This window comes from Pongo pygmaeus, chromosome X (genome assembly GCF_028885625.2).
Source record: "Pongo pygmaeus isolate AG05252 chromosome X, NHGRI_mPonPyg2-v2.0_pri, whole genome shotgun sequence".
NCBI classification, from domain to species: domain Eukaryota; kingdom Metazoa; phylum Chordata; class Mammalia; order Primates; family Hominidae; genus Pongo; species Pongo pygmaeus.
The window spans coordinates 137,608,372-137,680,460 of record NC_072396.2 but is presented as its reverse complement, the minus strand read 5'-3'; the positions used below and the strand labels follow the sequence as shown (position 1 = coordinate 137,680,460).

General features: G+C 42.2%; 1 protein-coding gene and 1 non-coding gene across 3 annotated transcripts; both read left to right on the top strand.

Moving 5' to 3' along the window:
• The first annotated feature begins 21,630 nt into the window (after window positions 1-21,630).
• On the top strand, window positions 21,631-21,791 carry LOC129025595 (U1 spliceosomal RNA). Its single transcript, XR_008497337.1, has one exon. It is a non-coding gene; the product is annotated as a U1 spliceosomal RNA (small nuclear RNA).
• Window positions 21,792-41,914: 20,123 nt separating this feature from the next.
• Window positions 41,915-68,542, top strand: TFDP3 (transcription factor Dp family member 3). 2 transcript variants are annotated; one of them, XM_054471912.1, is made up of 3 exons: window positions 41,918-43,367; window positions 43,532-43,628; window positions 68,390-68,542. In XM_054471912.1, exon 1 carries the CDS (start codon window positions 42,025-42,027, stop codon window positions 43,240-43,242), a length of 1,218 nt encoding a protein of 405 aa, XP_054327887.1. In that variant the 5' UTR covers window positions 41,918-42,024; the 3' UTR covers window positions 43,243-43,367; window positions 43,532-43,628; window positions 68,390-68,542. The 2 variants fall into 2 exon arrangements, with proteins under 2 accessions (XP_054327886.1, XP_054327887.1); XM_054471911.1 differs by having other exon boundaries at window positions 41,915-43,628.
• Window positions 68,543-72,089: the final 3,547 nt, after the last annotated feature.

Below are 72,089 nucleotides of genomic sequence, written 5' to 3'. Positions count from 1 at the left end.
GAAAACTGAGGCACAGAGAAGTTAAGTGACTTGTCCAAGATCGTACAACTGGCAAGTGGCAGAGCTGGGATCCAAATCCAGGATGACTGGCTTCAAAGACCACACTTTTAACTACAGTGTTATACCACTCCTAAAAGAAGATGCTATACTACACCTGAGTTGGCAGATTTCTGGACTAAAGTGGAGCTGCTACCCCTGACTTCAGAGTTTTGAACGATTTGTTCTTGGAAATGACCTTGCACTGTAGCCTAGGATCTGGCATTTTCTTGCCAGCCCTGGAGATGTGGGAGGCAGTAAGGAACTAACAGGTTACCGTGAGCAATCGTAGCTGCAATGTGGTCCTTTGGGAAAGTTAGACCTCATAACCTGGCTATTTTTATCTGTTATTCTAGCCAGCGAGGAACTCTGGACTGTGAACTGGTTTTCTTGTTTCCTCTGAAGAAAACAAAATAGGAAAGGCAAATGGGATGATGAAAATAAAAATTCAATGTCAGTATCCCTGAAAGAAAGCAAAATGCTTCTGGCACTCTCTGTGAACACTACTCCTCTATTTAGGGTGCTAACTGAGAGTTGACTAGATAAATATCTTGATTGTATGGTGGACTCTCTCATTTAAACCCTACCCATTTGAATTTCAGACAACAGTTGAGTTAAAGCATTTTTTGCTCTAGCCATGAATAAAATGGTTTGCTGAGCAAATTAATAGTGTAAGCTCAAATGCATGGAAGAATGAAAGAGAGCAAATGTCTTAATCCCCCTCAAGCACTGCAGATGTATATACAGACATTTAAAAAGCTTGCTGGTGGAAAATCATTCTTACTTACTCAGTGAGTCCTCCAAGGAACTCTATGCAGTCATGTTGTTAGGCTAAACTGAACTGTATGAAATGCATGTGGGGTCTGGCATACCCCAACTCTGCTTTAGATCACTTTGTGTATGCATATAATAAGCTTTAGAGCTTTAGCATTTCTTGACATTAGTTTAGTTATTTCATCAAGTGTTTTCCAAAGGGGTCTTTAAGACTTCTTCCTCCCTCATATTTCATGGTATTATTTGAGCTAAGTGTGCTTTAGATATATTGCAGCTGAACCCCTGGAAATTGCAGTGGATGGTTTTGAATGGTGTGCTCTCTAGGGCCTAGACTAACCTTCCCCCAGACAAATATCTACCTGTCTTTGGAGTCTGACACCAAATGACCACCCCCACCCCCATGATTCCTTTTCTGCTGGCCCAGGAGGAGCAAGTTTTCTGTCCCCCATATTCACTGCACCTGGTGCCACCACACTCCCCTGGCCCGTGCATGCTTTGTGTAGATGAATGTCTCTTTCACTAGACTCTAAATGCCTCCAGAGTAGGGTCCTTTTCTGATTTTTTTTTTCTAAAACTTTAAACAATGATTTCAATTACACAAGTAATAACTGAGAACAATTTCAATGTTAAAAAAGAAAAAAAACAAAAGTTTTCCTCTGACTCCCCTGTTCCAGTTCCCTCTATATCTACCCAAATTTTTGTTTTGTTTGTAATTTTTATTTTAAATTGTGGTTACAAACACATGACATGAAATTTAGTATCTGAAGTGTGGAGTTGAGTAGTGTTAAGTATATACAGTTTGTTAGGCAACAAATCTCTAGAACTTTTTAATCTTGCAAAACTGAAACTCTATGCCCCTTAAACATCAATTCCCCCTTCTCCGTCCACCCAGACCTATTTTCTATTATTGTGATTTTGATATTTTTAGATACTTCATATAAGTGGAATTATGCATTATTTGTCTTCTGGCTTTTTTCACTTAGCATAATGTCTTCAGGGTTTATCCACACTGTAGTATGTGTTAAAAGTCCCTTCCTTTTAAGGCGTTTAAGGCTTAAGGCTTTTTAGGCTGAGTAATGTTTTAAGGCTTTTAAGGCTTAGTAATGTTTTAAGGCTGAGTAATGTTTCATTGTGTGTATATACCACATTTTCTTTGTCCATTCATCTGTCAGTGGACACTTGGGTTGTTTCCACCTCTTGGCTATTGTGAATAACACTGCAATGAACATGAGTGTGCAGATATCTCTTTGAGATACTGTTTTGAATTATTTTAGATGTATACCCAGAAGTAGGATTGCTGGTTCATATAGTCGTTCTATTTTTCATTTTTTGAGGAACCTTACTGCTGTTTTCCATAGCAGCTACACCATTTTACATTCCCACCAACAGTGTACAGGGTTCCCTTTACTCCACACTCATGCCAATGCCTGTTATCTTTTGTTATTTTGATAATGGCCATCTTAAAAGGTATGAGGTGATATCTCATTGAGGTTTTAATTTGCATTTCCTGGATGATTAGTGATGTTGATCATCTTTTCATATTTCTGTTGGCTATTTGCATGTCTTTTTTTGAGATCTGTTTATTTAAGTCCTTTGCCCACTTTTAAATTGGGTTATTTATTCTTCTGTAATTAAGTTGTAGGAGTTCCTTGTATATTTTGGAGATTAACCCCTTATCAGAAACATAGTTTACAAATATTTTCTCCCATCCTGTAGGTTGCCTTTTTACTCTGTTGTTTCCTTTACTGTGCAGAGGCTTTTTAGTTTGATGTAGTTCCTCTTGTCTATGTTTGCTTTTGTTGCTGTTGCTGTAAAAAAACAAACAAACAAAAAAACACACAAAACACACAACTAATTTTTGCATGTTGATTTTGCATCCTGCAATTTTGCTGAAATTCTTTATTAGTTGCAACAGATTTTTTTTGTGTGTGTGTGAAATCTTTAGGGCTTTTTTCCATAAAGGATCATGTCATCTGCAAACAGAGGTAATTTTACTTATTCTTTTGCAATTTGAACACATTTTATTTCTTGCCTAATTGCTCTGGCCAGGGCTTCTTGTATTATGTTGAATAGAAGTGGCAAGAGTGGGCATCCTTGTCTTATTCCTGATCTTAGAGGGAAAGCTTTTAGTTGTTCATTACTGAATATGACAGTAGTTGTGGGCTTTCCATATATGGCCTGTCCTTCTATTCCAAGTTTCTTGAGTGTTTTTGTCATGAGAAAGTATTGAATTTTCATTTGAGTGTTGCTTTCTCTTCATCAATTTAGATGATCATGTGGATTTTGTTCTTTACTTTGTTAACATGATTTATCACATTGATTAACTTTTTGAGATGGGGGTCTTGCTATGTTGCCCCTACTGGTCTCTAACTTCTGGGCTCCAGCAATCCTCCTGCCTCAGCCTCCTGAATAGCTGAGACCATAGGTATTTGCCACCACACCAGGCTCACATTGATTGATTTTTGTATGTTGAACTATCCTTGCATTCCAGGTTGTATTAGTCCATTCTCGCACTGCTGTAGAAAAACACCCAAGACTGGGTAATTTATAAAGAAAAGAGGTTTAATTGGCTCATGATTCTGCAGGCTGTACAGGAAGCATGGCAGCATCTGCTCAGTTTCTAGGGAGGCCTAAGGAAACCTACACTCATGGTGGAAGGCAAAAGGGGAAGCAGGCATGTTTTATGTGTCCGGAGCAGGAGGAAGACAGGGGAAAGGTGCTACACACTTTTAAAACAACCAGATCTTGTGATAATTCATGAGGACAGCACTGAAGATATGGTGCTAAACCATTCATGATAACTCTTCTCCCATGATCCAGTCACCTCTCACCAGTCCCTGCCTCCAACACTGGGCTTACAATTTGACATGAGATTTGGGCAGGGGCACAGATCAAAACCATAGGTATAAATTCGACATAGTCATGGAGTAGAATCCTTTTAATGTGCTGTTAAATTCAGTTTGCTAATATTTTATTGAGTTTTTAAAATCCTTATTTATCAGGGACATTGGTCTGTAGTTTTCTTATTGTGTGTTTGTCTGGCTTTGGTATCAGAGTAATGCTGGCTTCATAGAATGAGTTTGGAAGTGTTCCCTCCTCTTTATCCAGACCCTTTTGATGCATTTACATAGGAATACGTATGTACAGAAATCTACAGTTTGGTTTAGAGTGTTCTCTTGAAGCCTAAATTATATTAAACTAGGCAGATTTTTTGGCTTTTGTCACAAAACAGTCTCACTTGGAGAGTTTTCCATGGTGATACATATTGAGCCCTCCCCATTCTTTTAAGCTGCTGCACAATCTCCAATCAATATTTCTTACCTTTTCTATACAGGCTTTGTGCTAACCTCTAGGTTTCAGAAAGGAAAACATAGGTGTTGGAATATAGCTGTGGACAAGACAGCCAAGACCTCTGTCCTCAGGAAGCTTACATTCTGGTTGGAGGAGAGAGACAGTAACTCGATCCATAAGATAATTTCTGATTATGGTAAATGCCTTGAGGGAAATAAAAGGGTCACCTGATGGCAGGGCCGGAAGTTTGGTGGGTTCTTTAGGTGGTCAGAGAAGGTTCTTCTGAAATTGTGGCATTTCAGCTGACTCTTCAAGGAGCCATCCATGTGACATGTAAATGTTTGTTGAATAAATGAATGAATGAGTGAAAGTAAAATGTTGACAGAAAGAATAAATTCAACAAAGTTGATTTCTGGTATGAACATATATCTATGATTCCGTAGTGCATATAGCTGTTTATGGCTATAGCTGTCTGTATTAGGCTGTTCTTGCATTGCTATAAAGAAATACCTGAGACTGGGTAATTTATTTTTAAAAAGAGGTTTAATTGGCTCATACAGGAAGTATGGTGCTGGTGAAGCCTCAGGGAACTTTCGATCATGGCAGAAGGTGAAGTGGGAGCAGGCACTTCACAGAGCAAAAGCAGGAGGAGGGGGATGTGTTACACACTTTTAAATGACCAAATCTCATGTGAACTCAGAGCGAGAGCTCACTTATCACCAAGGGGATGGCTGAAGCCATTCATGAGGGATCCACCCCAGATCCAGACACCTCTCACCAGGCCCTGCTTCCAACATTGGGGATTACATTTCAACATGAGATTTGGGTGGGGACAAATATCCAAACTATATCTCTGTTTATAGGGGGTTAACCATCCACCAAGTATCACAGAGTGGGTATTTCAGATGCCTCAAGGTTAGATGCTGCTCTACTTAAAGAAGTAGCCCACTTGAGTCAACATTGAAGATCAAGATTTTTGGTATTGGGTACTTGAGTCTTTGAAGCTCACAGGCAGGTGCTCTTCTCATAAGGGGAGGGTTTTAGAAATGGGGTACCATGAGTTTAGTGTGGATATAATCATCCGATCTCCAACACCTGGCATCAGCAATTATAGGATGTATACCTGCAGAGAAGGTTGATCTGAGAAGGACATGTAAGTTGAAGGGTACAGGAGAAAGTTAGGAGGAGCTGGTGTAACATCAGACCTTCCCCAATAGGGCCACCAATGGAGATCATGATGTGAGCTCCCTTTCTCTATCTCATGCTGACAAGGTTTAGAAGTCCCCATTAAGCCTTCATCTCCTCCCTCACTGAGAAGGAGACAGAAAGGAGCAGCTCTGTCCGGAAGGTCAGAGAGCTGGGGAAACCAGTGGAGACAGAGCTGATGTCAGAGTCAGAGACGCCACCCTTAGTGGCACTGTTGCCTTTTTGGTAGGCAACACAGATAGGATGGCTATGGGATTTGGGTGGGCATCCCAGAGAATATCCTGTGACTTTACCCCCAAAAGAGTGATAGCAGTAGCTTTTGACCAGAGATAAAATGTGTTGTTTGTCAAGGACTTAGGTAAACAAGCCACAGTGCCCATGGTGATTTGGTTGGGTATTCATGAGTCACTAACCTAACAGGGAGTTCTGATGTTTTTTCTTTTGATCCTAAGTGGAAATTACATGTCTATGGATATGTGTGTGTACACATACACACTCATGTTAGAAAATACATTGCATGACCGTGGCCCCTTAAATACGTCCATAATCAGGCATGGATTCAAACCACTAAACCTTGTAATGCCATTAAATAATTTGGATTGGGAGTTGGGAGTTTTGGGTCCCAGCCTGTGACATTTCACATGCCTCACAGTTTCTCTGGACAGCAGTTTCATCTGTAAAGTGATGAGGCTGGATGAGAATGATCTCAACTGCCCCTTTCAGCGTGAGTGTCAATGATTATGTGACTTTTGGAAATGTAGATCTTCTTTGGGGGCCCATGGTGATTTTGCATAAACCACAGAGGTCAAATGGGCCCAAGCCTCTTGGGTTTGGAGGAGGAAACACAGTGCATTATTTACAAGATTCCACCGATTCAGTAGTTGGGTTTGTCAAATATGCAATAAAGAAGGAAATTAAAAACACAAGATTAAATATGAAGGAAGAAGAAGAAAAGATCAAAGCCTTGGAGTTTTATTTCCAAATTGCAAAGTGCAGCTGTCCGGACTTCCCCCTGACCTCTGGTCGCTCCTTGGAGACAGGAACTGAATGGGACTCTGAATAGGGCTGCAGAGCTGGGCCCTATTCAATGGCCCTTTCCTACCCTTTAGCTTGGCCAGCAGTCATTCGGACCCTTGGACCTAAGTGAGTCTCCCATCCAATTGCTGCCTTTCCTTTCTCTGTCTCTGACTTTGGAGGACCAGCCTTCATTCCAGGCAAAACCCAGCAGAATAAGTCAGTGACACTACTTCAACATTTGAAATATTTTAAGTTTTTCCATTTTTGACTCATTGGCTCCCAGTGGTGTGAAAATCTACTTTCAGCAATTTTTTCCCTTGAATATTCTGTAGCAATAAGAGATGGCTGCAGAGTTGGATCTGTTTTTCTCCTCTCCAGATTAATCAAGGTAACATTCGAGGAACAATTTTGTTAACACAACAGAGCAGAGAAACTAAAGGGATCTATTTCCCCCAAGCAGCCACTGAAGTTAAGAACAGGGAGTAGAAGTTTGGGAAATACTTTTTTAGAGGTTTTTAAACATTGCAGTATGTATGTATGTATGTATGTATGTATGTATGTATGTATTTATTTATTTATTTATTTTTAACGAACAGCAGCTTGGAACGTTCTGCCTTTTTTTTTTTTTTTTTTTTTGACACAGAGTCTCACTGTGTCGCCCAGGCTGAAGTGCAATGGTGCAATCTCGGCTCACTGCAACCTCTGCCTCCCAGGTTCAAGTGATTCTTCTGCCTCAGCCTCCTGAGTAGCTGGGATTACAGGTGCCCACCACCACGCCCAGCTACTTTTCGTACTTTTAGTAGAGACAGGGTTTCGGCATGTTGGCCAGGCTGATCTCAAACTCATGACCTCAGGTGATCCACCCGCCTCCACCTCCCAAAGTGCTAGTTACAAGTGTGAGCCACCACGCCTGCCCCAGAATGTTACTTTTTAGTTTGATGTCACTTAGTCCAGAGCAGGCAGTTAATTGTGGGGGCTCTTAGCAGGACCTGCATTCCATGTAGGCCACAGAGCCTATACTGTGAAATTGTGGAGGGGCTGCCAAAGCCCTGGGTTGTGGAGCTGCAAGTCTTCCTCCTGCCAAAGTTGGAGGCCTGGACCCTGAGACCACACCGTGACTCAAAAGACTGGGTCCTGCTGAAGCCACTGTACTCACCAGAGCAAGCTCTCTTTAGGGGAGGCCCTGCTGTCTGGGGCATGGTGGCCACAGGAAAGGGGAGGCCAGAGGAAAGGAGTAGGTTGTCCTTCAAAGAAGCAGCTCTGAGGCTCAAGGACCCTGGCACCCCTGATTCCACAGCAATAAGGGAGCAGCTACTGGAAACTCCATGGATCAGAAGGTGCTTTTGGAGCTGCCAGATGAAAGAAAGGAAAAAAGATGAATAGATGCATGGAGAAGGCAGGTTAACAGAATGATAGAATAGGGGAAGAGGAAGAAGGAGATTCACAAAGAGAGAAAAAGAGTGAGACAGAAGACGGTGATATAGCTCAAAGAAATGAGAATATTTTCAGTAACAGAATACTCACTCATCTTTTTCCTTAGATCCTGCTGGGGAGACTTGATTGGCAGGTGTGGCTTGAAGGCCTGGGAGGCCTGGCAGATGGCTGCCTCCTTCCCCATCTTGCTTGGGCCTGCCTTGACCCTGAGCCCGTGGTTGGAGGGCTCTCAGTTCTGACCTCTTGCTCTGGTGTCCTGTATGCCCTTCCTCTGCCCTCCTCTGCTTCTGGCTGGCTCCCTCCCTCTCTCGTCTCTTCCCTTCCTCTTCCCTTCCTCTTCCCTTCCTCTTGTCTTCCCTTCCCCCTCCCCTCCCCTCCCCTCCCCTCTCCTCCCCTCTCCTCTTCTCTCCACTCCCCTTCTCTTTCTTTTCTTTTCTCTTTTCTTTCTTTCTTTTTCTTTCTTTCTCTCTTTCTTTCTTTCCTTTCTTCTTTCTCTCCTTTTGTCTTTCTTCTTTCTTTTCTCTTTCTTTCTTTTGTTCTTTTTCTTCCTTTTTTTGTTCTCCTTCTTTTTTTCTTCCTTCTTTCCTTCTTTCTTTTCTCCTCCCTTCCTCTTCCCCTTTCTTTCTTTCCTTTTTTCCTTCCTACCTTCTAACAGAGTCTTGCTCTCTCGTTCAGGCTGGAGTGCAGTGGTACAATCATAACTTACTGTAGCCTAAAACTCCTGGGCTCAAGTGATCCTCCCACGTCAACCTCCTGAGTAGCTGGGACTACAGACACACACCACCACACCTGGCTTTTTTTTTTTAATCTTTATTTTTTGTAGAGACAGGTATCTCACTATGTTGCCTAGGCTAGTCTCAAACTCCTGGCCTCAACTTATCTTCCTGCCTCAGCCTCCTGAGTAGCTGGGACTACCAGCATTTGCCACCATGTCTGGCTATGTTTTCTACTTTTTGTAGAGGTGGGGTCTCTGTATGTTGCCCAGGCTTGTCTTGAACTCCTAGGCTCAAATGATCCTCCATCTTGGCCTCCCCAAACCCTGGGATTACAGCCGTAAGCCACCATGCCCAGCTCCTCTCTTTGTCTTTTTTCCCCACTTTGACAGCACCACCTCCCTTCCAGCTGGTCTGAGGTCCCCCATTTTTAATGCCTCTAACAAAACCAAGGGTTAGGCAGGACCCAAGAGCTCCATGTTGTGGTGACAGAGTTCCAATTAAGGACATCGGGTATGGTGTGTGGTCAGCAGGAATGTTGGCTTTTCTCTGCAGAACTGACAGGCGATTCAGAGCCTATGGGGTTTGTCAAATGCAGCTCTCACCTCCTGGAGATATCCTCTGGGGCCTTGCGTGGAGACACTTGTGATGACTGGTTCCCTGTCTCACTACAGATGTGGGTTTCAATAAGATCATGTTAATGGTATTTCGTCTGTTGTAGTAAGATTTGCAAATTGCCCAGATTAGCATCCACAGAAACAAAAAAAAAAATTCAGGTCCATTTTATATTTACTAGCCCAAAGTGAATGTGCTTTATAGGCTCCAAATGTGTAGATCAAAGTTGCCAGCTCTTCAAGCCCCCAGCTGACTTTGCAAGCCCTCACCCTATCAGCAACCTGTGGCCCTTCAGGCCCTGTGGGAAGTAATAACAGTAAGTGGGGAAGTTTGTCAAAGGGTGGCAGAAAGGGGATTCCTCCTTATTAGACCGTGGCTCTAATGAGATGGTGAGCATATTTTCCAAGCAGCCCCCTTAAAAAAGAAAAGAAAAGAAAAGAACAGAATCCATAATGTGACCACGCCCAGTGTGCTTACGTGAATGACAAGGGAAACTATTTGAAATTGGAACTGTTGTATAAAATACAGGGCATGTGTTTGCCAGAATTATGACAATCACTACTTTCTGTAAACCCAGAAAAGGGCCACAGCAGGATTGCCAGGGTCCCTTTGGAAAACTGGACTTCATTCCTACAGCTCTGTTCCCTGCCCCCACACCCTCTCCAGCCCTAGCTCAGCTTTTGGTAGCATTTAGAAGGCCTTGGTAATTACTGAAGGCAAATGATAGAAGACAGATTTTGAAAAGGACAGCTTTGTTGTTGCTAACATCATGGGCATTGTTTGTAAGGGATTTATTGTTTTTGGAGGCGGGTAGGAAGAGGGAGGAGGAATTCAATCAAGCCCTTCCAGCTAGAGCTCCGTGAGCTGCACAACCTGGATCCTGCTGCTTGGCCAGCGCCTGCCAGAGATAAAACAGGTCCTTTCTTTCTTGTGCGTTCTCTGCCTACTGCTGCAGCCACAGAGAGAAACAGAGATTCTGAATGGTTTTCAGGCCCCTCCTGGCTTTCCTGTCATATATTTCAGATACTTTCAAAGAAAAAAATAAAGAGCAAAGTTGATGTTCCAGGGAGGCTCTTGTGAAACACTGCATTGTACACAAGGGTTTCCTGGCACAACAGTGGGCTGGGGTGTAAAAGTCTGGAACGTCCCTTCCACCATGACCATTCTAATGACCATTCTAGACTTCTTTGATGCCAGTAAGTCCTATAGACCAGGGGTGTCAATCTTTTGGCTTCCCTGGGCCACATTGGAAGAAGAATTGTCTTGGGCCACACATAAAATACACTAATGATAGCTGATGAGGAAAAAAAAAATTGCAAAAAAACTCATAATGTTTTAAGAAAGTTTATGAATTTGTGTTGGGCCACATTCAAAGCTGTCCTGAGCTGCATGCATGTGGCCCGTGGACTGTAGGTTGGACAAGCTTGCTAATAGAAGAAAAAAAGTTAATGTTTTCTTCAAGGAGAAGAATTGGGTCATATGTGTTAGTGTTGAAGATCATCACAAACTTTTCAGTCAGTTGGGATGTCACACAGAGCATGTCTAACTGAGTTACTGCATGAACTTGAAGCCCTGCACAGGACTGGGGGACTTGCTAACAATCTGGTATTTCTTCAGATAAACACTAGGTGGCATGGAGAACTTAATAAATAGAAAACACTAATATCACAAATTGGAAAACAGAGGAGAACCTTCTTCTCTCACTTGCAGCAATTTTTAAATCTTCCAGTCAAAGTTCAACAGAAAACAACAGCAATATGGCTAACATTGTTTATTGAGGCATTCACAAAGAGAACCAAGCTAGAGGAATTATTTCACAAAATCTCTCCTTCTAATCTTTTCTGGAATATCATTTTATAAACATGATGATAAATTCAAAAATAATTGTTCCCATGACCAAATTCCTTAATAGAAAACAGTCTATTTCTGTCAGTGTGGACGTGTTTTTCATTTGCAAAATCCTGACAAACTTTTCTTCCTCCCCCTTTTCCTGTATGAAATGAGCCAAGGGGGTAGGGGTTGGGGGGAAACAAAACTGACTGATCATTCTTCTGCAAACATCCCTTTGGATTAAAAGGCACAATTTCTCCTGCCATTTTGACATTCCCAACATGTTTGCTTTTCTGTGTTCAGGGCTAGAAAGAGGAGTGAGTCTCTTTCCCATAATGCTGAGTACAAAAACCTAGGGAGCAGGTGTCCTAGTGTAACCGCCCAAGGGGTTCTTTCTGCCCACTGCACAAACAAAATCAATTCACAGAGACCATGTCATTGCAGTAAAGAAAGAGTTTAATTAACGCGAAGCTGGCCACACCACGCAGAAGATGGAGTTATTATTCAAATCAGTTTCATGGAAGGTTCAGATGTTAGGAGTTTTTCAAAGATAGTTTGCTGGACAGGGAGCTAAGGTATGGACAGTGCTAACTGGTTGGGTCAGAGATGAAATAATAGGGAGTTGAAGCTGTCCTCTTGGACTTATCACTTCTGGGTGGGGCCACAGGAGCAGTTGGCAGGTCCAGGTGGAGCCTTCGGTCAGACATGCAAAAAACCTGAAACGATATCTCAAAAGGCCAATCTTAGGTTCTACAATGGTGATGTTATCTGCAGGAGTAATTGGGAAAGTTGCATATCTTGTGACCTCCAGAATAATGGCTGGCAATCCTTGATATCTATACCTTAATGAAATTCAGGCTTTTCTATCCTCCTAGTCTGGTGGTTTCTCATTAGCTTTACAAAGGCAGTTGAGTTTTGGGAAAGGACTATTATCATTTAAACTATAAACTAAATGTCTCCCAAAGTTAGTTTGGCCTAAACCCAGGAATAGTTAAGGGCAGCTTGAAGGCCAAAGGCAAGATGAGGGTTGGCCAGATCAGATCTCCTTCACTGCCATAATTTCCTCACTGTTAGGATTTTTGTAAAGGCAGTTTCACTAGCTACAGTTCAATGACTAGATCATTTCTGACAATAATACATCCTCTCTTTTGCTTAGCAAATCCTGTAGGGAGAAGCAGAGCTATATCACACAAAGGCATTCTTGACTCACCAGGTACTGATTATTAGAGCAAGGCCACTTAAGGGCCTCTTCTAGCCTTCTGGCAGTTGAAAGTCCTAAAACATACAAAGTTTGCAGCCCTGCCCCTGCCAGACAGACAACAGGCTAGTCAAGGCAGAAGCAAAGGTTGTTGCCACTTAGAGTAACAGGAAGCTGTGCCTTCCAGGTGTCATTTCTAAGAATAAGAGTCTGGCAGAAAAGTTAGTACTTTGAAAGGCTTCAGCTGTCTTAAAGAATGCTGTCTTAGCATAGCTGAAACCTATGTTGGAATAGCTTGAAATCCTACACCTAATCACAGTACCTGAAGTCACCAAGACACTCAGGTTCAATCTCCATAGAGACAGCGATCAGGTGCCAAGCAATGGGAGTTTGTGGCCCAGCCCTAGCCTTTATGTGTGACATCTCTGACTCTCCCTGAGTCTCTGTGTCTCCATCTGCAAGATGAGAATTACAATTGCCATTCAAATTCTCAGCGCTGTATGGAGGAGCAAATCAAACGGGAAGGCGCTTTGTAGGCCAAGCCATACCCCAGTATCATGATTCCAAGCAGGAGAGAGAAAATCCAAATTGCACTTTTATTGCCTTATTTCACTACAATCAACAAGAACAGGACAGTCCAATTATGTAGACTCATTTCAGCAGCATGAACCTGAATGACCACCCTATCACCCCATATTTAGAAGGTGTCTCCTCACCTAATTTTTGTGGGTCTGTTTTTGATCCCTCACTCTCGTTTCCTCATAAAGGAAATTCTGCACATAAGATCTCTGTTCACCCCCCTTTAACTCACATATCTGTAATGGTGAAACAGCCTTTCTATCTGGGGTGCCACCCGAAGTTCTTTGTCTCATGGCCAAGGAAATCAAGGATGCAGACACTCCAAGGGTGAGGATAGAGCAGGACTTTAATAAGCAAAAGAAAGAGAGAAAGCCCTCTGCTTAGAGGGGGTCCCCAAAAAAATGTTGCCACTTCACAGTTGAATACAGAGGCTTTTATAAGAAACTGATGAAGGTTGGGTGTCTCATTTGCATGAGGTGCAAATTTATGGTAGCTCCACCCCATCCTCCTAGTGCACATGTGGGCCCTTTGCTTGAGTTATTCCATATTGCTTTGTTCCCCTTACTGCACATGTGTCAGGGGATGGAATTTTCCATTGCAGGGATGTCTAGGCAAGTCTCCGTGTAGCTTTTCTTATCTATGTGGCTGTGGGCATAACTTAGGCAAGCACCCCTGTGCAAGTTCCCTCATCTGTGTCTGCAGGCTGTTCTTTGTTTGAAAGAACTCAACTGAGGACCCACCCTAACTGCCTGCCTGACCAGTTTCTTCCTTCCTCCTCTTTCAGTGGTCTGCTTTTTGTTAAATAAATCATGTTAATTTCCACAGAATTTAAGACACATACACACATACACAGACCAACCCATACACACACACTTAAGCGGATTTTAACATGCATTTTAAACTGAGGGAATATTTTCTTTCTTGAAGTTTTTGGGGACATTGTATTAAAAAAAATTATAAACTGGTTACATTTGCACTGAAATTTTGGACATCTCTATGTTTTTTGTGTTCCCTCTCTCCCTGGAAATGAAGAATCTGCTAATACAGTTTCAGCAAGGATGACATCCACTTCATTTGTGTACTGCACTCCTCAGAAGTGATGGGCTTGTTTAAAAGTTAATCAGGAAAATCCTTTTCTAGAAAAGTGTACCATGCCCTAAAAGATCACTTTTGCAAATGTGGATTTTTTTTTTCTGAGGGAAGAATCTCTTGCCCCTCCACCCTTCTATTATGAAAAATTTTAAACATACAGTAAACTTAAATATTTTTAGTAAACATCCATGTACCTATCACCCAGATTTTGCCACCAATTTTTTGCTATACTTGTTTTATCACATGTCTGTAGATCCATCCAACCCTGTATTGTCCACTACTCCATCTTACTCCACATCTGATGCACAAATGTGGATTTTCGTTTACAGAATTTGCTTAAAATGATATCCACTGTTGGGGCTACTACAAAGCTTTCACTCTTTTCCTACTTACTTGAAAAGAACAACCTATGTTCACCTAGAGACTTAATTTGCCCTGGTGAGCTTGCGCTGCCTCAGTCAAAGGATGAAGCATGGCTTTGCTGATGGACTGTTAGCCATGGCTCAGTGAACTCAAGGCCACACTGACTCAGTCTTGTGCTGTGTCTGTGGCTCAGGCTAAATGTAAGGTGTTCTGGGGTCCTTGTGGCTTAGATCATCATGAGTGACTGGGAACCATTATGTGCACAGTGTCCTTTCCTCTCCTTCTACTCTGTTTTCCTTGAAGTCAAATTAATATTCAGTCCCATTGGTCAGGTGTGGTGACTCGTACTTGTAATCCCAGCACTTTGAGAAGCCGAGATAGGAGGATCACTTGAGCCCAGGAGTTCAAGACCAGCCTGGGCAACATAGTGAGACCCAGTCTCTACAAAAATAAAAATAAAAAATAGCCAGGCATGGTGGTGCATACCTTAGTCCTAGCTACACAGGAGGTTGAGGTGGGAGGATCACTTGAGCGCAGGAGATCAAGGCTGCAGTGGGCCATGATTGTGCCACTGCACTCCAGTCTTGGTGACAAACTGAGATCCTGTGTCTAAAAAAAAACATGAAAAACAATTGAGTCCCACCATCATTTCTCTAGATTAGGCATTGGCCACCCACAACTAGCATACCAAAATTCAGGTCTTTATTATTTTTACTTGCCTACAGGAACAGCTGAGAACAAATCCCGGGTCTTGTCGTGTCCTTCATCTTCGATTTTTGCACTTTGCTCCTGCTTCCTGGTGGACCTTCTTTGCCTTACCCACAGAAACTGTATGATATCTCCCTCTGACTGTCCACTACAAACTGCCCTTCCCCAAAATATGCTAAACTTTAAAACTACTCTTACTCTTCAGTCAAAATGTTTATTCTTACATTATAACAGATCTCAGATAGGAGAACATGACTAAGGATTAACTAAAGACACTTACACTAAGGTATAAGTGGATGATAGACCTTATCTTCACAGAGATTACATTTTATTTATTTATATTTTTTTGAGACAGGATCTCACTCTGTCACCCAGGCTGGAGTGCAGTGGTGCAATCTCGGCTCACTGCAACCCCCTACCTCCCAGGCTCAAACGATCCTCCTGCCCCAACCTCCCAAGTAGCTGGTACTACAGATACACGTCACCACAACCAGCTAATTTTTGTATTTTTTTTGTGGAGGCCGGGTCTCACTATGTTGCCCAGGCTGGTCTCAGACTCCTGAGCTCAATTGATTCTCCCATCTTGACCTCCCAGTGTTGGGATTACAGGCGTGAGCCACCACACCCGGCCTTAGACATTGCATTTTAAAAGAAAAAGGTGCTTATTAGCTCAAATGGATCTTAAAATGGTAGTATATGTGAGATATCACAAGGTAGGCCCATCTGGATTAGTGATCTTTGTCTACTTCCAGACCTGTGCTTGCTCTGTTCCCTTTACCCCAATGTAGGGAATTTGTTATGTCTGACTCTTCAGAGAAGTTGGCAACCCCTGCTCTGGATCTTCAGCACAAAAGGCATACTCCTTTTATTTGAGCTTGTTTCCCATGCCACTGTCTTGAGTAAATAACATCTTAAACTATCATAGGTAGTTTCTGGAAAGCTTAGGAGTTTTCTAAACATGGGACACATGCACAGAACATCTGGGTGGTGGGCTTTTAGCAATGCTTCAAGGGTCCCAGTATCACTCAGAGCTGGGCACCATTTGTCAGGGTGGGCATTTGGAAGCTCCTAAAGTAAAAAAGTCTCTTTTATTATTGGTTTATCTCAAATGAGTTTTGGGGTCATAGACTGCCATATTGTACCCAAACTTGCTGCCCGGATTTCCACATTTTTATAGTGTACTCAATGCTTGTTTTTTAAAAAAAAATTTTTATATTAGAAATTGTTATTTAGGTTTTGTTGGCAACATAACCATAATATACCCTACAAAACCAAAGTAATCACAATAATTTCTTATACTTGTTATAAGTTATGATTTCCAAAGTACTTTTATGTATGCTATCTTATTTCATACAGCAGTGTTGACACATATGCAGGGCAGATATACAGATGCCCACTTTGTAGATGAGAAAATGGAGGTTCAGAGAAGTGAGAAGATTTTCTCAGGGTCTAACAGCTAATGAGGGTCAGAACTCAATTTCCCATCTTCCAACTCCTAGATTATAGGACCACACTAATTGGGTTGATGAGAAAACCAACTTCTGAGAGGACTGATTGTATGAAATGGAAAGATCTGTGTTGGTATATGATCCCTAAGATTGAGCTTTGTATGGTAGCACTTCCGTTCTTCCTCAAGAACTCAGCTTAATGATTATTCAAACTTGGTAAAATGCTCTGTAGATAAGAATTATTATAGAAAGAGAGTGTGTTGAGCTCTGGGGCCAGCATGTTATATAAGATCTGGGTGGAATCTTTGTGCTGTCCATTCCTACAAAATAAGATTAATCCTACCCCAGCAGATGACTCACTACCATACATCTGAAGACAGCAAGAATTAATAGCAGTTCTAGCCACTTGGCCGAAGAAATCCTCAACTTGGGTCACCTTGTGAATCTTTCAGACCAATCCCTCCACCCTTCTTAGCTGTCCCAAGGGTTCACATTCTTTCTATCTTTGCCTCTATGAATAAGTGTCAACTCTGATCAGCAACAAAAGTTGGATGCTAAAAGCAAACTGGGGAAGTGCCAATTTCTAAAGTCTTTGAAGACTGTGTTGCATCAAGCCTTCCCAAGAACCTCTCACCTGCATCCAAGCCAAACATTATATACAGGGCCTAGTGCAACACTGTGTTTTCTTTGGTTTTAAAAGAGAACTTTAAAACCAAATCCAATCTCTTATTGATGACCTTTGAACCATTAGCCACTGTTGGGTAGTCGAAGCGGAACAGTACAAGTATTAATGCTTATCTTCAGGCTGGATCTACTCACCAAAATCATTGGTTGAAAAGTAAAAAAATAAAAAATAAAGCAGTCAGAGCAGTTTTTGGTGTCATGTAGACAAAAATGTGCAGAAACAGTGTATACCTGCACACAGAATTCAGGAAGCTGGTTTGTATCAAAAGATGAAGCCTAGTTTTAGAATGTGTGTAGTCTATCACATAGGATGTTCAAAAGAAAGCTACTCTTTGGGGAGAGTCAGAGACAAATGATAGATCAAACTAAAGAGGCAGATTGCTTTTTAAAGAGATGGAGCCAGGCATGGTGGCTCATGCCTGTATTCCCAGCACTTTGGGAGGCCAAGGCAGGAGGACTGATTGAGCTCAGGAGTTAGAAACCAGCTTGGGCAACTTAGCAAGACGTTGTCTCTACTAAAAGTCAAAAAAAAAAAAATCAGCTGGGCATGTTGGCTCATGCCTGTAGTCCCAGCTAATCAGGAGGCTGAGGTGGGAGGATCACTTGAGCCCAGGATTACAAGGCTACAGTGAGCCATGATTGTGCCACTGCACTCCAGCCTGGGTGACAGAGTGAGATCCTGTCTCAAAAGAATAAAACAAAATTTAAAGACATGGAGTTATCAAAGCTAATCAGAAGAAGAGATTTAAGCATCATGCTCAACTCTGAAAGCCAACTTCTCTCACTTAGTATCAGTATCTGTCTTTAATACTGAAAATCCACATGATTGGAAACGATTCTGTCTTGGTGTTGAGTGGCTACCATCAAGTCAACCAGTGATCCAAATCATTCAGATACCGTGCAAGAAACTAGTCATGAGAAGCTTGATATTTTTTTCATCAAAAATATCTCAACCTCAGTTGGACAGAAATGGAAAATGACATTTGAAACTTTAATCCGTTAATACGTAGTCTGGTTCTTTCCGAAGGTTGCAAGGTTTCCAAGTTCTGAAACTCATAACTAACTAACCATATGGAAACAGAATGTTCTACAAATCTTGGCTTCCTGAATATTGTCAGAGTATGAGTGACTCTCATTGACACTGCGCAGGAACATACATGGATGACTGCCTGCATGTATGTTCCTGCCAGGGCAAGCCCTTTCCTCTCATAAGACGAGTCTCCTTACTAGGACAAGACCATTGAATGTTAAATTTCCACCACCAAGCCTTTGCTCTTGCTGCTCCCTTACCCCATACAAAGTGCCGGCCTTGCTTATCATTCAAGATCCATCTCTGATTCCACCTGATACGGTTTGAGTCTGTGTCCTCGCCCAAATCTCATGTTGAATTGTAATCCCCAGTGTTGGAGAAGGGGCCTGGTGAGAGGTGATTGGATCATGGGGGCGAATTTCCCCCTTGCTGTTCTTGTGATAGTGAGTTTTCATGAGATCTGGCTGTTTAAAGGTATGTAGCACCTCCCACTTCGCTCTCTTCCTCCTGCTCCAAACATGTAGGAACATGCCTGCTTCCCTGTTTTCTGGGTGACAAAGTGAGACCCTATCTCTCTCTCTCTCTCTCTCTCTCTCTCTCTATATATATATATATATATATATACACATATACACATATATATATACACACATATATATATATTCTAAATTATTCCTATGCTTTTATGCTGGTCAAATTCATTTCTGGTCAATACATAATACACCATGATTGTAAGTTTCCTGAGGCCTCCCCAGCCATGCTTTCTGTACAGCCTGCAGAACCATGAGCCAATTAAACCCCTTTTCTTCAAAAATTACCCAGTCTCACATAGTTCTTTATAGCAACGTAAGAACTGACTAAGACACCACCTTCCCATGAAACTTTCTGTGACTACTCCCCCAATTGGGATCTCTGCAGTTTCTCATAGCCCATGGGACTTATCATTGATGTAACACAAGTTGAGACTCTTTGTTGGTCTTGCTGTCCCCACTTACTACTCTGCTCTAGTCCATTCTCTAATCATATCCTAACTGCCACAGCTCAACTCCCAAATGAGTCCCACAGAGAACAAGAGTGGGCTTGAAAGTCAGACAGATGTGTCTTCAATGTGGAGCCCTTCTACTTTTTCTAGGTCTGAGAATGGTTGAAATACCCACTCAGAGCTTCTCTCAGTTTCTTCATCCACTAGGAACAATGGTACCCATATCACAGGGTTGTTGTGAGAGACATTTGTAATGTGACAATGGCACAAGGCATGGTACATACTAAGCAGGTTTAATAAATGGTAGATATGTCTGTACTTCCCCATGTACTGTGCAGGATACAGAATGGGTAATGGGTCATAACTTGAGTAATGAATATATTTTCAATGCAGCATCCCTGATCATTGGATTATAAAATAATAATTCTGGAGTTATAAGGCTGGGAAAGGTTATAAGATATTATCTTACTATGATGTATTTATTAATATGGAAATATGTTCACAAACTATCATTAAACCAAAAAGGTACTTTCTTAAATAGGAAACTTGGGGTCTGTATGCATTTGGCCACATGTGTGTGCACCTTTGTGCATAGGTAGAATATCTTTATCTATACTTATATAGTTAGATTAAGAAGTACACACCAAACAGTGGTTAACCGAAATGTTAGCAATGGTTATCTCTGATTAATAGGATTGTAGACCATTTATCTGTATTAATACATTAAATATTTATTATTATAAATATGTACTATTTATAATATTGTATAATGGTTCTTATCTGTATTAATTTTTCTGTATTAAGTTTTTATTATGAACATGTACTACTTGTGTAAATAAGGCATAATACATGATTTTTAAAATGCCATATATATAATTAAAGTATGAATAGAGATAGGGGCTTGGAGGTAGGGAAAATGCAAAAATAAAAAAACAACTTTTTAGGATCATGGGATTAGGGGTGCTTTCTCAGCCCCCACATTTTCTGTTTTGTTATTTTTCACTTGTTCTTCTTTCATGGCCTTTACAATAGTTTTTAGTTTATACAAATCATTTCCTAGGCCAGATGCAGTGGCTCATGCCTGCAATCCCAGCATTTTGGGAGGCTGAGGTGGGAGGATCACTTGAGCCCAGGAGTTCGAGACCAGCCTGTCCAACACGGTGAAACCCCGTCTTTACCAAAAAACACAAAAATTAGCCAGGCGTGGTGGTGTATGCGTATAGTCCCAGCCACTTGGGGGACTGAGGTAGGAGAATCACCTGAGCCTGGGAGGTTGAGGCTGCAGTGAGCTGTGATCTTGCCACTGCACTCCAGCCTGGGAAACAGAGTGAGACCCTGTCTCAAAAAAAAAAAATCATTTTCTAAATTATTCCTATGCTTTTATGCTGGCGAAATTAATTTCTGGTCAATACATAATCAGGCTGTTATTGACAAGGCAGTATTCTAAGAAGGAAATCTTCTTCAACATCTAGAATTATCAAAATGTATAAAATGGACTGACTATGTCTTGACCAATCTGCTAACTGGCTTCTTTCTGGTGGACCCCAGTTATTTTGACTCTGGTACTCAGTGTCATGTGGATCCTGCCTAGAGTTTCCCAATTGTTCCACAGCTCTGGGAACTGAAAAGCTCTTGTACTGGTGGCCAGGGAGGGAGAGAAGCCTCTGCATGTGTGCATCAGCCTATTGGAGTTGCCTTTTGTGAGGCTAGAAGCATGGTGCCTGCCAGAGCTGTGAGTAGCCCTGGGATGCAGACTGTCCTTCCTTCCCATCTGCTCTGCCAGCAATTGTCCTGTCCCAGTAAGTACCTTCCCCTCCATGCCACCCTGTCATCGTGGCCAGCTCAGGACTGGGATGTGGAGCTCTTATTCACAACCCATATGAATGCAACCTGGATTTGTAGCAGAGGTAGAGGAATAAATGGGGCAAAGGCCAGGGGACACAGGATAGAGTTGGAGAAGGTCTGTTCTTTTTTCTATTGACTTTAGGAACAGGTGACTGTATGGTTACAGTGGCTGCCTAGATTTTAAACTCAGTTTGTTTTACAGTTTCAACAACAAGATTAGAAAATATTTATTGAGTTCTTACTATTTGCCAGATACTTAGTGATATGGTTTGGCTGTTTCCCCACCCAAATCTCATCTTGAATTGTAATTCTCATAATCCCCACCTGTCATGGGAGGAAACTGGTGGGAGGTAACTGAATCATGGGGGCAGTTACCCCCATGCTGTTCTTGTGATAGTGAGTTCTCACGAGATCTGATGGTTTTATAAGGGGCTTTTCCCCCTTTTGCTTGTCACCTCTCTTCCTGCTGCCATGTGAAGAAGGGTATGTCTGCTTCCCCCTTTCCACCATGATTATAAGTTTCCTGAGGACTTTCCAGTCATGCTAAACTGTAAGTCCATTAAATCTCTTTCCTTTACAAATTACCCAGTTAGCAGTGTGAGAATGGACTAATACACTTAGCTATACTAAGGAGATACACTGGTGAACAAAACAGACAAAACTCCCTTCCCTCACTGACTTTATATTATACTGTTGTAGAGATTCTCTCAAACCTGATGATGGCTTTCCAATTCCGATCAAAACAGAAAATAAGGTAATGAACTCTGGATTAAGAATCATCTGAGACACTTACCTGGCAGTGGAAATACCATGATCACGAAGGTGGTTTTTCCATGGCCAGCCTTATCCATTGCACTCAGATGTGCTGACCCCTGCAATTTCCCCAAATGTGAAAAATTTGACTGCATAATTTGTGATAGTGGGACTTTCGTTCACACTTTCCCTGGGGGAAAAAGAAAAAGGAAATAGATGAGCACATTCGACATTTCTCAGTGGTGTGGCAGATCTCTAGGGCTTTATCTCCTTGTCTTATTCAGAGTGTGCCTCTTCCAGGAAACAGGCATTTACATTATGAACACTTACTTTGATCTATTCTGCATGATCTTTGATATCCTCTGTCATTTTGGAAAATAGCCCCAGAATCCAGACTTTCGGCTTTTGGGACAAGGTAAGCATAGGGAGTAGACAAAATTCCTTTCACCAAGAGGTGGAAGAAAGTGTAGTCTGTCTTACTACATATAGATGTAATGAGGTGGAAGAAAGTGTAGTCTGTCTTATTACATATGGATGTAATGCTGGGAGTATAATTTTCTAATAACAGTAAAAGAGAATGTCATAGAAGATATACAGCCTGCTAAAGAAGAATTATTTTATATAAAATGTAACTATGTCACAACATGATTTGTATACAATGTTCTGATTATATTTATATCTTTGTTTTTGTTGTTGTTGTTGTTTACTTGTTTTAGAGACAGAGTCTCACTCTGTCGCCCAGGCTGGAGTGCAGTGGTGTAGTCATGGTTCACTGTAGCCTTGAGCTCCTGGGCTCAAGTGACCCTCCCACCCTGGCTTCATAAGTAGCTAGGATTACAGGTATGTGCCACCATGCACAGATAATTTTTAATTTTTTTATAGAGATGGAGTCTCACTATGTTGCCCAAGCTGGTATGGAACTCCTGGCCTCAAGTGATCCTCCTGCCTCAGTCTCCTAAAGTGCTGGGATTACAGGCATGAGCCACTGTGCCCAGTCTGTCTTAATTTTAAGACTGCTAAAGAGTGGGACTTTTCAGCAAAATACTTAACTAAGATGTCCCATATTTAGCTGAGATCTTTCCCAGATTGGCTTAGAAAATAAGAGTTTGTCCATTTGTCAGTTTTCTTTGGTGAAGAAGACTGTGTGTGTCTATGTGTGTGTGTGTGGGGGGGGATATTCAAGAATATAGAGAGTTGTTTTGTTCAAAGAACATGGCCTGAAGCTTATGACAATGCTTTATCAAACTCCCTGGCACTGGAATCTAGCCACTGATTTTTATTAAACTTTGGAGCTTTTGCAATTCTCACTGAGCTGAGGTCAGAGCTGGTGAAGCGCTGCCCCACTGCATGCCCTGATAACCACAGCCTCTTGGTATATCATCTTAATGGCCAATGGAACCTCCTTCTCTTCCTCCCCACCGTGACTGACATTTTCAGAAATGCCCCAAAATGGCACTAAATGATGTGCAAACACACCAGATGGATTGCTAATCTCTTTTCGAGGCTTTCTTAATGGTGCATTCATAGCCCCTTGGAGCAAACTCAATTTCTCTCTGTGCACTCTATTTTCACTTTTACAATTTTAGAAGAAATCATTTTGGCAAACATATTTTGTGACTTGGATGAGAGGTAATTTATACAATTGCTTTACCTAGTACGACAACAAGCAGCAACTCCAGTCACAGGAGGATGGACAGCTATTCATCAATCACAGCTGAGACACATAAATGGGTCTGGAGCCTTTTATGTGGCTGAAACCATGAACTTGGGGGCTACTTAAGGCAAATCTTGTTTCTTTGGGGGAGGGCAGTGCAGATAAAAGCAAAAGTCAGCTCTTTGGATCTTCACCTTTATATTAATCACCAGATCTTAAGAGAGCCTCAAATGAGCCCAACAGAGAGGATACAACTTTAATGGTACAAATGACACAGTGCTAAGGGTGGGCACTGCCAGGTCATCCATGCCCGGGATGCACCTGTGGCCCCAATCCTTGAGGGTGATTGGGCAACTGAGTGATAAAACATGATCATTTCTCCCAATGGACCAGTCAGCCCACCGCATATTTTTCCTGGGAGTGCCTGTTGTCACCCCCAGTGAAATTCCCAAATCTGCCCAGAAGATGTTGCTTTACACCTCAGGCCCAGCAAAAATGTTAACATTTTTGAACATACATACACAGACACACACAATCACACAGAAAACACAACCTTGGATGGAGGAGCTCTTATCCATGGAGCTGCATGTGTTTCCTCTATACCATTGGTTTATAACTATGGCTGCACATTAAAATTACCTAGGAAGCTTTTAAAATTCTCCAATGTCCAGTCCCACCACAGACCAATTGAATCACAATTGTTAGGGGTGGGACCCAGGAGCCAATATTTTTCTTGAGCTCACCATGTTATTCTGATGTGTGGCCAAGTCTGTGAACCACTGCTTTAAGCAGTTAAGGCCGATAAAGGAAATGGGTCTCTAACTTTAGTGCATACTGGAATCAACTAGGGAGCTTGTTAAAATGCAGATTCAGTAGGTCTGGGCTTCGGACCTGAGATTCTATATTTTTAACAAGCTCCTTAGGCAATTTTGAGGATGGTGGTCCATGGACCACATGTTGAGAACCCTGGCTAGATAATTCTACTCTGGAGCTTGTATGTTTCTCAAGCCTCTTTTATTACTTAATTTCAAAATGGCCCTCTCCTCTCAAACAGCTTCCTCTTCTGCCAGTGCATATGTGGGAGGGTATAGTCCCTGGGGGGATAATCAGGTCAGTAAATTCAGACCCTTCACCTTGTAGTATCCAGAAGAGTCAAGACAATACACCAAAGGGATGCGGAGGCATGGGGTTGGGTTTGGAGATGGACAGAACAACAGGAAAGAGGAAAGGGGCTAGTTTTAATCTAGTAGGTACTGGAGGTGGAATTCAGATTTGGAGTTAGGAAGTCACTCTGGGCGGGGTGCAGTGGCTGATGCCTGTAATCCCAACACTGTGGGAGGCCAAGGTGAGAGGATTGCTTGAGGCTAGGAGTTTGAGACCAGCCTGGGTGACGTAGTGAGACCCCATTTCTACAATTTTTTTTTTAATTAGGTGGGCATGGTGGTGTGTGCCTGTAGTCCCAGCTACTTGGGAGGCTGAGGTGGGAAGATTGCTCGAGGCCAGGAGTTCAAAGCTGCAGTTAGCTATAATCACACCACTGCACTCCAGCCTGGGCAACAGAGAGACCCTGTTCCAAAAAAGAAGAAGAAAAGAAAGAAAGAAAATAAGGAGAAGGAGAGGAAATAATCCCTGTCTTGGATAGTCAGAGTTGGGAAGATCAGTCTCTGCAGCACACCACCCAAAATGTAGGATATACTCAACCTGGGCCTAGACAAAGACATCCTACCAAGGGTTCTGGAGGGTGCCTCCATAGTTACACCTCCTACCTATACAGCCCCCACCTGTACAGCATTGTTTCTTGTCCAGCTTTTCTGTTTTTGCTGAACCCCAGGAGAACATTCTGAGTATTGCTGCTGCTAAGCAACTATAAGATAAAGGGAAAGGGATGAAGTGGGGAGGGACCATAGCCATGAGAAAGAGATCTTAAGTGTATCTTGTAATTGCATATGCTCACTAGATAGTTATCCATTCTTCTGTGTATTTTGCTGCCCATTCCACAGACTCAACTGATGTGGAACTAGAGTGCACAGCCCTTAATGCCAGGTAACAAGCAAAATGCTACATGGAAAGAGTATGGATTTTGCAGGTAGACCAGGGCTCCCATCCCATCTCTGCCACTTAAAAATGGTGTGGCCTCCCCATGTCCCCCATGTGATAGTAACACCTCTGTTGAGTCTCTCTGTTGGGGGTGGGAGAGCATGAAATTAGAAAAGGCTTCAGAGAGGAGGTCGAAGGTTGAGTAAGATTTCCACGGGCACAGATAGAAGGAAAGAACTTCCTAGGAGGAGGCAAGGATATGCAAAAGACTGGAAAGGATGGTTGCTGTACTGTTAGAATTTTTTACTGGGATCAATCTAGGTGGCTGCCATACAGTACTTTGTTGTTGTTTACCATATTTGTTTTCAACTTGTAGTTTGCATTTAGCTTGCTCTGACCAATCAGGAGATGGGTATGAGCTACTTTGTTATTTCTTTGCACTGGAATTTGCAGAACATTGGCAACCTAACAAGTGCAAACCCCCAAGTACAAATCTGGGTCCTTTCTACAACATCCAGCCCCATGCTAACTGATCCCGGTGTTTTCAACACTACATGGCACCCAACTCTAATGTTTTCCCATATTCCCCACCTGGTAGCAGCAAGAGAGCCCATTACCTGTTAGAGAGGGAAAGGATCAGTGAACACATGATCACTGATGATCGAGAAGGCTGCATTTGAGCGGGATCCTGACAGGTGGGCAGAGATGGAGGGAAAGGACATTCCAGTAAGAGGCTGATTACTCTTAAATAGTGGTCTATAGCACAGACATTGGTGCTAGAGGGTCATGGATTCAAACTCTAGCACGGCCATTTCCTAGTTCTACTCATGATCCCCTTCCTCAGTCATCTCTCACCCCACATCCATTCTCCCAGTCGTATAAACACTCTCCTAACTGCCCATGCTCAGTTAGATCTTTGCCTATCCTGTGTATCTGATCTTCAACGCCTGCACAATCCCCTTCCTGTAACCCACTTATGGTACATGGTCAGAATAGTCAGGCCATGACTTACTAGCTGTAAGATGCTGAGTAAGTTGCTTAACTGCTACGAGCTTCAGTTTCTTTATTTGTAAAATGAGGATACTAAAAGCACTCCCTTAGCCAGGAATGGTGGCCTGCTCCTGTCTTCCTAGCTACTCACAAGGCTGAGGTGGAAGGATTGCTTGAGCCCAGGAAGCAGAGGTTGCAGTGTGCTGAGATCACGCCACTGCACTTCAGCCTGGGCGACAGAGACCCTGCCTCAAAACAAACAAACAAACAAAAGGCACTCCCTTACAGGACTGTTGTAGGAATTAAATAAAATACCTTGTATAAAATTCTTAGCATCGTGCCTGGAACACAGTAAAGTCTTAGCATATTATTTAATAGCTCCTTATACTGGAGCTGTTACTATTACCCACTCCAAGAATTATGCTAAGTGTTGGGAATACAGTGAACAAGAAAGACAAAGTACCACCCTCCACCACATGGAGCTTACACTCTAAAAGCGGGAGACAGTCAATAATAAACAAGCCAGTAAATATACATGAAGTCAAGTGACGACAAGTTCTAAAGAAAAATTCAAGCAGGGTTGGTGTATGGGGACTTTTGGGGCAGTGAGACATTGAGTGATCAGGGAAGACCTCACATAGGAAGTGTCTATTGAGCTGAGACCTGAAAACACAGGAAAGTGAGAGTGAGTCATGGAGAGATTTGAAGAAAAGAGCTTTTCCTGTAGAGGGAAGAGCAAGTGCAAAGACCCCAAGGCAGGAGAGTTCTTAATGTGTTTAGAATAGCAAGGAAGGTTTATTTATTTAGTAAATGCAGGTGTTTGCATAAAGGGATACATGGTTGTCCATATCTGTGTTTACCTGAAAGTTCTAAATACTGAAAGTCGTGGAGAAGAAGGTAATTGTGAAATCTGATGGTCCTTCCTGGATCTTTGAATGCTGCTGCTCTCCTGTGCTGTGGACCTTTGGGTCATACCTGCCTGTGCTATACATGTTTAGCTTAGAGTACCCAGAGAAGGGAAGAAGCCTTCCTTTGATTCTCAGTATAAGGCTGAGAATAAGGTTCCAAATCCATATACTGGATTTTTATGGATCAATGACTCATCCTTTTTTCATTCTTCCACTCAACAAGCATTTATGACTTACTTTCTTTAGGTATAACTATGCTAAATTCTGTGAAAGATACAAATAATTCTAGGACAACAGGCCCAGCCATCTTGAAGCCTTTTTGGAAACATTTGGGATAAATCACAATTTGTAGAACTATACAATCTCAGTCTTTAAGAACTAGAAGTGAGAAGACATACATATATGAACAGCTAAGAAAATGGTGATTAGTGTTCATCACAGTCCTAGACAGTTGTATAGAAATAGCACAATGTAGTGAATGATGGCATGCGAGATGAGTTGTGCAAATAAGGAAAACTATAGCAGTTGGTCAGGAGAGGCATCCTGGAAGTAGAGAGGCTCAGGTTGGGCCTTAAAATCTATGCAGGGGCATAGAGGAAGAAAGAAAGAACAAGAGAGCAAAATGCCAACCGTTTTGAGATGACCACTCCTGAGAAAAACGTATGCTAAATCAGTCATGCTAGCTAGCTAGCTCTCTGCCATTATGATTCATGATCCATCATCTGGAGTTGTCATAACTTTTGTAACACATCTGTTCTCTAAAATCCTATGTATTTATACATTCCACATGACAAGTGAACTCGAATTCATAAAATAATAGTATCCCTGATTTCCTGAGAACTTGGGTCTAAGGTAGCAATTGGTTTTAGACTTAATGTGCTTCTAGCTCATGCAAATGATTCCAAATTGCCATAAGAAGATGGATGCCTTTTCCAACTTGGGTATGCTTTGATAGCAGAGGTGACTAAGGCATCTTTTTCAAGTTCAGGCAGAAAAATACCTGCAAAGGCCCAGACACCTAGGCCAAATAACTTTGGTTGGCCTGATAAAGTTGTTTCTCTTGTGGGCTTCCAGGCTCAGTGGGTGTGGTGGCTGTATCCAGTGAGCTCAGCTCTGGCTGTTTTTTCATGTAGAACAGTGTAATCTAGTCTCTTGGACTGGGCTGGATCTTTGCTTTTAATTACAATGGCATACTGAGAATGGACTGGGTTCTTACTTTTGTTCTTTACTTAGGTTAACTCAAACCATTCCTTCAGTTTCCTTCCTTCCTTCCTTCCTTCCTTCCTTCCTTCCTTCCTTCCTTCCTTCCTTCCTCCCTCCCTTCCTTCCTCCCTCCCTCCCTCCTTCTCTTTTTCTTTCTCTTTCTTTCTCTCTCTCCCTCCTCCTTCTTTCATTTCCTTTCTCCTTTTCTTCTTTCTTCCTTCCTTCCTTCCTCTCTCTCTCTCTCTCTCTCTTTCGGGGTCTTGCTCTGTCACCCAGGCTGGAGTGCAGTGGCACAATCACAGCTCACTGCGCCTCTACTTCATGGGCTCAAGTGGCCCTCCCACCTCAGCCTCCCAAGTAGCTGGGACCACAGGTGCACATCACCATGCCTGGCTAGTTTTTTAAAATTTTTTGTGGAGATGGGAGTCTCACTATGTTGCTCAGGCTGGTCTCAAACTCCTGGGCTCAGGTGATCCTCCTGCCTCGGCCTCCCAAAGTGCTGGGATTACAGATGTGAGCCACCATGCCCGACCCTTCCTTGTTCTTTTCTCCAGAAGATAATTTTGGAAATCCAAGTTCTTAAGGTGGTGCCTAGGATAATAAAGTCCAGAGAGTGGAGGTAACAGATCTGCATTAGCACTCTTAGTATTCGTTCCAACTGGTTTGCAACTGCCCAACTTTGGTGACAGAGCCAGGATCTATTGATGACTTCTGAAGGTAGAAGCCATAAGGCCTAGTGGTGAAGTGTGTTTGACAGATGAATGAATAAAGAAAGTGGGGGATGTGTTCTTATATTTATAAAATGGAATATTATTTGGCCTTAAAAAATAAGGAAAGCCTGCCATTTTTGACAATATGGATGAACCTGGAAGATACTGTTAAGTGAAATAGGCCAGACACATAAAGACAAATACTGAATGATGTCACTTGTATATGGAATCTATAATAGTCAAACTCATAGAAGCATCAAACATAATAGTGGTTGCCAGGGGCTGGGGCATGGGGAAAATGAGGAGTTCTTGTTTAATGGATATAGAATTTCAGTTATGCTAGATGAATAAACTGTAGAAATCTTCTGTACAACACCATGCCTATAGTTAACAATACAGTAGTGTATACTTGAAATTTGCTAAAAAGGTACATCTTTAGTGTTTTCATCACACAAAAAAGAAAGTGATAACTATGTATGGTGATGGATATGTTAATTAGCTTAATCGTGGTGATCACTTCACAGTGTATACATATATCAAAGCATCAAGTTGTGGGCCGGGCGCGGCAGCTCATACTTGTAATCCCAGCACTTTGGGTGGCTGAGGCAAGTGGATCATTCGAGGTCAAAAGTTTGAGACCAGTCTGGCTAACATGGTAAAACCCTGTCTCTACTGAAAATACAAAAATTAGCTGGGTGGTAGTGGCACACGTCTGTTGTCCCAGCTACTCAGGAGGCTGAGGCCGGAGAATCGCTTGAGCCTGGGAGGCAGAGGTTGCAGTGAGCCAAGATCATGCCACTGCACTCCAGTCTGGGTGACAGAGTGAGACCCTGTCTCAAAAAAAAAAAAAAAAAAAAAATGCACCTTAAATACAATTTTTGTCAATTGTACTGCAACAAAGCTGAAAAAATAACACTGATGTTAGTTACCATGTACTGAGTGTTTATATGGTGCCAGGCAGTCTGCTAATATGATCTTTCCAACAACTCTGTGAGGTAGGTACTATTATTTAATATCCTCTTTTTATAGATGGGGAAACTGAGGCTCAGGAAGACTAACTGACATGCCCAGGTTCTTGTTGCCAGTAAGTAGCAGTCCTTCTGGTGGTTGGTGAGATTTGGGGTGTTAGTCCTAGCTTAGTCTTTCTGATTTACTTAATATTTTCACCTGTTTTCTGCAAAATTGGATAATAAAAGCCCATACCTAACAGGGTGTCTGTGAAGATGGAATTAGATAACATCTACAAAGTGCTTCATGGGGCCTGGCATATAGTAAGTGCCTATAAATGGTAGCTGCTCTTGTTATTAACCTGGTCTCTGGGCTATGAGACCTAGAGCTGCATTGTCTCTGTTCTGGGCAATATGAAGGTTTTGCTGAGCTGCCAGAATACACATCCATTTGTATCTACCTCATTTGATGGAGCAGTGTGCATGCTCCAGTGCAAATACTGCAAAGGGTGCCAATTCTATTAGTTCAAGTAAATTGGGTGGGGAGCTCTTGACAATTTAAGGCATTCATGGAATATTCCTACTGGAATTTGCTGTGTGTTTGCAAATTAGTCCTGTGGAAACGTATCTTCAGAAATCCAGTGCTGATACAAAAGACACTGGGCTGTGAAGCGCATTTGGTGATTCACATTGCAGGCTAGAAAATGGTCCTTGCAATGAGTCATAAACACCTTTATGTATATTGGGTCCGATTACTCTGACGGACAGCTCTTTGTTTCCATAGTATTAAGTCCTATGACTCCCTCAATATGAAAAACCTGTCATGTGGCATATGGCTCCAAATCCAGGCCCTGCAATAAGGAGCTAATGCAAAATCTAGTACATGGAAAACTGAATGATGACTCACAATCACTCTCTTTCTTCCGTCCGGCATTGAGATCTCACTTGATGAAAATCATAGAAGCAATGCATGACACCAGGGAAAGCAGAGCAAATCACTGAAACCTTCTATTCCTGAACTCCTTGCCTCTAGTATCTTCTTTATGTCAAATACATCTTTCTAAAACACTTCATTTACCAAGTCACTCTTCTGCTCAAGAATTTTCAGTGACCGCCCGTTGCCTTTAGCACCAAGTCCAAACAAACACCTTAGTCTCTTTTTTTCACAACTGCACTCCCCACATCACTGATTCATTTAATTTTTTCATATAGTTCATGTTTATTGTGTGCCTACTACATGCTATGCACTGAGCTAGGTGCTGGGGACATGCCTGTGAACCAGTCAGATGCCCTTACAGACCCTCTGCGTTCATCAAGCTCTTCTGCTTCCTGTCATTCGCCCAGAACATGTCCATTCTATTACTGCATCTGTACTGACTCCAGGTCTTCTATTTCAAACATCTTCCCTTTTCCTCTCTTCCAAGGTATACCTCTCACCACCTCTAAAACCTAGATTAAAATGCAAGCTTTCCACACATGCCCCACACCTAGGAGCAATCAGAAGCCCAGGAGAGCGTGCCTTGCTCAGAGGCTAGAAGATCTGTAGCAGCAACCATCTGTTTAAAGCCCTTGGATGCAAGTAAAAGGAAAAAAAATTCCACAGACTTTACACGTGCCAATTGATTGCATAAAGGATCATAAAGTAGGAATGAGAAACCCAGTTCTAGGCTAGAACAATCCTTAAAGGTGATAAACAGAAAATAAAGCAAAACTTTTATCATGGATGTTTGTGTGTATCTGGGTGGTGGTGGTGGGAATAGGCAGGTTAGCTTGATTAACCAAAAATGTAGTCATCTTTAATATGTCATTATCAGTGACATGAATTGCTCTAGAATAAGTGGATAGGACTTACTCATGAAATCACATTTAGAGCCAGTGATAGAAATGCAAATCTGAAATGAGAATAGCAGCCCATGCTATTCATTTAGCTAATTATGTATTGAGTAGCTACTACATGTCAGACATGCCTGCCTGTAACATATGTGGGGCCCAGGGCAAATGTACAAAGGGACTCAGTTCCACCTACCATATGTCTGAAGATTTGCAAGTTATAAGTTAACAGCATTTAATAAAGTGTGTTCTGTTCTCCTACCTTTACAAACAAAGCATATCTTCATAATGATCTGGAAACCAGGATCAAGTTTTAAATTCTTGAATTTCTTAGAGTTTCATGCCAAAACATGACAGGACAGATGGGGTGGTCCTAGGCTCCCAGCTCCCAGCCTGACTTCTTGACCCCCTTCTCTTCCACTCCAACTCCATCTTGTACTATGAGGGGTCTCTCACACATGCACGTAAACACCCCGGTCCTCCTGTGCAAGGGGTTCCACCCTTGGGAGGATGGACTGGGGATAGAGACCCACACAGGCCCTGAAAGAAGGCACAAGGCCCTTTAACCAGAGAATTCCCCGGACCTGGGCAGCCAGAGCATGCACTAGAAAGGAAGGGCATAGACTGTGGTTGGACACATTCTTTTGGTCCAGTGGATTCCTCTTCTATGAGGGCTACATTTAGGGAAGGGCCAGAGTAAGGTCTCTAAGGTGTGGGACCAGGTATCTACCATGTACTGGGGATAAGATGATTATGATATGCTCCCTGTCCTCTAGGAACTTACAACCTGGTGAAGCAGACATACAGGTGCACAGCCCACACTACCATACTGGGATAAATAAATGCTGTCTTTGTTAGAACTCAGAACACAGAAAAGGATAAAATATGAGATGATGGATCTGAGGAATGACAAATGGGGAAAAGGAACCAAAGATGGAGATATCAAGTATGATGCCTTTTGTTCCTTTCGAAAAAATTTGAATTGTTGTTTATGGAGGTCCAGTTTGCGTTCAGGCAAGTGCTCAAATTCCACCTTAAAGCTCCATGAATTGTGATAATTCCAGGAAATCACAGCCCCTCCATCCAGTCAACACACCGTGCTCAAAGATAACCTCCATTCTGCCATCCACCACCAGAGGTTAGTTCTGCCTCTTTTTGAACTCCACATAAATAGAATCATGTAACACGTATCTTTGTGTCTTGTTTCTTCTACTCGACAGTATGTCTGTGAAATCCATCCACCTTCTGTAGCTGTACTTTTTTTTCACTGCCGTGTAGCATTCCATGTTATTGAAATGTGACACATTATTTTTCCATTTTACTGCTGATGGACATTCAGTTTGAGACAATTATGAACAGTGCTGCTATGAACTTGCTTGTTCATGTATTCTGATAAATATTTATAGCATTCTTTTAACAAATTGTATTTTGAAATAACTTCAGACTTAGATGCAAAAATATTTCAAATAATTCCTATATTCTTACTATGCAGCCATAAAAAGGAACAAGACCATGTCCTTTGCAAGGACATGGATGGAGCTGAAAGCCATTATCCTCAGGGAACCAACACAGGAAAAGAAAACCAAACATTGCATGTTCTCACTTATAAGGGGGAGATGAACAATGAGAACACATGGACACATGGACACAGGGAGGGGAACAACACACACTGGGGCCTGTCAGGAAGGTTGGGGGAGGGAGAGCATCAGGATAAATAGCTAATGCATGCTGGGCTTAATATCTAGGTAACTGGTTGATAGGTGCAACAAAACACCATGGTACACATTTACTTATGTAACAAACCTGCATGTCCTGCACATGTATCCTGGAACTTAAATTAAAACAGGCGGGGCCTGGTGGCTCACGCCTGTAATCCCAGCAGTTTGGGAGGCCAAGGCGGGTGGATTACCTGAGGTCAGGAGTTCAAGACCAGCCTGACCAACATGGTGAAACCCCGTCTCTACTAAAAATACAAAAAATTAGCCAGGCGTGGTGGTGGACACCTGTAATCCCAGCTACTCGGGAGGCTGAGGCAGGAGAATCGCTTGAACCCAGGAGGCAGAGGTTGCAGTGAGCCGAGATTGCAGTGAGCCAGAGCAAAACTCCTTTTAAAAAAAATACATAAAATAAAATTAAAACAACGACAGAGAATTCGTATATTTTTCACTCAGATTTTATTCTTTTTAAAAATAGCTATCTAGTATTCCATTATAAATACTTAAAAAATATTTACCTCTAATTTCGCCAAAATACTAAAAGCTTTTTAATTTTCCTGTTTTCTGCTATAGAAATTTAAGCAAAATATATACTTAACCTGTGATCTATATTTATTCTTTGAATGAAAAGATACAGCCATCCTTCAAATCTTACATGTTATCAGCGTCTTTAAAAAAATCTGTGGTCCATACTTTTCAAGTGCTTGACCGATTTTCAAAAAGAGCTACAGTTCCTTACAACTCAAATTGAATTTTCTTATGGAAATCCATTTTAGTCCTCTTAGATTCTTGAAACCAGTCTTCTTTCTGCTTTTTTGAAGTGTAGAAAAAACTATTTGATTTTTCCCAAGCCTGCCTCTGCTCCAGAGGTGGCCTGGATTTGGGTCTCCGTGAGCTTCTTTCCAAGTGAGCTGACGCTAGGACTGACAGTCTGGCTATAAGACTGACAACTTGTGGTTAGTGAAGGACTGTGTTTATAAACATCCATTGATGAGTGGTCAGCCAACACACACATCTCCACACATACACATCCCCACATATGCATACCTTGAGAGATTGAACCAGCACTTTTTTTTTTTTTTTTTTTTTTTAAGAGACAGGGTCTCCCTCTGTCACTCAGGCTGGAGTACAGTGGCACAATCATAGCTCACTGCAGCTTTGAGCTCCTGGGCTCAAGTGATGCTCTTGCCTAGGGCCCCCTGAGTGCTAGGACTACAGGCATGAGCCACCGCACCCAGCCTTGAACAAGGCATCTCTAAGGCCTCTGATATAGCCACATTTTTGTTTCAGGTAACTTTAATGCAGAAATGGATTATTCATGGAAATTAATCAGAAAAGTCAATTAACAGTAAGCCATTTAATTGAGGGGTCCCTGTCCCTATATTTTCTGTACCTCCCACACCTACCCTTCCCACCTCAACCCTGTATTGCAATACTCAGTGGGCACAATGGAAGTTTTCTCTATTTCCCAGAAGACAATGGGGTTCATGGTTAATTGCAGTTTGGCTCCTTGATGTTCCTTGTAGTTGCATGTCATTAGACCAAGGTTAGCCCATAGGATATCTTCTTCAGCATAATATGACTATCTTACTGAAAACCGACTAATTTTTGGCCTGCTTTTTGTTAACTGCCACCCAACACAACAGGTGCTGAGAACACAATAGGCCCTCATTACAGAGTTCTTGCTTGATGGAGGCAAGATAGCTAGGCTAGAGGGAAGACAGAATAGATAGTCAAACATTTAGAAATCTCTTCTATCCCATTATTCTAAGATTCTCTCATTGTTTGCCAATCCAACAGCATTCCAGGTTTTTGTATATCCAATCCATATGTTTCTGATGAATGTGTTTAAATTTCTAAAAGGCAGATTTAGAAAAGCAATTTATTGTCACAGATCCCTTAGGATCCATCTTCTTTAACTACAAACCAGATGTCTCATTTTCCCGGTAGGAAATAGATTTTGAACTTGGAAAGTCCACATTCTGTTTTCTACTCATCTCAACACAGTGAGAGGATTTCCAAATTGGTCAAGTGAGCCTCTTCTATCCCAGAGCAATGGAGCATGTTTTGCATTGTGAGGTGATCACTGGAGTTGGGTTGTGGGTCAGGAAACTTGTGTTCTGCTTTGAAGTCCCCCACAAATTCAGTATGACTCCTGGAAGTTACAGCTTTTGGGGACCTTTGTTTCACAATCAGTAGAGAATCATGCCTTGCCTACAATGCCAAATAATAGGAAAGAGACGTGCAAAATGTTTTGAGCTTGCTGAAGGAAATACAATGACATAATCCCAAAGTGGCATGCCATCGCAGTAATCAGATTTTAAAATTCTGTAAAGTTAGTTGAGGCCCTATGAGATTGAGCCTACTTAAATTTGATGTTGTCCCATGCATGCATAGAGACTCCTATGGTGTTAGAAGATCTTCAGAAAGAACATTTATCCCAACTGTCCATCTGGCCAATAAAATTTTTGGTAGCATCCTAGCAGATAGACACATGGCCTCTGCTTGAGTACTACCTGCCCAGGGAGTTTACTACTGCCTGAATAGCCCTTTTCTTTGCTGAATCACTTAAGTCATTAGCAATGACTTTCTTAAATTGAGTTGGAACCAGCGTTTGTGTAACTTCTGCCTGCTGTTTCTAATTTTTTCCTCTGGAGTAGCAAAGATCAAGTTTGTGTTTTCTTTTACAGGATGGCTCTTTAGATATTTGAAGACAGCTCTCATCATGTCTCTCCTTCTCCAGATAAAAATTATTTTTTGTAGCATCAAATTGTTTTCTTGAGACAGAGTCACTCTGTCATCCAGGCTGGAGTGCAGTGGTGCAATTTTGGCTCACTGCAACCTTTGCCTCCCAGGTTCAAGTGATTCTCCTGCCTCAGCCTCCCAAATAGCTAGGACTACAGATGCCCACCACCACGCCCAGCTACTTTTTGTATCTGTAGTAGAGATGGGGTTTCACCACGTTGGCCAGGCTGGTCTCAAACTCCTGACCTCAAATGATCTGCCCGCCTTGGCCTCTCAAAGTGTTGAGATTACAGGCATGAGTCACCACACCTGGCCTGTAGCATCAAATTCTTATCCCTTCCCTGCCTTGACCACCACCAATCCCAGAGACTCCTGGGACCATGGGCATATTTTCTAATATTGCCAAGTGGAGCTCAGGAATCTCATCCAAACAATACCGCATACAGGATCCTGGCCCAAGTGGCCCAGAAGGTGAGGCACCCAGCAGACCCTTCTTCAGCCCTCCCTCACGTACCCTGAAGGGCCAGGAGGGTTTTGTTTTGACAACTTGCATTCTGTTTGAGCCATGTGGAATCTTAGAAGGTCTTGAAATTTCTCTAAAGAGAGAAGTTGATAATGGCAGATGTTAAAACAAAAGCTAAATTCATAACCAAATAATGCTCAAACTCTTTTATGCAAATGAAGGGGTGGATCTTTATTGAGCACCTGGAAGGCTTAACATTTTCTAAGTGAAGATACGGACGCACAGAAAGGTGTAGCAACTTTCTCCAAGCCACACAGCAAGGATTTGGAATTCATCTGGTTGGCAGGCCACCTTCTGACCCACTAGGACAAGCTACTTTCCCTTTTATTGGGCTAAAATGTGTGTGACTCCTTTGCCATGAGAGGTTAGGAAAAGTCTCTTCCTAAATCTGTCCTCCTCTCTTCTTCTAGGTACTGAGAGGTTGCTTTGCTCTGTAGGACTAGATGAACCTTTACTTTGCTGAGCCCTGGGCAAACTCCTGGGTGTTATTTTCATTCGTGGGTAGTTGTTAGATCATTGTTTTTGTGGGGCAAGGAAGGCTGGATTTCCTACTCTGCCATTTTGCTGACGTCATCCTACATTTTATTTTTTATTCATTTAGCTCAGGGGTATGGCCCACAAGTGGACTGCCTATTTTTATAAATAAAGTTTTACTGAAGCACAGCCACACTCATTTGTTTGCGTGGTATTATAGCTTCTGTACAATGGCAGAGTGAGTAGTTGAAATAGAGACTGTATGGTGTCTGCAAAGCTTCAAAATTTTACTATCTATCTCTTAACAGAAAAAGTCTGCTGACCTCTGCTTTGGATCATGACTGAAAATTATACATTATGTGACAATTTACTATTACAGAAATGAATAACAGTGATTTTTGCTGAAGGTGACAAAAATTAATTTTGTGGAATACAAAATAATTCCTGAAATATGTATGTCTTTACATTATTACTCATCCATATATTGCTAGCCCATAAGAAGAACACTCAGACATGCAGTCATAATTAAACTCAGTCATCTTTGATATTTTGCTTTTAATAGTATTAAAACCATCACTTTACACATATTGATTTTGCTTTTATAAAGGTATAGTTGTCAAAATAGATAGAACATATTTAACAATTTTTTTTGCTTTGACTTATATTTTTTAATTATCAGGCATATGCTCTGTTTGTATTCTTGCTCTGGGCCTCTCAAATGTTAGAGTGGGAAGCCTGGATGAGGCATGGTAAGCATGTCAACACTTAGATGTCAGGAGCCATTTTTTGCTCTGTTGGGGCCTTATGTTCTGAGCAAAGTCTTTGAGAAGTTCTACCAATGCTTAATGAGTTCAGCAAAGCCTACCTGTCTGCAGCTACCACAGGGCAGTGAGAAAAAAACCAGCAGAGCACCTGCTATGAACTAAATTGCATCCTCTGAAAATTCTTATGCTGAAACCCAAACACCCAATTTGACTATATTTGGAGATAGAGTCTTTAGGAGGTAATTAAAATTAAATGAAATCGTTAAGAGTGGAATCTTAATCTTATAGGACTATGTCTTTATAATAAGTGAAATCAGTCTTTCTCTCTCTCTCTCTCTCCTTTTGCTTTTTCATGTGAGAAACACAGTGAAAAGGTAGCCATCTGCAAGATAGAAAGAAGGTGCTCACCAGAGACCAAATCCTGCTAGAACCTTGGTCTTAGACTTTCCTGCCTCCAGAACTGTGAGAAAATAAATGTATGCTATTTAAGCCACCAGTCTACAGTATTTTGATATGGTAGTCCAAATACAATAAGACAGATTTTGGTATTGAGAAGTGGGGTGCTGCTGTAAAAAAAAACCTAAAAATGTGGAAGTGGCTTTAGAACTGGGTAATGGGTAAAGGCTAGAGTCTTGCGGCACATCCTAGAAATATGGACATTTAGGGCAATCCTGGTAAGGTCTCACAGAGAAATAAAGAACAAGATATTGAAAACTGGAGGAAAGGTGTTTTCTGTTATATGGTGGCAAAGAACCTGGCTGAACTGTGTCCTAGTGTTTTGCAGAAGTTAGAACATGCAAGTGAAGAAATTGGATATTTAGCTAAGGAGATTTCTAAGCAAAGTGTTGAGGGATTGGCTTGGTTTCTCCTGACTAATTATAGTAAAATGCAAGAAGAGAGAGATGAATTAAAGAAGGAATTGTTAAGCAAAAAGGAACCAGAACTTAACAACTTGGAATATTCTCAGCCTATCCATATTGCAAAAAATGAAACTTGTCCTGAAGAGAACACTAACCCTACAGCTGGACAACCATTTGATGAAGAGATTGTGGGTGGGACTCATGAGTATAATCAGCCATCTCTGCGGAAGCCAGGAATAGAAGTGGGATTATATGAGCAAAAACACTAGTTTGAACTAAAGGAGACAGAGAAAGCCACACAGAATGAAGGAAGACTTTTGAAGTTCTTGGATTCTCAGGAGCAGACCATTTAGCTATTTGGCTGCTAATTGCACTGTTATTCAAGGAAAAATAAGAATAACCATGAAGTCATTTATAGATAATCAGGGCTGACACTTCTACCACAGGCCCAGGGGGCAAGGCTGTTTCTACCTCAGTTTCAAAGGGTGATACCACCTCTCCAGTTTCAGTGGGCCAGGATGACCCCGCCCTGTGCCTCAGGGGCAAGGCAGCCTTTATAGACAATCCTTTGGGCTGGACCCTCTCTGATAACTGAAGGGGCAGGAGCCCTAGCAGAGCCATGAAAGTGACACTGCCACCCAAGTGGTGGGTAGAGTGTTGAACCAAAGAGGATTATTATTGAGCCTTAAGATCTCATGGAATTCACCTTGCTAGGTTTTGGACTTGCTTGGGACTCACTACCCTTTCTTCCTTCTGATTTCTTTCTTTTGGAATGGCAATGTCTATCCTATGCCTCTGTCACCATTATATTTTAGAAGCACATAACTAGTCTGGTTTCACAGGTTCACAGCTAGAGAGGAATTTTGTCTCTGGATGAATCTTACCTTAGTCTCACCAATATATAATTTACATGATATTTAGATGAGACTTTGGACTTCAGACTTCAAGAGTTGATGCTGAAAAGAGTGACGACTTTGGGGACTGTTGGAATGGAATGAATGCATTTTGCATGTGAGAAAACATAAATTTGGGGCGAACCAGAGGGGTTAAAACTCTCTCCTTAACTAAACTTTAGACAGGCTCTTCTAAGCCCTCTTTTTGACCTCATCCTTGCTAAGTCTAGTTTTAGCAAGAGTTTAGCTTAAGCCACTTTAGTGAGGATCCCCTGCTCTTGATATCCAATCACCTTCAATATCTGATCACACTTTTCTTCCCCACCCTTGATATCTGATCACCCCAGCCTACCTTTAGCAAGAATCTTGTTAAATTGGTTTAACAAGTATTCATCTACCCTTGATGTATCTTCTTAGTAATTTTTCATCCACTGACCACTTCACTCTGCTCCTTGGCTATAAATCCTCTTGCATTTACTGCATTTAGAATTGAGCCCAGGCCAGGTGCAGTGGCTCACAGCCGGGCGTGGTGGCGGGAGCCTGTAATACCAGCTATCCAGGAGGTTGAGGCAGGAGAATTGCTTGAACCCAGGAGGCGGAGGTTGTGGAGGTTGCAGTGAGCCTAGATCGTGCCACTGCACTCTAATCTGGGCGACAGAGTGAGACTCTGCCTTAAAAAATAATTGAGCCCAGTTCTATCCTGAGGTCTCTTTGCCCCATTGCAATAGTTCCTGAATAATATCTGTTTCACCTCTTTTACTACTGTCCAGCTCTGGTTCTGTTAGGCAAATGCTATAGACTGAATTTTGTCCCCCTACCCAATAAAATTCATATGTTGAACTCCTAACCCCCAATTTCACTACTCTTTCACTACTGTCCAGCTCTGGTTCTGTTTAGCAAATGCTACAGACTGAATTTTGTCCCCCTACCCACTAAAACTCATATGTTGATGCCCTAACCCCCAATTTGACTGTATCTGGAGATAGGGTCTTTAGGAGGTAATTAAGGTTAAATGAGGTCATAAGGGTGGGTTCCAAATAGGATAGGATGTGTCCTTATCAAAAGAGATCTCTCCAAGCCCCGCTGCCATGTGAGGACACAGTGAGAAGGCAGACATCTGAAAGCTAGGAAGTGAGCCCTCACCAGAAACCAACCCTGCTGGAAACTTGATCTTGGACTTCTAGCCTCCAGAACTGTGACAAAATAAATGTCTATTGTTTCAACCACCCAGTCTATGGTACTTTGTTACGGCAGCCCGAGGTGAGTAAGACAGCACCTCTGTGTATTTGAGGCTGAGGTGTATGAATGTGTGCAATCACATGCATTATGTCCAGAGTCGAGGTGCTAGAGGAAGTTAGTGTGGACTAGAGAAGCAGGCCTGAAGCACAGAGCCTGTGTGGCATGGTTATTAGGACTCTTGGTGAGTGAGGCAGAGTTGAGACCAACGGTGGGAGAAAGAGACTGCCACAGGCCTCTGCTTCTGCTGTGCTTTGTCCTGTTCTCTCTTTAGATTTCTTTCTCATTGGCAATGTGTGTAGCTTCCAAAGTGAGGTGTAGGCTGTGGACTTAGTCTATTGATTGTACCACAGCCCAACAAATAAATGATACTGTATATTGTTAACTCCTTTTTCCCATCTCTATCTACTCAAGAAGGCTTAGTGTAGCTGTTTGGGTAGAGAGACAAAAACTGGATTCTTCCACAATAAGCTTCTTGACCAGCAGGTGAAGAAATAATCCTTGCAAGAGCCCAGATCCAGCTTCTTGTGAGACAATGGCTGGGAAGAAATGATAGATGGGCCTGCAGAGGCCTACACGTCTGATTTTCATCAGTCCCTTTAGGATGTGCTATGGTTTAAATGTGTCCTCCAAAAGTTCATGTGTTGGAAACTTAATTACCATTGTAACAGTATTAAGAGGTAGGGCCAGAGGAGGAGAGGCTGCAGGCGTGAAAAGGCACGCAGGCGCACTGCACGGACCGCCCCCCCTGCCGCTGCGCACCTCACGCGGCGCATGTTCCGCTGCGCACCCCACGCCGCGCACCCCACGCCACGCACGTTACGCCACGCACGTTACGCCACGCACCTCACGGCAGCCGTCCACTCGGCCCGGAAGAATTGTTTTTCTTCTTTGGAAAGGTGAACATTCATAGCATTTATTTCCCAAATCTGGTAACATGGCAAAATATGTCAGTCTAACTGAAGTTAATGAAGAACTCAAGGTCTTAATAGACCAGAACCAGACCAGTGGCCCCGTGGCCGTTCACCCCTCCACCGTGAACCCGCTCGGGAAGCAGCTCTTGCCGAAAACCTTTGGACAGTCCAATGTCAACATTGACCAGCAAGTGGTAATTGGTATGCCTCAGAGACCAGCAGCATCAAACATCCCTCTGGTAGGAAGCCCAGACCCACCCAGCACTCACTTTGCCTCTCAGAACCAGCCTTCCTACTCCTCACCTCCGTGGGCCGGGCAGCACAACAGGAAAGGAGAGAAGAATGGCATGGGCCTGTGCCATCTTTCCATGAAGGTCTGGGAGACGGTGCAGAGGAAAGGGACCACTTCCTGCCAGGAAGTGGTGGGCGAGCTGGTCGCCAAGTTCAGAGCTGCCAGCAACCACGTCTCACCAAACGAGTCAGCTTATGACGTGAGGAACATAAAACGGCGCACCTATGATGCCTTAAACGTGCTGATGGCCATGAATATCATCTCCAGGGAGAAAAAGAAGATCAAGTGGATTGGTCTGACCACCAACTCGGCTCAGAACTGTCAGAACTTACGGGTGGAAAGACAGAAGAGACTAGAAAGAATAAAGCAGAAACAGTCTGAACTTCAGCAACTTATTCTACAGCAAATTGCCTTCAAGAACCTGGTGCTGAGAAACCAGTATGTGGAGGAGCAGGTCAGCCAGCAGCCGCCGCCCAACTCAGTCATCCATGTGCCCTTCATCATCGTCAGCACTAGCAAGAAGACCGTCGTCAACTGCAGCGTCTCTGACGACAAATCAGAATATCTGTTTAATTTTAACAACCCATTCGAAATCCACGATGACACAGAAGTGCTGATGTGGATGGGCATGACTTTTGGGCTAGAGTCCGGGAGCTGCTCTGCCGAAGACCTTAAAATGGCCAAAAGTTTGGTCCCAAAGGCTCTGGAGCCGTACGTGACAGAAATGGCTCGGGGAACTTTTGGAGGTGTGTTCACGACGGCAGGTTCCACGTCTAATGGCACGTGGCCTTCTGCCAGTGACCTGACCAACAGTGCGGATGGGATGCCGGCCGCAAGCTCCAATGGGTCTCAGTACAGTGGCTCCAGGGTGGAGACCCCAGCAGTCGAGGAGGAGGAGGAGGAGGAGAACAACGATGACGACTTCAGTGAGAATGACGAGGAAGACTGACGTCCTCTCCCCTTAAGATTCAGCTTCAGGAAAACATTTAGGGAAAAGAAACTTTTTTTTTTTTTTTTTTTTTTTTTAATGTGAGGTTTTCTGTTTCTTTTTTGCCTACTCCCAAGAAGGTATTGGTAAGCTATAGAATTTAGATATGCACCTCTGATAAGCAAGGATTGTTTCCCGTGTGATTAAGACGTGCTGTTGATGTGTGTTTTGATACCAGTGTGCTGACGCAGAATCTTTATTTACGTTTTAGGATTTTGTGTTTTCATTTTGTATTTTTCTTTAAATGCAGAGTTCACTGTTGCCCCTTAACAGTTTTTCCTGAGTTTACTGAAGAAATTGTACTTCATCCACATCCATGAAAATAAAATGCTCTCCTGTTGTGCACAGTGAGTACCGAATGCCGTTTATTTGCCAAGCATATAAACGTAGATTTGGATGGCACCCCCACTGATGCATAGCAAGACTCTTGAGTTTCCCATTTGTTCAGTTTTGCAGTGTCCAGAGCCCCAAGCAAATGGCAGAATTCTATTTTCAGAACAATAAACACCATCAATCTTAAAAAAAAAAAAAAAAAAAAAAAAGAAAAGAAAAGAGGTAGGGCCTTTAAGAGGTGATTAGGCCATGAGGGCTGTGTCCTCATCAATGGATTAATGCTGTTATAATAGGAATAGACTCTTATAGAAGGATAATTTCAACCCTGTTCCTCTCTCTGTCTTGAATGCTTGCTTGCCATCCTGCCATGTTAGGACACAGCAGGAAGGTCTTCACTAGGTGCCAAGCATATGCTGGCACCATGCCTTTGGACTTCTCAGGCTCCAGAACCATAAGCCAAATAAATCTATTTTTCTTTATAAATTACCCAGTCTGTTATAGGAGCAGAAAACGACTTAAGACAGGATGGCTGAAGGCTCCCAGCTGGCAATCAAGGCACATCTATCTATGCAGGAATCATTTGCTGACTGGAAGCAAGATGAGTAGGTTTTCCTTTTTCAAATTGGTGAGATAGAACAGCAGTGGAGCCTATAGCAGTGTCGTGGTATGGTGAGAAGAAACTGGGTCAGAATCTAGGTAGGGAGATCTTGACTCATTAATATGAGAGTTGTACCAAAAGTGTGGCTGGGGGCAGCAGAGGGAGCTGTTGCTTTCTTCAAGCACAGTTTCACAAAGGGTCATCTTTCCAACCATATGCAGACCTGTCCAGAGTTCCAAGAAAAAATAGACACTAGGATAATGACTGTGAAAGCAAGACCGTAAGACCCATTAAGAGAGGGCAGGTAGTTAATTACAATGAGATACCACTTCACACCCATTAGGATGGCTATTATGATTATTATTTTGAGATAAGGTCTCACTCTATTGCCCAGGCCTGCAGTGCAGTGGAAAGATCATGGCTCACTGCAGCCTCAACGTTCCAGGCTTAATCAGTCCTCCCACCTCAGCCTCCCGAGTAGCTGGGACTACAGCTACTCCACACCTAGCTAATTTTTTTTTTTTTGGTATTTTTTGTAGAGATGGGGTTTCACCATGTTGCCCAGGCTGGTCTCGAGCCCCTGGGCTCAAGCAATCCACCTACCTCAGCATCCAAAAGTGTTGAGATTACAGGTGTGAGCCACCACACGTGGCCATGACTGACTTCTTTTTCTTAGCAAAATGTTTCCAAGGTTCATCCATCTTGTAGCATGGATCAGTACTTCATTCCTTTTTATGGGTGAGTAACATTCCCTTGTATGGATGGATAGACTTTTTGTTTATCCAGTCATCTCTTGATGGACAGTTGGGTTGTTTCTGCTTTTCAGCTATTGCGAGTAACAATGCAGTGAACATTGGTATGCAAATATCCGTTCAAGTCTCTGCTTTCAATTCTCTTGAGTATGTGTGTATCTGGGAGTGGAATTACTGGGTCATATGGTAACACTATATTAAGCCTTTTGAGGAGCCACCAGGCAGGTTTCCACAGAAGCTGTGAAATTCTCACCAGCAACATACAAGACATCTAAGACATGGTTTTGAGTAGTCTTGAGAGTAGAGAAGACACTACCAAGGTCACCTGTGTATAGTGATGGCACTGGCTGGTCCTTGTTTTTTTTTGAGTCGGTTCCCTTGTGTCCTGTCTGAATACTTTTCCAAACCATGCTGCAAAACACATGCCTTTTTTTCCCCCCATCAAGCCTTAACATAGTTGCCCCACTTTGGAAGGCTTTCAGTTCCTAAAAATTTCTGAGGAACGTTCAATCACTGAGAGGGCTGCTCCTCACCTCAAGGGACATGTCACATAACTCCACCTGCCCTGCTTATCAGATGTGGACTCCATGAAGGGGTGGGCACTGCCATAGCCAGTGTTCAGCCTTTGGCCTGCCTTCCCCTTGGCGCTGACACCTAGAACATCCAAATGAGCAGTCTCCTAAGGTCTGGAGCAAAGCCTTCCCAGCCAAGTGCAGCCAGCAGCCCCAGACAGTACCTCCTTTTGCCTTCTGGCCTCCTAATGTGCTTTGCATTAAAATATCCATTTTGGCTTTGCCTTTGAGTCAATTCTCAGGGAGCAAATAACAGATGAGCCATGAACATGTGGCCCATGGAGATGTAGTAGACAGAGAAATGACTGCAATTCATTCCAGTCAGGCCCTTTTAGCGTTTTTCCCACACACCAGCAATGCCTAGGACTGACGTGTGTCCTAGTCCGAGCTCCGCCACTAACTGGAGGTACAATTTCAGCAAATCCCTTCTATTCTCTCAGTCTCAGTTTCCCCATCTAATAAATGGGCAGGGAATCTCCAGGAGACACTTCCAACTCTAAATATTCTATTACTAACATTCAAGCAGAGCCTGACTCTAAGAAGCACAATCGGCATCCTTTCTGTGCGATAGAATGATAGTCAATGCTTTGGAAGATATTTGCTTGTGTGGCAAAAATGGTATGAAATAAATTTCTTTTATAATGATACTGGTCTCAAGCCCTCCAAAACAGAGCTCCACTCTTGAAATGTTATAGGATAAGTTTTTATTTGCAGAATTTGAGTGTGACCTTTGCTGAGGCAGAACATGGTTTTGGGGGAGGGGGAGAGGCAAATGGAGGTGGGAAATACTGGATTGTGATTAACCAGATAATGAACTCCATCTGCTTTTAATCAGCCACTTCCTGTTCTCCCAGACCTCTAAACTTTTAATATTAATGGAAACAGATTTGAATTCTGGAAAGAGCTATTCTGGAAAATAATTGGATATTTACTAGGTGAAAAGTGAAATTGCACAGGCATTTCATAGGGTTTGGTATTTGACAGGTGCCATTTTTTCTTTCCAATGTGTTGCATACCTCTGTTTTATAAACCAATATGGATAGTGGTATAAAAGATTACGGGTTTACATGGTGGCAAGGCCTGGGAACATATTCAGGAGGGTTGGTGGGCAGGAAGAGAGAACTTCAATTGGGGACAAGGCTGAAATGCTTTGATTAGTAGGAAAAAAATATTTGAAGGCAAAGAATATTTCTTTAAAAGAAATATACCCATGTTCATAAATGGAGATTGCACAGAGAGAGAGAGAGAGAGATTGGCTTACCTGTGGAAGTCTGACTGCATACAAGAAGGTAACGCCTCCCTTGGCTTAAAGAACTTTGTAGTTAGAGAAGGCAGGAAGGCACTGGAAAAGAGTGGGGAGATTTTATTAAAACAAAGCACAGAGCTCTCCAGGGTTGCAGGCAAGCAGAACAAATGGAAAGCAGATCTGCCAGAAAGCAAAGGAGGGGTGCTCCAGTGGGGTGACTCAGGCCCTTTGGGTTCTTTCCCTTGAGCGTCTCTCACTTCAATCGTTACTACTGTGATCATTAGGATTCCTCACGTGTTTCTTCTTTAATGGTCTGGCCCTAGTGTGGACAGAGCCCCCCCTTTTTTATTGAGATGGGGTTTTGCTCTGTCATTCAGGCAGGAGTGCAGTGGCACAATCATAGCTCACTGCAGCCTCGACCTCCTGGGCTCCAGCAATCCTCTCGCCTAGCCTCCAGAGTAGCTGGGACTACAGGGACACACCATCACTCCCAGCTTTTTTTTTTTTTTTTTTTTGTACAGATGGTATTTCACTATGTTGCCCCGGCTCAAGTGATCCTTCTGCCTCGGCCTCTCAAAGTGCTGGGATTACAAGTGTGAGCCACCACACCTGGCCAACAGAGCACATTTTAGGGGGATTCCTTCAGAGACAGCTGAAACTGGCTGCCCCTCTGCCCCTCTCCTCCTTTCCCCCCTCCCCCCTCCCTCTTCCCCTCTCCCTGTCTTCCTTCTCCCATCTCTCCCGACTCACTCTTGTCATCCAGGCTGGAGTGCAGTGGCGCGATCTCGGCTCACTGCAACTTAGCCTCCCAAGTTCAAGTGATTCTTGTGCCTCAGCCTCCTGAGTAGCTGGGATTACAGGTGTAATCCCACCACCACACCAAGCTATTGTTTGTGGTGTGCACCACCACACCAAGCTATTGTTTGTGTTTTTAGTAGAGACAGCGTTTTCACAATGTTGGCCAGGCTGGTCTTGAACTCCTGACCTCAAATAATCCACCCACCTCAGCCTCCTGAAGTGCTTGGATTACAGATGTGCACCACCACTCCTGGCTAATTTGTGTGTGTGCATGTATTTTTGAATAGAGATGGGGTTTTACCATGTTGACCAGGCTTATCTCAAACTCCTGACCTTAAGTGACCTGCCTGCCTCAGCCTCCCAAAGTGCTTGGATTACAGGTGTGAGCCACTGTGCCCGACTTGATTTTCTTTTTCTTTTCTTTTCTTTTCTTTTTTTTTTTTTTTTGAGAAGGAATCTCGCTCTGTCTCCCAGTCTAGAGTGCAGTGGCAGGATCTCAGCTCACTGCAACCTCCGCCTCCTGTGTTCAAGCAATTCTCCTGCCTCAGCCTTCTGAGTAGCTGGGATTACAGGTGTGTGCCACCATGCCCAGCTAATTTTTGTATTTTTTAGTAGAGATGGGGCTTTGCCATGTTGGCCAGGCTGGTCTCGAACTCCTGTCCTCAAGTGATCTGCCCACCTCAGCTTCCCAAAGTGCCGGGATTACAGCTGTGAGCCACCTCAACCAGCCTGGCCTGATTTTCTTAAAAAATATATTTTAAAATTTAAATTAAGGAGAAAACACTGAGGAAATGCTTTACAGAGAATACATGCAACACTCAAAACAGGCTTCCATGGCAGATATTTTCCTGATCCTGCCATAATTTACTTGTAGTCCCAGAGACAGGTCTAGTTTTACCAGAATCTTAGCTGCTTTCTGGTCCTGCTAGTTCCCTGTCAGTCTCAATATGGCAGCCACCATCTTATTTCCCACCAGAAGAGTGTGAGCACCCAGTTATCTCTTCCCTTTCTAACCAGGGTAGAAGGACTTGTTTCCCCAGCCCTATTTTTTCTCCCTCCAATCAGTGGTTCTAGTTTTCAGCTGAAGGATCCTCCTTGTTGACCATCAATTGGTAGGTTGAGGTGTGTCTTTCATCTGTGAGTATAATGTTGGTCACATGTGAGGCTGGCCAGCGAAGTCTGGACTGCTCAGTGCAGGCTGAGCCACTGATGGGAGAACAATTGAGTCCCCCACTTATTGATGAAGTAGCATATTTAGGTCTCAAGGGACAGACAGAATTACTTTGTAGGGCTTTATCCATATCCTTTGGGGAGGACACTGTAGGAGTATTAAAGAAGCAGCTTAATCATATAAAAAGCCTTCTTCTGAGGAGGAGTCTTGATTGGCCATATGTGCCATTCCGCCTTTCCAGTTTCTTTAGATAGTTACTTGGAGAAAAAGATAAAATGGTTTAGCTTTCTCGAATTCATGAAGAAAATGGTGCTCTTATCCTGAAAACTAACTTATCCTGAAAACCAGCTTATCTTGAAAATTAGGCCTTTTAGACCAGTGTTTTTGCAGATGAGGAAACTGAGGCCAATATAGAGGAAAAGACTTGTCAAAGTCACTCAGTAAATCATAAACACAGCCAGAACTAGCCTCTAGGACACTTGCATGCCAGGTCATGAACTGCCAGGATGAGAACTTTGGGGAACCAAATTAAGAGAACTAAGGTAACTGGGCTGCACAGAGACCAAATCCAGGACCAAGGGCATCTCAATAGTGCTTTCTAATTGAAAGTTCTTTTTTTTTTTGAGGTGGAGTCTCACTCTGTCACTCAGTCTGGAGTACAGTGGCATGATCTTGGCTCACTGCAACTTCCACCTCCTGGGTTCAAGTGATTTTCCTGCCTCAGCCTCCCAAGTAGCTGGGACTACAGGCATGCGACACCACGGCTGGCTAATTTTTTTTTTTTTTTTTTTTTTTTGTATTTTTAGTAGAGATGGCGTTTCATCATGTTGGCCAGGCTGGTCTCGAACTCCTGAAGTCAAGTGATCTGCCTGCCTTGGCCTCCCAAACTGCGGGGATTACAGGCGTGAGCTACGTACCTGGCCCAAATTGAAAGTTCTAAATCTCCCCAAGTGGTACAGAAACCCAGAGCAAGCAAAGATCTCTCCATTCCCACCAGCTTCAGTCCCATCCTCTGGTCTCCTTGGTTATAGCTAAAAGCTGGTTCCTGGTGGAAAATTCCTATTACTTTCTCTCCCAATAATTGCTTACACTTATACAGGATACTGTGTTCATTCCAGAAAACTCACAAAAGGTATGCCTATTAGGCTGTTATTGCATTGCTATGAAGAATAGCAATGTGACGTGCCTGTTCCCCCTTCGCCTTCTGCCATGATTGAAAGCTCCCTGAGGCTTCACCTCTCCTAGTCTGCAACTTGCATGCTCCACAAAAACCCAGCTGAAGAAACCATTGCCCATTTTATGGTCTGAATAATAATATAGTTTACCTGTGTGCCAGGTATTCACTTTGTGGAACATCTATGGTGATTTTCTTTTTTATTTATGTGAGATTCACATGCATAAAGAGAACCATTTTAAAGTGAAAAATTTAGTGGCATTTCATACATTCACGTTGTTGTGCAACCACCACCTCTGTGTAGTTCCAAAACATTTCATCACCCCCCAAAAGAAACTCCAGACCCCAAAAATAATAAGTCTCCATTCCACCATCTCTAGCCTCCCCTAGCCCCTGGGAACCACCAATCTTCATTCTTTTGCTGTGGATTCACTTATTCTGCATATTCTGTATCATATCATATGTGATCTTTGGTGTCTTCTTCCCCATAACATAATGTTTTTAAGTTTCATCCAGTTGTAGCAGTACTTTATTCCTTTTTTTTTTGACAGAGTCTCACTTTGCCACCCAGGCTGGAATGCACAGAGGTGCAATCTCGGCTCCCTGCAGCCTCCGCCTCCCGGGTTCAAGCAATCCTCCTACCTCAGCCTCCCGAGTACCTGGGACTACAGGCTCATGCCACTGCACCTGGCAAATTTTCATATTTTTTTGTAGATACAGGGTTTCATCATGTTGCCTACGCTGGTCTCAAACTCCTGGCCTCAAGTGATCTGCCTGCCTTGGCCTCCCAAAGTGTTGATATTACAGGTGTGAATCACTGCACTTGGCCTGCTTCATTCCTTTTTATAACTGAATATAACTGAATAGTGCTGCTTATGACTATGTGATACATGTATTTGTTAAAGTACCTGTTTTCTAGCCAGGTATGGTGGCATGTGCCTGTAATCCCAGCTACTTGGGAGGCTAAGGTGGAAGGATCACTTGAGCCTGGGAGGTCAAGGCTGCAGTGAGCCGTGATTGCACCACTGCGCTCCAACCCAGGTGACAGAGCGAGACCTTGTCTCAAAAAAAAGCAGCTTTTTTTGCTGTTGTGAGGAGTACATATCTAGGAGCAGAGTTACTGAATCATACAGTAATCTATGTTTAAATTTTTGAGGAACTGTATGGCAAATTTTTAATATCATTTAGCCTTCTTCAGACCACTTCTCAAGCTCCATGATTATATTCTCCCACTCCACAGCTGGTAGATGCTCAGGGGATATTAATTGTTTTTAAAATCAGTCTAAATCAAATGCAACTTTTTAAATAAATTTTACTGCAAATTTATTAGGAAATGCTTTCCAAAACCAAGCAGAAAATTATTTTTGGATTATAGGTCAGCATTATCTAATACAACGTTTTGCACTGTCCAGTATGGTAGCCATAATTAGGCATATGTGACTAGCACTTCACATGTGCTAGTGAGACTGAGGAAATAAACATTAAACTTTATTTTATTTTTATCAAAAATAAAATTTAAGTTCAAATAGCCATTGTGGTTAGTGGCTACTGCAGCTATAGACTGTATTCTCAATCTTTCCAGCATGATAAAAATTTGAAATTTTTCCCCAAGTATTATTTGTTTTTCACATTAGTGGGGAGAGATAGCCTTGGGTATGCTAAAAAATAAATTTGCTTTATAGAAATCAAGCATAAATACTCATGCTGGTAAGGTTGTACAAAACTGACATTTTCAAACAGCGCTGGTGGCAGTGTAATTTTTCAATGAAAATTCATTTTATTCATTCATTCATTCATTCATCCATCCATTCATTGTTTTAGTGGAATGCTTATTGTGCACTAGGCACTGTGCTGTATATATCCTCGGGACACAAAGATGACTAAAACATGATCCCTCCTCTCAAAAGCCCACAGTCAAGTAGCCAGGTAAACACTTAATTGCAATACAATGTGATGATAATAATGGTTTCCATTTTTAAAGCACTGACTACATGCCAAGCACTGGGCTAGGGATTGTACAGACATTATCTCATTTAATCCTTCCAATAGCTCTGTGAGTTAGATATGATTATCCTCATTTTATAGACAAGGAAGCGCATCTTGTGATCATAAGTAAGTGGACTAATGTTTGCCACAAATGAGGTATATCCAAGGTATGGTTAATGCTCAAATACAGGAATAAGTGATTATGCCTAGAATGTATGTAGGAGTTGGGGGAGGGAAACTGTGCTAGATCTTGAAGGATAAGTAAGAGATAAGCCCCACAACAATCCATTTGATTCTACGGCCTTAAATAATTTTCACATACTTTTACCCAGTAACTCCACTTCTGGGAATGTATTGCAAGGAAATATCCAAAAGTATGGGGAAAAGAACCCTGCCTGAATGAACTGTTCATTTCTCTGTTATTTATAATTCTGAACAATTGGAAACAACTTATACGTTTAACAACAGGGGAATGGTTAAATAAATTATGGTCCAGCTCATCTACGGAATATTGATGTGACCAATGAGAAATTTTAAAATAATAATTGAGAAGACTGTAGCAACAACAGAAACACTTATGGTATGATGTCAAGTGATAAAAACAAAATACCACATTGTATATTCACTATGAATGCAGTTATGGAGAACATGGTTACATATGGGTAGGCCTAAAATGGAAATACAAAAAAAGGAGTTGTGTTCAGGTTGTGAAATCAGGGGTAAGAGTTTTTCTTTAAAAAAAAAAAAATGTTCTTTAACATTATTTTATCTTTTACTGTGGAATAAGTGAAAAATTTAAAAAGAGACATCAAGCCTTTTTTTCCCTGGTTTTCATGTGACTTTTACTTGTTCCAGATAGTCATTTTCACTGGAAAGTTTGAGATTCCTTTAAAAATGGATTGAATATGGAAAATCGTATGTGGTCCATCCTGTTTTAGCCAAATCAGAATCAGTCAGTCCCTGGGTAATTGAAGTAAGTTGAGAATTGTTTTCCTTGCACACGTTTCAGTGGTCTTGATTTCATTGTGATATACAACAGAAATCACATTTCTGTCAAATATTTGCTAATGTTTATGGGGCCAAGTATTTGAAATAAAATAACTAATGAGTGACGGTCATTTAATTTTTGAAGTGCCTGTCTCCTGGGACCCAAACTCGGGTTCTGAGTGTATTTCTTTTTAATTTAGATGATAACATTAATATAAATCCAAGTCTTTATTTTGATAATGGGTTGCTGCTGATGGATTAAATGTTGAAAAGAGATTAAATGTGTTTGTTTTTCTTAAGTTGCTGGAATGATATAGCTGCACAAATACAACCTCAGTAATGCTATTGTCTTCTTGTGATGTGGGGTAAGCTCTTCAGGCACAATTCTATTTACTAAAGGGACTTTCTCAAGCCTGAAATAAGCAATAGAGAGGGATCATTTTTGTTCAGGGTTTGTTTCCCATCCAATACATAAGGTCGACTATTAGACCTAGCATGACATAGTAGCTAAGAGTCACACAGACCAAGCCGCAAATCTTGGCACTTCTATTTGCTAGCCGTTTGACCCTAGGCAAATTACAACACCTTTCTATGCCTCAGTCTTTTCATCTGTTTAAAACAAAAAAAGTAACAGTTATAGAACCAACTCATAGGATTGTTTTGAGTATTATCTGAGATAACACCTAGCTCAGTATCTGACATACACGAAATGCTTAATAAATGGCAAACACTATTGTAGCACATAGAAGACACCACACTAAGTAATAGGTTGTTTACTTGTCACTTTCCTCTGGTTATAAGTTACTTGAGGGCAGTGACTTGTTCATCATTGTAGCCTCAGTCCCCCAGCACATGGCCTAGGACACAGTAGTTGCTCAAGAAATATTTGTGGGATGAATTTAATGAATGCCTGGTGATTTGTGGAAATACCAGAAAGCATGAGATGTAGCCCCTGCCCTTCAGGAGCTTATAGAAATAATGAGTGGGTGGGTGTGAGGACAGATACACACAGGTATCTGGGGGTTTGCAGGAACAGATAATTTAAAATCAGAAAACCAGGTTTCGAGTACTAGTTCGGCTTGCTAGCTGTGTGGACTTTGAAATGTCAGGTAACATTTTTGAGCCTCAGTTCCTCAACCTAAAATGGGAATCATCAACGATCATCATCTTCACAAAGGTATTATGCATTTATGTGATAAACGTATATGAAAGTGCTTTGTGGACTGAAAAGCAGGATATAAAACTAAAAAAGTGTTATTACTCTAAATAACATCAATGCTGTGCTGGAAATTTTAAGTTCCAGACCTCATTATCTTTAGGAGCTATAGGAGCTCTGAAAAGAGAAAAACTCCAGACCGATGGTTAATTAGATGACTATTATCGTATTGTCTTACCTATTAAAAAATAATATTCATTATTCACCTTTTAGAGATAAGGCCTATGTAATGGTCTGCTTTGTATTATTTTGCCTAATCCAGGAGTTTCCAATCTTTTGGCTTCCCTGGGTCACATTGGAAGACAGAATTGTCTTGGGCCACACATAAAATACACTAACACTAACAATAGCTGATGAGCCAAAATAAAAATCACACATAAAAAAACTTATAATATTTTAAGAAAGTTTACAACTTTTTGTTGGGCCACATTCAAAGCCATCCTGGGCTGCATGCAGCCTGGGTTGGACAAGCGTGGTCTAATCTTTGTGCAAATTGTTTCCAAGATTGAAGCAGTTGGTTGGGAACTCTTTTGAGATTGCTAAATTTTCCTTCTGCTGAGGTAATGAATGATGTAAAAACCAATTTGGAAGTGTGATAGTGAAATTAAAGTCTGGAGTTTTCCGTAACATACACTTTCAAGTCCCTCTCATTGCTCTTATCTTCCGAAATGACTCTTCAAATTCTTTCAGCCACTGAGCTGTGCTCAAAATACCAAACTGATTTACCTGAAAAGTGGGTATGGAAAGTGGATAGATGGGCACAGAAGGGTTAATTCTGATATTGATTTATTACTGAAAAAGGAAGATACTGTATCACATGGCAGATAGCAGGCCCTGAAAGAAATCAAAGTATTTTACAGCAAATATATTTCTTTGACATATTTTGAAATAGCTGTGCTAAGCTGCCTCTTGGCGAGGGAAATCTACATTCTGTAGAGAATCCCTTTCCCTTTCCAGGTATTTCATCTGATCCTAGAGAGAATTAACTGAGAGTCTGGCACCTTTTTATTTTTTTATTTTGTTTTTGAGACAAGGTCTCCCTTTGTCACCCAGGCTGGAGTGCAGTGTCGTGATCATGGCCCACTGCAACCTTGAGCTCCGGGCTCAAGCAATCCTACCTCAGCCTCCTGAGTAGCTGAGACTACAGGCATGCACCACCATGCCCAGCTAATTTTTGTGTTTTTTGTAGAGACGGGATTTCATCATGTTGCCCAGCCTTATCTCAAACTCCTGGGCTCAAGCGATCTGCAAGGGTTTTTATATAATTTAAGAAAACAGGCCAGGTGCGGTGGCTCACGCCTGTAATCCCAGCACTTTGGGAGGCCGAGGCAGGTGGTTCACGAGGTCAGGAGATCGAGACCATCCTGGCTAACATGATGAAACCCCGTCTCTACTAGAAATACAAAAATTAGCTGCGTGTGGTGGCGGGTGCTTGTAGTCCCAGCTACTGGGGAGGCTGAGGCAGGAGAATGGCTTGAACCTAGGAGGCAGAGCTTGCGTTGAGCAGAGATCGCGCCACTGCACTCCAGCATGGGTGACAGAGTGAGACTCCGTTAAAAAAAAAAAAAAAACAGCTTGGTCTCCCTATCTTTTGCCCCTCTGTTCTTCAGTCCATTCTAAGCAACACTGGCAGATTAACTGTCCTGAAGCACCAAGTTAAGAGTGGCATTTCCCTCCATACGAGAGTCCAGTGTCTCCCCATTACCAGCCACCCTCAGAGCTTCCCAGCCTAGCAGTCAAGACCGTGGCTGAAGTCTTTGTAGGTTTTTGTTTGTTTATCTGTTTGTTTTTGAGACAGAGTCTCCCTCTGTTGCCCAGGCTGCAGTGTGGTGGCGTGATCTTGGCTCACTGCAACCTCCGCCTCCCAGGTTCAAGCGATTTTCCTGCATCAGCCTCCTGAGTAGCTTGGGACTACAGGTGCCCACCACCATGCCCAGCTGATTTTTGTATTTTTAGTAGAGATGGGGTTTCACCATGTTGGCCAGGCTGGTCTTGAACTCCTGACCTCAGGTGATCCACCCGCCTCAGCCTCCTAAAGTGCTGGGATTACAGGTGTGAGCCACCACAGCCAGCCCGAAGTGTTTGTAGTTTTATCTTAACAGCGTTCTATCCTAAGGGATCACTAAATGCTAACAGCCAAGGTGTCCCTTTTGTTATTTCCTGAATACAACATTTACTTTACGGGGAAGTACTTTGGAAGGGAAGAATACAAGAGAGGAAGGAAAAAATGGAGAATTACCAGGCATATTTCAGTATGTGTGCATACGTGTGTGTGTGTGTGTACACGTGCACACATGTGATCCAGCCAACTTTTCTCATGTTCTAAGAAGACTTCTGCCATGGACAAATAGCTGGAAAGAGCCACTTCTGTAGTCCATGTTGCTGCAAACTGAACCACAGTTATTCCCTCCACTTGCTTTCCATTGTTCTTACCTCTGCCCTTCGGCTCACATTATCCCTTCTGCCTAGGGTGTTCCATTGTCTCCCCCACACTTCTCCTCATATCCACCTATGAAGGTCTTACCCAGCCTTCAAGGCCAGGTTCAATTTTCACCCTGTAGGAGATCCACCCCACGCTCCTTCCATCCCTTCTGAGCTCTTTATGTACTGCACATGCAGCATCAATCTTTTCTAACCCTATATTTTTGCATTTTGAGTTTTTCCTCTACTAGCAGAGTCACCAAATTCAGTTCTAGTTGTGCCCTGTATAAATGTGCCTGGCTGAGGGACAAATAGGGGCTGAAATCCACCTGCCAAGCCACCCTTGGAGGGAGCATCTTTTCTAATGTACAGGAAGATACAGTATGTGACAGCAGCTCTGCCTCTTAGATTATCAGCTCCTTGAAGACAGGGACTAGATCATAAACATCTTTGTGCTCCTCCTAGTCCTTTGAGCAGTGCTCACCGGAGGCCCTCTGGTGGGCATCAACCTGGACTCCCCTCTCTCTCACTCAACATATCCAATCAACCACTCTTTTTGATTCTACCTTTTAACTAATCCACAAATCTACCCATTTCTCTCTCTTTCCTTTGCTGCTTCCCTAAGGTGTTCTTGTCTTGCTTAGAATTCAGTAATTGAACAAATTTCTCAGGCTCCTGTCTTGCTCCCTTCCTACACATTCTCCTTGCAGCTGCCAACTAATCTAAAATAGAAAGCTGACCATGTTACTCCCCTTCATCATGGCTTACAGGATCCGTCTTGGTCTAGTTCTGCCCCAGCTTCATTTCTCCCTCCCCACAAGCCACCCCTTCTCCACCCTAGGTTGCCTAATCTTTTTCAGTTCCACAAAGATCTTATGTCCTCTTGCTTTTGTCCGTACACTTCTTTCTGCTTGGAATTTTTCCTGCCAGCTCCTGCCTTTAAGTGAAACACTCCTATTCATTTTTCAGGTCCCACCTTGGACATCACATTCTCCAGTATCCAAAATCAACCCCAAGTTCAGGCTAGATGCTCACGCACATACACCCTGTACTTCCCATATTACACAGTATTGCAATTGTCCATTTATATCTCTGTCTCTTTCCCTAGACTGTTAATTCTCTGAAGACAGAAAGCATGCCTTTCTTACTCATGATTATTTCTCTCACCCTTCCCTTCTTGGAGTACCTGATACGTAATAGGAGTTAATTAGTTATTTGTTGAGTGAATACATGAACCCCAGAGGCTCACTGGTTCTCATTCAAGGAGAGCTCTTTTACACACAAATTCAGACGGTGCTAGGATAAATTTAACTTTATAATAAGGAAGAAATGTGTTTTTTTTAAGGATTGGCTATCTTTCATCAACAAAGAATATGATATATACCTAGCTGCACCAATTCAGACATACAAATCAAAATGGAGGGTGTGTATTTCAGAAAAAGAAAAAAGAAACCCTGCATTGTTTGAATTTAGATAGAGCATTTAGGAAAATTATCCCCCATTCCAGCATTCCTTTCACTGTTGTTTACTCAGTGGCTATGGTTTTCTTCTTGATTTAGTGGTGATTGTTTTTTCCCCATAGCTTAAAATGTCTTCAGCCAAAGTAGCACTTATGAAAACCCCCAACCAGATGTGTTCGCTCCATAATCTGAACTCTTCCTTAAGCCCCTTCCATGGTTCTCATCATTGTACCTAGTGTTACAATGATGAGATTAGGCATCTTACTTCCCCTCCTATTTTCAGCTCCTTGAGGGCAAGAACTGTCTTCTTTCATTTTCTTAATAAGTAGTGGGAACCAAGGCATATTTGTTGAATGAATAGATAGCATAAAGAATCCATCTTGTGAGCAGAAACTCTCGTCTGTGGCTCAGGCATAGTCCAGGACTAAACAACCTCTAATGCAATTACAAGACACAGTCACTAGTCTGCTCTTGCCTATCCCCACCAGTAGTCATTCCCTTTTAAAAGAATTACATAGCCAATATTTATTTAATTAGAACTTAACTGCAATGAAAGAAATAAATGTAGACAAAGTGGTCATCAAAATTAAAAACTTGTATTCAGCAAAGGACACAGTCAAGAAAGTGACAAGACAACCCACAGAATGGGAGAAAATATTTATAAATCATACATCTGATAAGGGCCCAATATCCAGAGTATATGAAAATTCTAACAATGCAACAATAAAAAGATAACAAAACCAATTAAAACATGGACAAAGAATCTGATAGGTGTTTCTCCAAAGAAGATAAAAATGGCCAACAGGCACCTGAAAAGATGCTCAACATTATTAGCCATTAGAAAAATGCAAGTCAAAACCACAATGAGATACCACTTTATAACTACTAGGGTGGTCATAATAATAGAAAATAAGTGTTATTGAGGTCGGGCATGGTGGCTCACACCTGTAATCTCAGCACTTTGTGAGGCCGAGATGGGTGGATCACCTGAGGTTAGGAGTTGGAGACCAGCCTGGCCAACATGGTGAAACCACGTCTCTACTAAAAATACAAAATTAGCTAGGTGTGGTGGCACATGCCCGTAATTCTAGCTACTTTGGAGGCTGAGGCAGGAGAATCGCTTGAACCCAGGAGGTGGAGGTTGCAGTGAGCCAAGATTACGCCACTGCACTCCACTCTGGGCAACAAGAGCGAAACTCCGTCTCAAAAACAACAACAACAACAAAAAGTGTTATTGAGCATGTGGAGAAATTGGAGCCCTCCTAAATTGCTTGTGGGAATGTAAAATGGTGCAACAACTTTGGAAAACAGCCTTGGAAGTTCCTCAAATGGTTAAATGCAGAGTTACAATACAACCTAGCCATTCCACTCCTAGGAATGTAACTCAAAGAAGTGAAAAAAAATATTTGCACAAAAACTCATATGCAATGATAGAAAACACTATTTATGATAGTTAAAAAGTGGAAACAGCCAGGTGCAGTGGCTCACGCACCTGTAATCCCAGCACTTTGGGAGGCTGAAGCAGGCAGATCACTTGAGGTCAGAAGTTCGAACCAACATGGTGAAACCCCATTTCTACTAAAAATACAAAAATTAGCCTGGAGTGGTGGCACAGGCCTGTAATCCCGGCTACTCTGGGGGCTGAGGCATGAGAATCACTTGAACTTGGGAGGAGGAGGTTGCAGTGAGCCGAGATCATGCCACTGCACTTCAGCTTGGGTGACAGAGTGAGACTCCATCTCAAACAAAAAAAAAAAAAAAAAAAAGGATGGAAACAACCCAAATGTTTATCAACAGATGAGTGGATAAACAAAATGTGGTATATCCTCACAATGCAATATTATTCAGTCATAAAAAGGAATGAAGTACTGATACATACTACAGCATGGATGAACCTTGAAACACTCACTATGCTAAGTGAAAGAAGCCTGTAAAAAAGATCATGTAACAATATATTATTCCATTTGTATGGAATGTCCAAAATAGGCAAGTCCATTGAGACAGAAAGTACATTAGTGTTTGCCCGGCCTAGGTAGAGACAGGAATGGGAAGTGACTGCTTAATGAGTGCAGAGTTTCTTTTTGGGATGATGAAAATCTTCTAACATTAAATGGTGCAATGGTTGCACCGACTTTTGAATGTACTAAAAGCCACTCAATTGTGCACTTCAGAAAGGTGAACTTTATGATTTATGATCTCAATAAAGCTGGTATTTAAAAAAGAAATGAATATAAATGTCTTATCACTGCAATTTCCTCCCAGTCCTTGTCAGTGCTTACACATACACTTATGTTTATAGTTGTAACCAACAAGTGTTTTTTTTTTTTTTTTTTTTTTGAGACGGAGTGTCGCTCTCACTCTGTCGCCCAGGCTGGAGTGCAGTGGCGTGATCTTGGCTCACTGCAAGCTCCGCCTCCTGGGTTCACACCATTCTCCTGCCTCAGCCTCCCGAGTAGCTGGGACTACAGGCGCCCGCCACCACGCCCAGCTAATTTTTTGTATTTTTTAGTAGAGACGGGGTTTCATCATGTTAGCCAGGATGGTCTCGATCTCCTGACCTCGTGATCCACCCGCCTCAGCCTCCCAAAGTGCTGGGATTACAGGCGTGAGCCGCTGCGCCCGGCCAACAAGTGTTTAATATTATGTTAAACATTTTTACTTACTACCATTTCACATACATTCTGTGTGCTGTATTAACTTAGTTTATATATTTGTCATTTAAAAAATAATTTTTTAGGAATATAAAATGTATAATATGTAGAAAACTACAAATCATATACATAAAGCTTGGGGAATTTTCCCAAAGGGGGTATAGCCATCCGCTTGTTATTTTGAATAGAAAATGAAGTGTGTCGTGGTGCTATACCATACTTGTATACCATACTTTGCTTGGCTATTTTGCAGGGAGCTCCTAGGTTGTTTCTGATTTTTCAAAACTGTAAAGAAATGGTTCTGGGATAACTGGCTAGCCATATGCAGAAGATTGAAGCTGGACCCCTTCCTTACACCACATACAAAAATCAACTCAAGATAGGTTAAAGACAAATGTAAAACCCAAAACTATAAAAACCCTGGAAGACAACCTAGGCAATACCATCCTGGACATAGGGATGGACAAAGATTTCATGACAAAGACACCAAAAGCAATCACAACAAAAGCAAAAAATTGATAAGTGAGATCTAATTAAACTTAAGAGCTCCTGCACAGCAAAAGAAACTATCAACAGAGTAAACAGACAACCTACAGAATGTGAGAAAATATTTGCAAACTATGCAGCTGACAAAGGTCTAATATCTAGCATCTATAAGGAACTTAAACAAACCTACAAGAGAAAACTGAACAACGCCATTAAAAAGTGGGCAAAGGACATGAACAAACACTTTTCAAAAGAAGACATACATGTGGCCAGCAAGCATATGAAAAAAAGCTCCATGTCACTGATCATTAGAGAAATGCAAATCAAAATCACAATGAGATACCATCTCACACCAGTCAGAATGGCTATTATTAAAAAGTAAAAAAAAAAACAAACACAGATGCTGGTGAGGTTGCAGAGAAAGGGGAACACATACACTGTTCGTGGGAGTGTAAATTAGTTCAACCATTGTGGAAAGCACTGTGGTGATTCCTCAAAGAGCTAAAAGCAGAACTACCATTTGACCCAGCAAGCCCATTGCTGGGTATATCCCCAGAGAAATATAAATTATTCTACCATAAAGACAGATGCACACGAATGCTCATTGCAGAACTATTCATGATAGCAAAGACATGGAATCAGCCTAAATGCCCATCAATGACAGATTGGATAAAGGAAATGTGGTATGTATATACCATGGAATACCATGCAGCCCTAAAAAAGAATGATATCATGTCTATTGTGGGGACATGGATGGAGCTGGAGCCTATTATCCTTAGCAAACTAACACAGGAACAGAAAAGGAAATACCCCATGTTCTCACTTATAAGTGGGAGCTAAGATGAGAACTCATGAACACAAGGAAACAACAGACACTGGGGTCTACTTGAGGGTGGGAGGAGGGAGAGGAGCAGAAAAGATAACTATTAGGTACTGAGCTTAATACCTGGGTGATGAAATAATATGTAAAACCCCTGTGACACGTTTACCTATGTAACAAACCTTCACATGTACCCCTGAACCTAAAATAAAAGTTAAAAAACCCACAAAATGATGAAGAACAATGCTATATGACCATCATTTTATATATATATTATGTTATTTCTATAGAGTATATTCTCCAAAGCAGAACTGATGGATCAAAAGAACATCAAGGCCGGGTGTGGTGGTTCATGCCTGTAATCTCAGCACTTTGGGAGGCTAAGACAGGAGGATTGCTCGAGCCAAGGAGTTCAAGACCAGCCTGGGCAACATAGTGAGACTTTGTCTCTACAAAAAATAAATATCATTTTAAAATCACATCAAATACTAGTAGACTGCTTCTTCTGAAAACAAATTAGTATACAGTTCCACTAGCAATGTGTCACTGTACCTAATTTACCATAACCTCACAAACATCAAGTTTTATCATTTTAATCTTTTCTTCCTTCATTTATAATGTGTTGTCTTAGTCCATTTGGGCTGCTATAGCAAAATACCTTAGATTAGGTAATTTATTTATTTATTTATTTATTTTTTAAATTGCTTTCTTTTGGGGACAGGATCTCTCTCTGTTGCCCAGGGTGGAGTGCAGTGGTATGATCATGGCTCACCACAGTCTTGACCTCCTGGGATCCAGTGATCCTCCCACCTCAGCCTCCTGAGTAGCTGGCAATACAGGTGCATGCTGTCCCCTCGACTAATTCTAAATTTTTTTGTAGAGACAGGGTCTGACTATGTTGTCCAGGCTGGTCTCGAACTCCTGGTCTCAAGCATGGTAATTTACAAACAATACAAATTTATTGCTTACAGTTCTGGGGGCTGGGGAGTCCAAGATGAAGTTACTAGCAGATTTGGTGTCTGGTGAGGGCTTGCTCTGGGCTTCAAAGATGGCACCTTCTTCCTGTATATCCTCATGAGGCAGAAGGGTGCAAGGCAGCTAGCTCCCTTCAACCTCTTTTAGAAAGGGACTAAAAAAAAAAGGACTAATTCCATTCATGAGGGCAGAGCCCTAATGACTTTATCACTTCCAAAGGCCTCACCTTTATTTTTGAGAGAGGGCCTTGCTCTATCACCCAGGCTGGAGCGCCCTGGTGCCATCATAGCTCACTGTAACCTTGTACACCTGGGCTCAAGTGATCCTCCCACCTCAGCCTACTGAATAGCTGAGACCATGGGTATATGCCACTGCGCCCAGCTAATTTATTTTTATTTTTGTAGAGATGGGGCCTTCCTATGTTGCCCAGGCCAGTCTTGAACTCCTGGCCTCAAGCCATCCTCCCACCTTGGCCTCCCAAAGTGCTAGTATTACAGGTGTGAGCCACCACACCCAGCCTCGACCTGTCACCTTTAATTTAAAACTCTTAAAGGATGAGTCTACAATCATCGTCTTCTTTCAGGAGAATTTTCCCAACAACTTGTCACATTCTATAAAATTTCTCTCAGTGGTTTTCATTTGTAGTGCATTAAATTTATATGTAAACCTAGTTACCTTTGCGATACTTGGTCTCTCCAGTATTAATTTATCTTGGTAAATAGTATCATTTATTCATGCCTTCCCTTCCTTCTCCCATCAGTATTCTATGATTTTAATATATCTTTAGTCTCTCAAATTAAGGGAATAACCAAGTATTTAAAATTTTGTCATTATTCTGAATCTCCTTTTTCATTATATTGTCTAGCTTTGTGTCACTCTTATTAGGAATGTGACTAACTTTTGTTATTAATCTGATATTATGCTTCTTTGCTGAACATCTTTATTATTTTTAATGAATTTTGTGTTGATGCCATGGACATCTTCCTTATAGAGTCCTGTCATTTGACCGAGTGACATTTTTATTTTTCTTTCACATATTTATAACTCATTTCTTTTTCTTCAGCCTCATTTTATTAAAAAGTTAATTAAGACTGATGAAAGAGACATCAGACATCCTTGTTGTACTTACATTTTTATTAGAGTCTCCAGTGCCTCTGGCTCTTGAATTTAGGCTTGCAGAATGCTCCTCCTAAGAAAGAAAACTTCCCATGCCTTTTTATTTTGTTTAATCAGTGGAAGCTTTGAACTTTAAGAAATGTCTTCTCTCCAGCATTCTTTTTTTTTCTTTTTTTCTTTTGAGACAGAGTCTCACTCTGTCACCCAGGTTGGAGTGCAGTGGCATGATCACAGCCCACTGCAGTCTCAACTTCCCAGGCTCAAGCGATCTTCCCACTTCAGCCTCCTCAGTAGCTGGGACCACGGGCATGCACTACCACACCTGGCTGGTTTTAAAAAATTTTTGTAGAGATGGGTCTCACTATGTAGCCCCAGCTGGTCTTGAACTCGTGAGTTCAAGCAATCCTCCCACTTCGACCTCCCAAAGTGTTGAGATTACAGGCGTGAGCCCCTGTACCCGGTCTCACCAACTTTTGAAATATCAAGCATCAGCTCAAAACATCTTTGGTAAGGTTATCTAGTATGACCCCCATCCCCCACCTGCAGTCACAATCTATCGTGTCATCCTGTCTTATTTTCTTCAAAGCACTTGTCACCCTGTGAAACTATTCTAGTTAGCTACTGGCTTGTTATCTATCTCCACCATGAGACTAGAGGCTTCAAGAGAGCCAGGCTCGTTGCCTGTCTTGTTCACTGTTGTATCCCCAGTGTCTAGAACAGTACTTGATAAATACTAGGCTCTCAATACATACTTGTTGAAGGCATACATGGATAGGATTTTTATATTTTGTCCATTAATATGATATCTTATGTCAACAGTATTTCAAGGCTGGGTGTGGTGGCTTATGCCTATAATCCCAGTACTTTGGGAGGCAAAAGTGGGTGGATCCCTTGAGCCCAGGAGCTTGACACCAGCCTGGGCAACATGGTGAAACCCCGTCTCTACAAAAAAATACCAAACTTAGCCAGGCATGGTAGTGCACACCTGTAGTCCCAGCTACTTGGGAGGCTGAGGTGTGAGGGTTGCTTGAGCCCAGAAGGTCAAAGCTGCAGTAAGCCACGATCATGCCACTGCACTCCTGCCTGGGTGACAGTGAGAACCTGTCTCGAAAACAAAATAAAATACAAAAAACAGTGTTCGTAAGATTATAATTTTTATTGTAAGGCTTCCAGCAGGTCACAGCAGTATTGCATTCTTTTTGCTACAGTATTTTTTTAGAAGTTCTGTATTCATATTCACAAGACTAACCTGTACTTTTCTTTCTTTATATTGTTGTTTCCTTATATATATTTTAAAAAACATATTTGTCTCATAAAACAAGTTTGGTAAGACATCCTTTTCTATATTTTTTAACAGATTGTTTAATAGAAGGATTGTTCCTTAGAAAAATTCTCTAGTGAATTGATCAGAGCCAGGTGCCTGATTTTATATTATTTTAATACTCCTTTTTCTATTGCTTTTCTCTAAGAATAATCCATTCATGCTAATTTTCCCGTGTCATAGTTGATATTGTGTATATTTGTGCATGTCCTCATTCATAGCTACTCAGTTATTACTTTCATTAGCATGTAGATGAAAATGATAATAGCTCACTCCATTTAATCGTGTATTCATTCAATAAATAGTTATTGAGTCGTTGCCCCTAAAGGCTGGTGGCATAAAAATGAACAAGATACATTGTCTGGGCCAGGTGCAGTGGCTAACATCTGTAATCCCGACCTTTGGGAGACTGAGACAGGAAGATTGCTTGGGGCCAAGGGTTCAAGACCAGCCTGGGCAACACAGCAAGACCTCATCTCTACAATTCAAAAATTTAGCCAAGCGTGGTGGCACATGCCTGTGGTCCCAGCCACTTGGGAGGCTGAGATGGGAGGATCACCTGCTGCAGTGAGCCATAATGACACTACCGCACTGCAGCCTGGGCAACAGAGTGAGACCCTATCTCAAAATAAAAAAAATAATAATAATAATAATACAGTCTCTGTTTTCACGGACTCTATAATCAGGTTGTAGAGTGTGCTGGTTGGTCCCTGTTGGTGTCCCTCATAACCCTACCCTAACTCATTCTTTGCCCCGCTCTGCCCTAAGAGGCTGACCTCTATGGACTCAATCACCAAGGCTCTTCTGCCCTCTGGCTTCAGGTAGGATTCCACCTTTGGGAGGAATGGCAGGAAATGAGAGTTTCACAGGAAGTGAGAAGTTGGGAGGTACAAGAGACTGGCATATTTATTCCCTTGGCTCCCTGCCTTGCAGGCTGTGTTTTAGTAGTGGCTTCATTCTTCTACCCATTGCCATAGCTTCTGGGAGGCAGCCCCTCTCTACCAGCTTCAATTCTTGCCATGCTTTCCTGAAACCATTCCTGCTGCTTGCCTCTTTGGGCTAGGGGTGGTAGAGACTTGCTGTTGTTGCTTGCCCCAGGGTGCTGCAGCATCCCTTGTTGGTTCCCTTAACCCTGTGCATATTATTGCAAATAGTCCCTTTATTAGATTCTCCTCTGTAAAACCTTTTGGAGTATGGCATCTGTTTCCTGCCAGAAGCCTATTAATATAAGGAGATGGACAAATAAACATATAATTATAGTGTGATAAATGTTTTAATAGCAATATAGAGAATGCTATAGAAACAGAGAAGAGGGGCACATAACCCCAAGTATTTTGAATTTGTCTTATTGTTAAATCTCTTGTATCTAATTTATTACATTGTGTGTGTTTTTAATCTTTTGTAAATCATTTGGCCAGTGGTTAGTTCCACTGATTTTTCAAAGAAACAACTATTGGGGTTTTATTTTTGTTTTTACCAAATGGTTATTTTTATCTTTTCCATTTTGTTTATTTTTTATATATGTATATATATTTATTTATTTAGGGACAGGGTCTTGCTCTGTTACCCAGGGGCTGGAGCGCAGTGGCACAATCACAGCTCCCTGCAGTCCAGAACTCCTGGGCTCAAGCCATTTTCCCACCTCAGCCTCCTGAGTAGCTGGGACCACAGGCCCATGCCACTACGCCCAGCTAATTTTTGTATTTTTTTGGTAGAGACAGGGTTTCACCATGTTGCTCAGGCTGGTCTCGAACTCCTGGGCTCAAATGATCCACCTGCCTTGGCCTCCCAAATTGTTGTGAATGACAGGTGTGAGCCACCGTGCTCAGCTCATTTTGCTTATTTTTATTTGGGATTTTCTGTTTCTATATTTTGGGAGGTTGCTTTATTCCCTTTTAAAGGGATTTAGAGATTTAGTTCATTCTGCTCCTGTTGTTCTTTCTTTCTTATTAATATAGGCATTTATAGTGCTACATTTTCTTTTAAGTACTACATTGGCAGCATTCTATGTATTATGAAATGCTGTATTTATATTTCATTAAAAATTATTCTGTCATTTTGCTCTGCATTTTTTTCCTGACCTGGGAATAACCTAAGAGTCTTAAAAATTCTATATTGTTGTTTATTATTTAATTATATTCTTGCTATATATTTTCAGTGTTAATTCGTTACAGTCTGAGAATGTAGAATTTAAGAAATATTTACAAAATGTATTTGCATTCTCTGTATGTGATTGACTTTTGTGACATTTCTATATTAACCAATAGTAAAGTATCTTTCCATTGCATGAACATGAAGTTATCTCTATGTTGTAATGTTGTCCAGAGCTGCTCTCTGGGTGCATATCCTTCTTTGTTATTTTGAGGTGGAGTCTTGCTCTGTTGCCCAGAAGGCTGGAGTGCAGTGGCACAATCTCGACTCACTGCAACCTCCACCTCCTGGGTTCAAGTGATTCTCGTGCCTCAGCCTCTTGAGTAGCTGGGATTACAGGTGTGTGCCACCACACCCAGCTAATTTTTGTAGTTTTAGTAGAGACGGAGTTTCACCATGTTGGCCAGGTTGGTCTCGAACTCCTGACCTCAGGTGATCCACCCATCTTAACCTCCCAAAGTGCTGGGATTACAAGCATAAGCCACTGAGCTGGGCCCATGTCTCAACTTTGAATCAGAGTGTCTTTCTTTTTTCTTTGCCCAATTATTATTATTATGATTATTACTTTTTTGAGACAGGGTCACCCAGGCTGGAATGTGGTGGTAGCATCATGGCTCACTGCAACCTCAAACTCCCAGACTCAGGTGATCCTCCCAACTCAGCCTCCTGAGTATCTGGGACTATTGGCATGCACCACCACACCTGGCTAATTTATTTTTTTAATTTTTAGTAGAGACAAGATATCGCTCTGTTGCCCAGGCTAGTCTTAAACTCCTGGGCTCAAGTGATCTTCCTGCTTCAGCCTCATGAGTAACTGAGACCACAGACATGTGCCACCACACCTAGCTAATTTTTTTATTTCTATTTTTTGTAGAGAACTCCTGGACTCAAGAGATCCTCCCGCCTCAGCTTCCCAAAGCACTGGGATTACCAGCATGAACCAACATGCCTGGCGAGTTTTCTTATCTATTAAATGTTAACCAAATATTAGAGGATTGCTGTAAGAATTAAATGCAATTAAAATGTGGAAAGTCTCTGTGGGACTTTCTTGACAACTTGTTTCAGTTTTTCTAGAACCTAAAACATACTGCTTTCCAAAGAAACCTCAATTTGTTTGGACCCTTGTTGTAATACCTCCAATTCACTTAGTGTTGCTTAGATTTTCCTCTCATTACTTTTTCTTCTCCAGAGCATGAGGTGCAAGCTTTGGAGGCATTCTTTAAATATTTTCTTAATTTTCCTTGAACACCCAATAATGTCCTTCATCTTAAAGTGTAAATATTTGATATATAGGTAGCAGGCTTTGAAACCAGATTTTTTTTGACTCTTGAATTCAATGCACTTCGAAGTGCATTAGGATTGCTAGGAGAAGATGAGACAATAGGATCCTTCCTCATCTCTCACTACTATCATCATTAAAACGAAGCTGCAAAACCAATGACCCTTTACGTAACCGGAAAAATCGTGAAAGGTAAGCAGGTAGTTTAGGGACAGTGAGGTTTATTGAGTTCTTGGATTCTTTTTCCCTTCAATTAACTTGGTAATCCCTAGGTATAATAGCTTTTTGGACGATTAAAAGATTTGGAAACAATGATAAAACATAAGTCATATGAGAGACAATTTTATAATGCTGCTGATTCATTATATAATTGTCCTAAGCCTGAGTCCTGGTGGTACAAAACAATGCTTTGTTGTTTTCAGAAACTTTGAGAGAGCAACTCTGGCATAACATCTTTCACTTCCCAGAGAAAATATAGCTTTCAATGAGCAATCCAATTGTGGGTTTAGGAAGAACGTTTTCTGGGGACAGAGAATGAGTACAGTGTTGTGGTCTTGCAGTGAGATCCAGAATTGTTTGTTCCCAAGGGAAGGAGTTCAAGAAGGGCATCTCAGAGGGAAATTTCAGCCCTTCTCTGTGGCTCAAGTATGAGAATGGGACGTGAAACATAGATGTTTGAAGAGGAGAGCCAGGACTGGCCTTCCAGGAACACAGTCACTTGCCTGCTGTAATTTGAGAGGTACCAGAAAGCCTCCCTCTCACCATGTACTATCTGCCCCCAGCATTGATGTCAGCAGTTTCACCTGAGCATTCTTGTGTTAAGCATGACCATCTTTAAAAACACAAATCACCCTCGTGCCAGTTCCCATTAATCCTCCAGTATGATTTAATTTCTCAGATATCTTTCCTTTCCTCTCTGACCACAAAAACCAGGTTTTGGTTGCTTTGGGAGGAATAATAGGATAGGAATGCAGAGAGAGCTTGTACCTGCCCCATTCACATCTCCCCCAGCCATTTGGAGTCAATTCCCTTAGCATTGTTACAAAGCTCCCCAACACATCTGCTCCACTTAAGGTTTCAGGTTCCTGGAGCCCTGGGTCTCAGCAGGAGCCCCAGAGGCCTTTGCAGGAGTTGTTCTTTGTGGCAAGATTGGTTTAAGGCCCTCAGTGGGCCTGTGTCTAGGAGCACCTGCTATGCTGTTTGCAGAGGTAGGTGAGAGGTGGCCCTCTGGCTGGGGACAAGAGCTGGAGGGGCTCTGCCACAAGCCAAATGACCTGCTTGAGCTCTCAGCTAGGGCTGTCTTTCTACCCATCTGCTGCTCAGCCCCAGAGGGAGCCCCTCACTCGTGGGAAGAAAGGGCTCTTTTGGCCTTCCTTAAAGGTGCTGGCTGAGAGGAAGGGGAAAAGAAGTGCCAGGAAATGGAAGACAAACGCTCACATTCCAAAGGGGAAGGATGGAGTTCAGCAGCAGGAAAGCACTGACTTATGTATATTATCTCATGTAGATAAGAAAAAATTTACCTGACTCACAGCTGGTGGAGGGGAGAAAGGAACTGGGGTACTCCTGGGGAGAGAGGGGTGCTTCCCTGTCCTAACTCCTGACTTGCAAAGGCAGCTGGCCTGTTTAATTTCCTTCCAGGTTTCTAAGGCTCAGGACTTCTAGGGTCATTAGACTGCCAGGAAGGGCCTAAAGCCAAATCATGAGGTAGGTAGAGTGGAGCTTTGCTATGTTCCTCCTGACTTCTGCCTTCAGTTCCCATCCTGGGACCCCTTGCCCTCTTTCCTTTTAACATTCTGAGTTGGGTTCTTCTGTGGCCTCTCTCCTGCCTCAGGAGAAAGAACCTAAGGCTTCATTCAAAATGTAGGGGTGGGCCAGGTGCGGTGGCTCACACCTGTAATCCCAACACTTTGGGAGGCTGAGGCGGATGGATCACCTGAGGTCAGGAGTTCGGGACCAGCCCGTCCAACGTGGTGAAACCCCATCTCTACTGAAAACACAAAAAATTAGCCAGGCATGGCAGCAGGTGCCAGTAATCCCAGCTACTCAGGAGGCTGAGGCAGGAAAATTACTTGAACCCGGGAGACAGAGGTTGCAGTAAGCCGAGATCGCGCCACTGCACTCCAGCCTGGGTGACAAGAGTGAAACTCCGTCTCAAAAAAAAAAAAAAAAAAAGTATGGGTGATGTCTTCAAGTGGCATCCTACCCTGTGGAATTGCCTTTTTAGGAGGATGGTAGAGGCCAGGCACAGTGGCTCACACCTGTCATCCCAGCACTTTGGGATGCTGGGTTGGGAAGATTGCTTGAGCCTAGGAATTCAAGACTAGCCTGGGCAAGATAGTGACACCCCTTCTATACAAATAAGTTAAAAATCAGCTGAGCATGGTGCTGCACACCTGTAGTCCTTGCTACTTGGGAGGCTGAGGTGGGAGGATCACATGACTCCATGAATGTGAGGCATGATCGTGTCACTGCACTCCAGCTGGGGCAACAGAGCAAGACCTTGTCTCAAAAAAAAAAAAAAAAAAAAAAAAAAAGGAGGATGGTAAAGGCAGAGGACACCACCTCACCACTAGACCTGAGTCTCTACAGGGAGAATTTCAGGTCAGGGCAATAAGTCTGTGTCTCTGGAAGGGAAGGGCCTGGTGTTGTGAGCCTTCAAGAGCAGCCCAAGAATTGCCATCCCCAGAAGAGAGAATTCTGAGTTCATTTCCAGCCTGTGACTCTGTGTCCTGGGCTCTCTCCCACCACCCTAGAATGTACCTCTCAAGCATTTTGGCAATAGCAGCCCTTTTTCTTTCTGTCTGATGCTTCTTTCAGTGTACACAGTGATACTTTAGGCTGAGGCTATGTTTGAATGAAATCGAAACAGTCAGCCCTGCCTTCGATTAGAATTCAGACACGCTGGAAAACTCCCAAAGCTTCACCTGTTTGTGGTTAATCTGCACCAATCACAGCTCTGCACTGTCAAGGCAGTTACAGAGAGTTCAAGTATTCAAATGGAGGGGAGAACCTCCTAGTCATCCTTTCCCAGGCCTAGAACCAGAGAGCCTAGCAAAGAAGACGGCTTTTAATGAAGTCCGAGGGGCTCCTAAACAAATATGAAGTTTAACATTAGTGTTTAGAAAAGTTACTCAAGATTATTCTTTTAAAATCTATTTTATAAACTGCCAGCTAGTAGGCCTCCCAGGATCATTTTTAATTTTCTAGAGCTCGTATATGAAAACTGTCCCCAGAGACCCCAGGCAGCCAACAACATCCTCCTATTGATAAGCAAGAAAGAGGAATCATGAGAAGA

Excerpts from the sequence above, each read along its gene's own strand:
- TFDP3 (XM_054471911.1), top strand. The coding sequence starts at position 42,025 with ATGGCAAAATATGTCAGTCTAACTGAAGTTAATGAAGAACTCAAGGTC.